The 60,948-nt window shown below is 55.0% G+C and overlaps 4 protein-coding genes across 5 annotated transcripts; 1 reads left to right on the plus strand and 3 right to left on the minus strand.

Annotated features, from left to right (window-relative positions):
• Positions 1-579: 579 nt before the first annotated feature.
• NPW (neuropeptide W) lies at positions 580-2,240 on the minus strand. Its single transcript, XM_039731842.1, has 2 exons — positions 1,858-2,240; positions 580-615 (listed from the first exon to the last, which is right to left on the minus strand). Exons 1-2 carry the CDS (start codon positions 2,182-2,184, stop codon positions 580-582), a joined length of 363 nt encoding a protein of 120 aa, XP_039587776.1. The 5' UTR covers positions 2,185-2,240.
• Positions 2,241-13,550: 11,310 nt separating this feature from the next.
• Positions 13,551-27,974, plus strand: ZNF598 (zinc finger protein 598, E3 ubiquitin ligase). Of its 2 annotated transcripts, none has more exons than XM_039731956.1 (12): positions 13,551-13,776; positions 14,867-14,979; positions 16,158-16,287; positions 17,528-17,739; positions 19,302-19,519; positions 21,027-21,144; positions 22,143-22,327; positions 22,654-22,729; positions 23,098-23,858; positions 24,882-25,017; positions 25,754-25,898; positions 26,009-27,974. In XM_039731956.1, the coding sequence occupies exons 1-12, from the start codon at positions 13,594-13,596 to the stop codon at positions 26,354-26,356; spliced, it is 2,625 nt and encodes an 874-aa protein (XP_039587890.1). In that variant the 5' UTR covers positions 13,551-13,593; the 3' UTR covers positions 26,357-27,974. The 2 variants fall into 2 exon arrangements, with proteins under 2 accessions (XP_039587890.1, XP_039587891.1); XM_039731957.1 differs by having other exon boundaries at positions 22,657-22,729.
• Positions 27,975-30,027: 2,053 nt separating this feature from the next.
• Positions 30,028-48,872, minus strand: SYNGR3 (synaptogyrin 3). Its single transcript, XM_039731967.1, has 4 exons — positions 48,728-48,872; positions 39,824-40,064; positions 34,559-34,701; positions 30,028-32,074 (listed from the first exon to the last, which is right to left on the minus strand). Exons 1-4 carry the CDS (start codon positions 48,824-48,826, stop codon positions 31,862-31,864), a joined length of 696 nt encoding a protein of 231 aa, XP_039587901.1. The 5' UTR covers positions 48,827-48,872; the 3' UTR covers positions 30,028-31,861.
• Positions 48,873-56,562: 7,690 nt separating this feature from the next.
• Positions 56,563-60,658, minus strand: GFER (growth factor, augmenter of liver regeneration). Its single transcript, XM_039731969.1, has 3 exons — positions 60,445-60,658; positions 59,627-59,838; positions 56,563-58,861 (listed from the first exon to the last, which is right to left on the minus strand). Exons 1-3 carry the CDS (start codon positions 60,631-60,633, stop codon positions 58,699-58,701), a joined length of 564 nt encoding a protein of 187 aa, XP_039587903.1. The 5' UTR covers positions 60,634-60,658; the 3' UTR covers positions 56,563-58,698.
• Positions 60,659-60,948: the final 290 nt, after the last annotated feature.

Here is a 60,948-nt window from a genome sequence, read left to right on the forward strand (position 1 = left end):
TTGGCACTTGGCCTGGCAGTGACTCCCTGACAGGCAGTAAAAGAGATTTACTGCAAAACTGCAGAAAAAATGGTGTCAAGGAGTTAAATCATGTCAGAAAAATCTGGGAGTGACCCAACTGCTGACGTGTCTGCCCCGTGCAGAGCTGGACCACGTTTTGCTCTCAAAAAACCCCAGCAAGACCCTAAAGAGCAGCAGGAAGCCAAAGTTTCCTTTGATCACATCTCATTTTAATGAGGGCAGGTTCCGAGGAAGCGAACAGTACATGTTTCTATCAGATTGCAAACAAGCCAGTACAGAAATGTAAAAAAAATAAACAAAAATAAATATCTCCCCTGTTTCTTTCTCCCCGAGTTCATAGAGCAAGGCTGACCTGGCAACAAGATGGATTCAGCGCTGCGGCTGGGCAGCGGCCGTGAGAAATCAGAGGTTTTTTGGGATGTCACTGTCTGTGTGGTTCCAGAGAGGTCAGAGTACCCGGAGATCTGCTGAGGAGACCCTTCCCTGCCTGCCAGGTGAGCAGGTCCCAGGCGGGCAGTCCGTGCTCCTCTGGCACAGGAAGCATCTCCACCACGTCTGTCAGCGGCTCAGAGCCAGGTCTTCAAGCGGGAAGAGCTGGAAGGAGAAGAGGGATTGGATTATTTTGGAGTATCCAGCTCCAGCACCACCTCCCTCCCCACGTGGGACCCCGTTTCAGTGTTTAAACCACAGCTCCATTCACAAGTTTCATTAAATCTCCTCCTCCACAGGCTCAGATCTGACCTGCAGGTTCCCTTTCTGCCACCGTGCATGCAGATGAACTGCACACAGATAAACCCCACTCAGATAAACCCCACTCAGATAAACCCCACTCAAATAAACCCCACTCAGATAAACCCCACTCAAATAAACCCCACTCAGACCAACCCCACTCAGACCAACCCCACTCAGATAAACCCCACTCAGATAAACCCCACACAGATAAACCCCACTCAGATGAACCCCACTCAGACCCAAATTCCAGGTTCAGACCTGCCCACAGGGTTCCCAGTGGGAATATTTGGCTGGGAAATCAGAGGGATGCAAGGGTGTACCCAGGTCAGAGCCTGCGTATCCAGGGCTGGGCTGACCTGTCCGGGCTTTCCCAAAATGATTCTTATCCCAGATTTCCTCCAAAAAAAATGAAGTGGGGGAGGAATACAGCTACATGTTTCAGGGGCTGATCCAACAGCTAAAAGCCTCGGTGGATTTCAGCTGGATGCTGGCTCCAGCTTTACATAAGAGGAAAGAAATGTAAAGCCTGGAGCCGGCCCCGAGGCAGTCCCACGCTCGGCCCCAGAGAGCGAGGGTTTGTGATGCACCTAATGCACACAGAAATCCTACAGTCCTGGAATGATTTGGGTTGGAAGGGACCTTAAGGATCCTCCAGTTCCGCCCCTGCCATGGGCAGGACAACTTCCACTACACGAGATTGCTCCAAGCCCAGTCCAGCCTCACCTCGGACACTTCATCCAGATCTTTTTCCTCCCTAAAGGCAAAGTGCAGCCGCTACAAACACTCTCTTACCTGGTGACGCCCCTCCAAGGGTCCCCGAACCCCAATTTCCTGATGAAACCCCAATTTCCTGATGAAACCCCGCAGGGCTGCACTCTCCCCGTGACCCGGTGACCCCCGGGTGCCGCGGAGTGACCGCAGGGCTCCTCATCCCGCGGGAGGATCGCGCTCCTCGAGCATCCCGAGCACCGCGGACCGACCGCTCCCCGCATCCCCGGATCCCCGGGATCCCCCGCATCCCCCGGATCCCCGGGCCGCGCGTTACCTGAGGCTGGCGGGGGCCGGGCGGGGGTCGTGCGGGGGCCGGGCGGGGGCCGCCCCAGCCCCAGCCCCGCCGGAGCAGGCGCTGCAGGAGGCGGCCGGGGCCGGGGCGGCGGCCGGGGGGCTCTCCCCGGCGGGGCGGCCCGGGGTGCCGGGGGGGCTGTCCCCGGTGGGGGTCTCGGGGTGCCGGGGGGGCTCTGCCGGCAGCTCCCGCCGCCAGAGGTAGGGAGAGCGGCGGACGCCCATGAGCAGCCCCGAGGCGCGACCCACCGTGTGGTACCGGGGGCTGGCGACGTGCTTGTACCAGGCGCCCGCCGGGGCGGCCGGCAGCATCAGCCCCAGCAGCACCAGGGCCCCCCAGGCGCCCCCCGACAGCTGTCCCCTCGCCATGGCGCAGGGCACGGTGCGGGCAGGGCTGTGCCCGGCCCCGGGCACCCAGCGACGGCTGCCCCGCGCCCCAGCCCCGCCGGTTTATAGAGCCGTCGGGAGGGGCCCCGCGGCTCCGCCCCGGCAGCCCCCGGCCGCCCTCCCCCGGCAGCCCCCCCTCCGGGATGCCCCCAGCATCCTCTGAGCATCCCCGAGCGTCTCCCTGCAAGCCGCAGCATCCCGCGCATCCGTGAGCATCCCCCCTGCTGCCTTTAGCATCCTCCCCGTGGCCCTGAGTATCCTCTGAGCGTCCCGCTGAAACCCAGAGCAACCCGAGAGCATCCTCCCTGCAGCTTTCAGCATCGTCCCCGTGGCCCTGAGTATCCTCTGAGCAACCCCCTGGAACCCAGAGCAACCCGAGGGCGTCCTCCGTGTTCCAGTGGGTTTATCGGGCTGCTTGCCCTCCTCTTCTGCCACTCAGTTCTTCTTAAATACTCGGTTCTTCTTCTAAAATCAATTCTGCCTTTGCAGTCAGCTGATTTCGCCCCCCCAGATTCCCTAATGAAACCAAGCAGGTCAAGTTTATGCTCATCAGAGAGCAATTCCAGTTCCTCCTGTTTATTAGGGAAGTTCTTGGCTTTATATGCTGAACTAGGACTAAATAATTTCTGGGGTTTCTTTCAGGCCACACAGAGATTAATTTTAATCTCAGCATTTTAGAACTATGGAATGGTTTGGTTTGGAAAGGACCTTAAAGCCCATCCAGTTCCACCCTCTGCCCTGGGCAGGGACACCTTCCACTATCCCAGGGTGCTCCAAACCCTGCCCAACCTGGCCTTGGACACTTCCAGGGATGGAGCAGCCACAGCTGCTCTGGGCAGAGGTTGGAATTTCTCCTTGTGGATTTTATTTTAACATGGTCCAGAGGAATCCCATCCAGGCTGCTTCCCATCATCAGCATCCCCCCATCCTTCACCACCCAGCCCCCTCTTCTCCCACCCAGCAAGCACAAATTCCCAGTGGAACCTTTCTCTATCAGCCCAGCCTGCAGTTGTTGTTCTTCTGTGCCCCTCCACTCTGGGGGATGTTTTTCCAGGCTCTCACTGGGCCCAGAACCACGCTGGGGACCCCACAGAATGTGGGATCTCAGCCAAGCAACGTCCTGCTCCTGTAGGATCCAGCCCCTTGGCCCGGCAGGGATGGGCAATGTCAGTGTAGAGCCTCTCGATTTTCCACTCTGAGAAGGCTGGGAGTGAATGCAAATCCCAGTGGGCAGGAGGGGGATCCAGCCTTGCGTGAGAGGATGCTGGAAGTTACGTCTGAGCAGGGCACACTCGTTCCTGTAATGAAGCAGAGCAGAGTCCAGCTCGGGCACGGCTCGGGTTCTTGGAAGCGCCCAGCTTTACAGTAAGGATGTGGCCAGCTCCCGTCTCACTCCAAGCCAGCCCCTGCTGGATGGGCTATTTCTGTCACCCCCTGAGTGCTCTGGACATTAGAAGGCCTCAGCACTTTCCTGTTTGATAGAGCCATTAATGAATGGCAGCGGTACAGCCCAGCTCATCCCCCGGTCACCTGGCACGGGACACGCGCTGCCCCCGGGGCTCTGCTCCCTCCAGCTAAAGCCATTACACTCCCTCCTCCCCACGAGGGATGATCGATTCAGAAGCACCTGATGCTCCTCTTGGCTTGTTCTGCACCTGCCCTGTGCCCAAACAAAGGCAGGTTTAGCAGCTCCTGTTTCACTGCAGCCACACTCCAACGCGGCCTCAACCTTCCCAGCCAGGAACGGAAGATTTTCTCCTTCCCAGGGATCTGCCTGAAGTGTCTTTTCTGTGTGTTTTTGGCGTGACTTGGGTAACTTGTCACCATGATAAACTCTCCATGAACTGAACTCTTTCCTCCCAGGAATGATCCCTGCTGAGAGCCAGCAGCTCTGTCCGCAAGGCGCCGAGACCCTTGGGATAGAGCACGGCTCCGGATCTCCAGCAGAGTGCACGTTTCCTCTCCCAAGTATTTTTAAATATCTTTCCAACGAAACAGCTGATAAGCAATTTGTCATCTATTTATATTCTAAGTAAGTAAAGATAATTTTAGGATTCTTCTTCCCCTCGCAGAAGCCGATGCTCCGCAAATACCGTGGCACGTCAGCGGGCACATGGCACCGTGCTGCTCCAGGGTGGGCTTGTGCCAGGAACTCCCCCGAGGAGCAAAATCCTGCTTATTTTTGGGAGATGAAAAACTTTTGAACAAGTTCTGGTTCCTATGGAAGTCTTGTACAGACTCAGAGGATTTTGAGATTTCATCCTCTCAGGTAATTCCCATAGCTGCAGGGGTTTATTGACCCCGGGCAGGGTCCAGCTGACCCCAAACCCTTTTGGAAACCCCATTTTTTATTTTATTTAAACCCTCAGATTTTGGCTCCAGCATTACATTTCCCAACCACACAGACAGCTCAGCCACCCCAGTGCTCAGATGAACCCTTAATGATGTCATTCCACATTTGCTGAGGGGAAGGGGAATGGGATCATCACTGAATCACTGCATCCTGGAATGGTTTGAGTTGGAAGTGACCTTAAAGTCCATCCAGCCCCATCCCCTGCTGTGGCCAGGGACATCTTCCACTGTCCCAGGTTGCTCCAAGCCCTGTCCAACCTGACCTTAAGCACTTCCAGGGATGGGGCAGCCCAGCTTCTCTGAGGAACCTAACCATAGGGATTTATCACACGCCTCTGCTGATGAAAAGATTTAAAGTTTTCTTCTTTTATTTTGAAACAAAATCACTCCTTTTGTAAGAGGAGGTCTCTGCTGCAGCTCCCATCCTGCTGGATGCTCAGGTTCTCCAGAGGGTACCTCCAATTTCTGCACTGCACCCACCACAACTCCAGAGCATGACCTGGGTTTTCTGGAAAACATCCCCACGTCTGAGGGGAGAGAGGGGTGAGCAGCTGGAGGCAGCACATCTTCACCCCTGCAGCAAACCCAGCCCAGCTCTCTGAAGAGCCTCTCCTCCCGATTTCATTCCTGCTGTGCTCTCACCTCCCACCACACACATTACTGCAGCCACTCAGGATTTGTGGCTTTGGAGAATGAGCTAAATGAATTTGATGTCCCAGAAAGAGGCACTTGAAAGCGAAACCGGTGGGGTTTAATGACAGCATTTTCCACATTTTTATGATAATGACTCTGGTGTTTATTGGAAGGTTAGCAACTCAGCCGAGCAGGAAAACAAAGCAATCGGAGAGGCCAGCCCTGCCACGGGGCCTCTGCACTCTTGGGCATTAATGCCTGTTCTGTTCATGACATTTTTTGCCCATTTGGGCTCTCCAGCGTGTCCCTGTGGGAGTATGAGAGGATGGAGGTGACATCACTTGGGATGAAGAGGAACAGAGCCTGCCCTCCTGCACTCTGCAAACTCATCCAACTCTGCTAATTGGGATCATGCTGTTCTTCAGGCTGGGAAACTGAGGCACAGAGCGTTCAGCACATTGCCAAAGACCACCCAAGGAACGGAAGTTTGGCCCAAGTAACTTGGAGCCTCCTGCCCCAAGGGCCTTCACCTGGCCACTGCCCAGCTCTGCCTTCCTGTGCAGGTTGGCCTTGGGCAGATGGACACAAAGCCAAAAGCAGCTTCACTGCTGTGAAATCAGCTGGAGGCACATCTGGAGCTGGAGGTTGGAGAAGGGATGAGTTTTGCTGCCCATGCCATACCAGGCAGTGCCAGGCAGTGCCCAAGGCAGAGCACAGCTGGTGCTGCTGTGAGGAGGTGACTTTCACACAAGGTTGGGACCTCAGCAGCTGAGCGAGCTGGGATTTAAGGTCCCACTCAGAAAGTGACATTTTTGTCACGTTTGTGTGAACACCCTGCTGCCCAGGTCGCCGCTCTGATTCCCCACTGCTCCATCTCTGCCCAGACACCAAATTCCTGCACTTCCCCTCCTTTCCCACACTCACATCCCTGCTGCCTCCTGCGTTACTTCAGCCTGGGAGCGAGCAAAGTCTTGATGGCAAGAAAAAGATATTCCCACACACGTGGCTCAGTAAATCCTGATGTTTTCCAACACCCATCCCACTGCTGGACAATCAGAGTGGTGTTTGTGTGGGGCTGGGATGAGGCACTCAGCCAGGGGACCCAAAGAGCCCCTGTCCCTCAGGTGCTGTGGTGCCAGAAAAGCCCAGCAAGAACAACCTTTGCCATTTTCTTGCATCTCGAGCGTGTCCTTGTGTAACAAACTCGGATCACAGAGCAATTCCTGCCCCCGGTGATTCAGAACGTGATTAAATGCTATTTGTCTGTTCCTCTGAAATAAAGGAGCTGCAGTTGCTACAAACAAATTACGGTTTCAAGCTGTGAGGTAAAACACACCTTGGCTCCTGAGAAAGCTGCTGCAGGCTTTGGTGGCTCTGAAGAGAAAGAGGAAACAACAAGGGGTGTTTCCTAATGTTGCAGATCTCGCTAAAGTGCACTAAATTAATTATTTGACTCATAAGAAGCAACTCATTCCCCACTATTTTTAGCCTCACATACTATTTTAAGAGGTTTTGTCTTCAGGGTCCAGTCACGTGGAAGTTAAACAGAAGGCACTGAAGTCTCCAAAGGATAATAAACTATCTCAAATTACTTTGCTAATGGAACAAAGAGTACTGTAAATGTCACACAGGATAGAACAAGAGCAGGAGAAACCTTTACACGAAACAATGGATCCATTAGCACAAAGGTAAGGAAAAAAATCCCACAGACTTGTGATACTTGTGCAGAGCTTCACGGAGCTGCTGCTCGAAGCCAAGGGAATCTGTTCCCTCACTTGGGTTCTGTGCTGAGCTCACACCACAATCACCCACACTCTCAAGGATTGATCCTTTAGGATTTCAAAGCCCTTTACAGACAATAGCTAAGCCCCAGGTGAGTCAGTGGAATTATTTCTGCTTCAAACCCAGGTGCAGAGTGGGAATCACTGAATCACTGATGGGAGACCAAAACCAAACAGAGGTCCAGACTCACCAAACCCACCCAGGGGTCCTCACCTCCAGCTTAATGAAGTTGTCCATCATCCTGCAAGCTGCAGGAGTGACCCTTCACTCCTGGGGTGACTCATCTGCTGGAGATGAGTCTCCATCCCAGCTCTGGTGGGGCCTCTTGGGTGAGAGGATGGACTGTGAGACACCACCACCCACCCTGCCCTGTATTTTGCCTCTCCTGCTTTTGGCAGAAGATCAAAAGTCTTCAAACACATCAAGGACTGCAGCAGCAGCGTCACAGAGTGGTTTGGGTGTGACATAACACCACCAAGGAGCCATGATGAGAAATTCTCCACCATGTGGGATGACAGTGCTGCCTCAGGAAAGCAGCAAAGACAAAACCTCTGAGAAGCAGGGAAAAGAGCAGGGAAAAAAGATGCCATGGGCTGCTATCTGAAGTGTGAGCAGATCCCCAGCCCCCTCCAGTCCATGAGTCAAGCTTCCTTCTGGAAGTAATTCCTAACCCCACTGGAGAGTTAATACCCAGATGTGTGAAGTGCAGAGTAAATTTGGCTCTGCTCTGCAGAGTTCGCTGCGAGGAGAAAGAGTGGGGAGATGAATCTTTGGTTTGACAGTCCTGAGATCTCCTAACCAAAGCCCATACCACTCCCAAGAGCTCGCCTGTTCTACTGAAATTTAATTAGCTGAGGCTCTCCAGCGCACACGTGTGAGATGGTTGGAGGGCTCGGAGGGGTGTAGATGAGAATAAATCTGCCTTCAGGCAAATCTGCACAGGTTAAGGTTGGAAAAGCCCTCTAAGATCCCCATGTCCAACCATCAGCCCACCCCCTCCTCGTCCACCCCAACCCGTGTCCCCAAGTGCCACATCCACACATTCACTGAGCAGTCCAGGGATGCTGACTCCCCCCCTGCCCTGGGCAGCCTCTGCCAGGGTGTGACAACATTTTCCATGAAGAAATTTTCCCTAATATCCAACCTGAACCTCCCCTGCTGCAACTCTGGACAAGGGCCTGGAGAGCCAGGACAGGGGAATGGCTTCCCACTGCCAGAGGGCTGGGTGGGATGGGAAACTGGGAAGGAATTCCTGACTCAGAGCATGGGGAGGGTGCCCAGAGCAGCTGTGGCTGCCCCTGGATCCCTGGCAGTGCCCAAGGCCAGCTTGGATGGGGCTTGGAGCAGCCTGGCACAGGGGGAGGTGTTGGGGTTGGACTGGATGGGCTTTAAGGTCCCTTCCACCCCAAACCATTCCAGGATTCCAGGCAATGAGGTACCTGTGAGAAGCCACTGCTCAGGGGCTGGCTGACACTTATTTTCCTTAAAACAGAACACTGAGGAAATCATCACTTTTAGCAGAAACTTTATCAAATGAAGACAAATTTCCCCGTTCTGCACTGAGAGCCTTGGCTGCAAATGAGCCATGTCGGCACCAAGCTGGGAATGGGAAATGAATCCAAGGCTCAGCCTTTGGTTCTACACTTGGACAGGACCTCAGTGCTGAACTATAAATATCAGGGCTGTGGTTCTGCTGACTGGAATTGGTTTGTTGTGCTCATCTCCAGACTGATCAATTATTCCAAAGTGTATTTATTGCTGATGAAATGACTGGAGAAGGGACTTTTCCCGCAGTTATTATGGGATATTTAGTGAGTAAACATGGAAATCAACTATCCCAAGTGTCAATATTAACCCTTTTTCTTGGGAAAAAAACATTCCCTGCCTGCCAACACACAGAACTAAGCACCAACTAAGATATTTAGAACTCAGCTAATTCTATAAAATTTTATTTCTTTATATTTTGGGGTCACACTCAGTGCTAAAATCCAGCTTTCATTTGCAATCACCAGAGAAATAAACCAGCATCTTTAAATCATCAGCAAAGAATGATTCAATCCCTTCAAACAGGCTTATAAAAACCTCTCTGCACCACAAAATAAATTAATCTCAACACATGACTCACAGGCACCAGCAGGATGGTTCTCCAGAAGGGTGAGGAGCTGAAAACAAGATTTGGTGAAGTTTGAAGGTTTCAATGTTGGCTTTTTAGCAATTCTTTGTGCTGCTTGATGATGGTGGGAATGCCAGGAGAGTGGGAATATCTTGTGTGATGATGTCAAAAGGGAACAAAGAGGGGTTTTTTTGGCATTTTACAGCTGTGGAAAGATGTGTCCAACTGCTGGAAAAGCCATGGTGGCAGCAGAGCTGCGTTAGCAGGATATGGAATCATGGAATCACAGCATCACTGAGCTTCAACAGAGCTCCAACACCGCTGAGTCCAACCACGCTCCCAGCACTGCCGAGGCCACCACAAACTCGTGTCCCCAGGTGCCACATCCAGGGATGGGGACTGCAACACTGCCCTGGGCTGGACAGCCCTTCCCGTGAGGGGATTTTCCCAATATCCAACCTGAAGGTTGCCTGGTGCAGCCTGAGGCCGTGGTGCCATGGAAGGGCTGCTCCAAGCTGCTCCCCGCGGTGCTGTGGAGGAAGAGCAGCAGTTAAGGACACTCAGCTCTGGCAATGACAACGTGCCACAGGCTGGGATCTGGGCTGGGATGGGGCATCACCAGGGATGCGGATCACCAGGCATGGATCTGGCCTCCAGAAGGAACTCTGGAAGGAACACAGATGATCTTTAAGGTTCCTTCCAGCCCAGGCCATTCTATGATGTCCTTACATGAGTTCTGTTCCAAATTAACTCCCTGGATCTGAGAATTGAGGATGGGATCTGAGCTGGCAGGAGCTGTCAGTGCTGGGGGAGGTTCACTTGAACCGTGAAGGGACACAGAATCTTCAGCAGTTTCCTCCCTAAATATTATAACAAATATCAGCCCAAAAAGCAGAAAATGCCCCAGCTGAGGAGCTGCTGACTGCCTGGTGAACAGCAGGACCAGGAACACCACACGCTCCTGGGGGAAAACCACACAGCAGGACCAGGAACACCACACGCTCCTGGGGGAAAACCACACAGCAGGACCAGGAACACCACACATTCCTGGGGGAAAACCACAATTCTGTGCACGCACTGTGCAGGATCAGAGCTTCGGATCAGGTCCTTGGCGCTCCTGGGCTGGTGGGAAGTGATGTCACCAACCAGAGCTGAACTCTGAAACGTCCCAGCTCCTGCTGAGTGTCCGTGTCCCATTGTCCTGGCAGTGAGTAATGTCCCTTTCCCTCCCAGCTGCTCAGGTGTGTTTATGATCCCGAGCCATGGTGTCACTGCCCAGCCAAGTGACACTCAGGGCAGCACATCACCGCCAGCAGCCTCCAGCTCATTTCATGCTAATTGCTCTCCAAAATTGGGTGATGCAGTTGGGGCACAAAAAAACATTTTCAACAGTGTCATTAATTCGGGGAACATTTCCTGGAGTAATTACAGCCAGCATCACCAGTCATGCCTAATTATTCCACGCAGCCCCACCCAAACACACTTCAGGTTGATTAGCAAGGCGTGTGTTATCCCACTCCACGCTCGAGAGGGATAAATGGGGCTCTCTAGGAGAAAGTAAATATTACCTGTTGTACCCAATGATCCAAATCGTTCAAATCCTTCATTATCTGCTCCCAAACACTTAACAAAGCTATTACTTAATTTATTTGATGGCACAGATGTCATTAACCGAGGCTGGTGAGCATCATGGGATGTTTTAATGATCTGTTTGATGAGTTGCTTTGTCCTGAAATGATTGTTTATGGCTCAAAGAAAACGAAGAGCAACTTTTGACTCGAATGACAAGGAATTCAGGGACAAGAAAAGAACCATAGAGGTGCTAAGCAGATCTTCCAGGAGGACCCTAGGAATTCAGCAGGAATTTCATAATGGAGTGACAGGACAAGGGGGAATGGCTTCCACTGCCAGAGGGCAGGGATGGATGTTGGGATATTGGGAAGGAATTCCTGGCTTCGAGGGTGGTGAAGGGGCTGGGAAGGAATTCCCAGAGAAGCTGTGGCTGCCCCTGGATCCCTGGGAGGGTCCAGGACCAGGCTTAAAACACCCAGGGACAGTGGGAAGTGTCCCTGCCCATGGCAGGGGTGGCACTGGGTGCACTTTGAGGTCCCTGCCAACCCCAACCCTTCCATGGTTTTATGACTCAGTGATCCTACGCTGGTCACTTAGCAGGGATCCGTGAGGAAAAAATGGTGGGAGGCAGCAAACTTTGAAAAACTTCCTGTGTGTTCCTCTGTGCTGTCACCAAACAAGCTTTTATCCTTTTTTTTTTTTTCCTTTTTTCCTTTTTCCCCACTTCCAGAGGAACATGGCTGCTGTTAAAGCATTTTTCCCTGCTCCTGGAGCACCCTCTCCTGTCCAAGCAGCCGCAGTTCCCATCTGTGAAAAATGCATATTATATGATTGGCTCTTCGCAAATATTGAAATTAATACTAAATGTGTTATGTTGGAAAGTTATGCTGTATTAATCTTTTTTAGTAGTGCTGTATTAATCTTTTTAAGTAGTGTGGAAAATATAGTTTTTAGGCTATAGCATAATATTAAAATAGAAACTATGTGATATAAGATATTTTTTGTAACTATCTCAAGGAATGGATAAAATAATCCAGAAATTCTTCACAGAGACAACAGCAACAAGACACCAAGACCCCAAGAGAAGAATTATTGCCTCCTAGTCGGGAAAGCTCAGACTTTGAGGAGCCAAGAAAATTGATTTACAAGATGAAAGGGGAAATCAGACATTAAGCAGAAACACCTCCAATTTTGAATCATGTATGAGTTATATAAATATGCAATAGACTATTCTTTTAAGGGTTAATCCTCTGTTAACGTGGGTCCTTTTTCTGCTTATTTTGCCCAGAAAGAGGTACCCGGACTGTCCATAAGTCTTTGTTTTTATTGTCTCATATTGTCCTAATCCAAATTATCCACAGTTTAATTATATTACTATTTTTATAACCATTTTATTACTATTCAACTTTTAAAATTCTAAAAACAAGTGATTGGCGTTTTTCACACCTGGGCTGCCTCCGCACAGGGGGAACCGTGTGGGACTCACCCCCTGCAGCAAATAAAAGTTTATTCATGTTACACCGAGCTCCTTTGTGCTCCTGCTCTAAGTGGATGTAAAATCTGTATCTGCAGTGTTTCCAGTACGTTTTTAATGCTTTTATTTCCCCAGCCACCCCCGCTTTACTTGTGAAAATGCACGGTTGGGTTATAAAATTTAAAATTAAATCAAGCAGCGGGGCTGGCGATCTGATGAATCCATGGAGGGTCTGTTGGCACCCCAGGGGTGGTGTTTGTCCGGGGAAAATCCACATCCACCGGCAGCGGGAATGGGCTCAGGTCCCTCATGTCCCCAGAGACTGAGGTACCAGGAGCGGGAATGGGTCCCCAATGTCCCCAGAGACTGAGGCACCAGGAGCGATCCCGGGTCCCTCATGTCCCCACAGACTGAGGCACCAGGAGCGATCCCGGGTCCCTCATGTCCCCACAGACTGAGGTACCAGCACCAGCCCGGGGTCCCCTCATGTCCCCACACCCAGAGATACCACGAGTGGCCCTGGGTCTCTCATGTCCCCACAGACTGAGGCACCATAAGCGATCCCAGCTCCCTCATGTCCGCACAGACTGAGACACCAGAAGTGATCCCGGGTCCCTCACGTCCCCATATCCACCGGCAGAAGGAATGGGCTCAGGTCCCTCATGTCCCTCATGTCCCCACAGACTGAGGTACCAGGAGCAGCCCGAGGTCCCCTCATGTCCCCACACCCAGAGATACCACGAGTGGCCCTGGGTCTCTCATGTCCCCACAGACTGAGGCACCAGCACCAGCCCCGGGTCCCCAATGTCCCCACAGACTGAGGCACCAGCACCAGCCCCGGGTCCCCAATGTCCCCACAGACTGAGGCACCAGGAGCAGCCCGAGGTCCCCTCATGTCCCCACAAACTGAGGCACCAGGAGCGGGAATGGGTCCCTCATGTCCCCACAGACTGAGGCACCATAAGCGATCCCGGGTCCCTCATGTCCCCACATCCATCGGCAGCGAGAATGGGCTCAGGTCCCTCATGTCCCCACAGACTGAGGCACCAGAAGCGATCCCGGGGTCCCTCATGTCCCCACAGAGTCTGAGGTCCCCATGTCCCCACAGCCAGTAAGGACCTGGGGACCGCAAACGCGTCCGGGACCACCGAGCACCCCCGGGGTCCTCCTCCCCCTCAGAGCCACCACCGAGCGGGAGCCAGAGCGGCGCAGCCGGGGCCGCTCCGCCCCGCGCGTCTCTATGGTCACCGCGCTGCGTCTCTATGGCCGGCGGCTGGAGGACCGCGCCGTGACATCAGTGGGGTGGCGCTGTTGCCGTGGGGTGAATCAGTTCCGGCAGCGCGGCGGCGCTCTGGGCGGAGCTCTATGGCCGGCGAGCGCTGTGTGAGCGTGCCTCTCTATGGTGGGGCGGCGCTCTAGCCCGCGCTCAGTGGTGCGGGCGGGGCGGCGCGGGGCCGAGGCCGCCATGGCCGCCATGGCCGGCGCGGGGCCGGGCCCGGCGGAGGGGCCGTGCGTGCTGTGCTGCGGGGAGCTGGACGTGGTGGCCCTGGGCCGCTGCGAGCACCCCATCTGCTACCGCTGCTCCGTGCGGATGCGGGCGCTCTGCGGTGTCCGGTACTGCGCCGTGTGCCGGGAGGAGCTGCGGCAGGTGAGGCCGGGCCCGGGGCTGGGGGGCCTGGGCCGGGCGGGGCAGCTCCGGGCAGGGCGGACGGGGACCGGGCTGGCGGGACCGCCGGGGACGGACTGCCCCGGTTGTCTGCCTTTGCCCCGCTCCTTGGGTGCCGCCGCCGCCGCCTGGGCGAGTGGGAAAGAAAATGTGAAGAAAATGGAGTTGGAGCGAGTGTTTATGGTGTGAGGTCAGCAGGGCTCGCTCTGGCAGCAGGGAATGGAGCTCCCTGCCCCAGGAGGCAGCAGCTCTTAGGGGGGATCGTGGAATGGTAAAATCCTGGAATAGTTTGGAATGCAAGGGACCTTAAAGCCCGTCCAGTGCCACCCCTGCCATGGCAGGGACACCTCCCGCTGTCCCAGGCTGCTCCAAGCCCTTTCCAAGCTCTTCTTGGGCACTGCCAGGGATCCAGGGGCAGCCACAGCTTCCCTGGACATCCACTTCTAGATTTCTGACATAGCTTTTGCTGTGAGAACTGAAATTCCTTACTGTATTTATGTCTCGTCCTTTCTGGGCTGGGGCTGTTAACTCCAGCTGTTCCCGCAGCAGTTCCCGGGCTGGGAATGTGTGCTGGAGGTGGGGGCTGCAGTGCTCCGGGCCGGGGGGCAGCTGGGAGCCAGGGGATGCCCAGGGAGGGGAGTGTGGTACAGGTAATTCGGGAGGTGATGGCTGTTGAGCTCCTCACTTTCCTGGCAGTTAAGAGAAGACCAAACAGTGATTTCCCTGCCAGCCTTAGACATTGAGTCACTTGTCACTTGGAGACTCCAGGTCGCCGTGTGCTCCCCCAGGAGACGGGGAGGAGCCGAGGGCAGGGCTCCTGGCAGGCATTGGCCGTGGAAGGGGTTGTGCTGCTCGAGGATATTTACTCTGGGAACAGTTGTGGGAGCAAAGCACCCCGTTCAAACTCCAGAGGCCGGGCTGGGCCAATCCACGTTCCCCTGGCGTGTTGATAAGATGTGCCGTGGCCCTGCTGACGGCAGGGGACAGTGCCCGGGGGAGGTGGCACGGGGCTGTGGGCAGCTCCCAGGGGCGGTGCCCGCCTGGAATGCCCACCCCGCTGCTGTTCCCGCAGGTGGTGTTCGGCAGGAAGCTCCCCTCCTTCTCCTCCATAGCCCTGCAGCAGCTGCAGCACGAGAAGAAATATGACATTTATTTCATGGACGCCGAGGTGTACGCGCTGTACAGGTGAGCCCGGGCTGCTCCCGGGTGTCCCCGGGCACGTGGCAGGAAGCGCTGCTGCAGGAGGGAGGGGTGCTCTGCTGCCCTGGCATTCGGGGAGCTCTGAGTCACCTGCCCTGCAGGTGTTTGTGGCCAGGTGACAGCCTGGAGCAGGGCGCTGAGCCTCAGCAGCTGTGGGACTGCAGTGGTGGAATCACCAACACAACACACAAGCTTTGCTCTCTCAATAAAAGTCATTTTTGGCATCTTTAACAGCAGCAAATGTGATGAAAACCTTCCTGTTCCTTGCGTGGCTGCTGTGGAGTTGATAAAGACTTAATTACTGTTGTAATTGTAATTACTTCTGTGCTGAATAAGGACTAACCCAACCAAGGTGTGCCGAGTATTGCATGAGGAGTAGCATTGTCTTCACACAAAGATCTTAATTCTGAATGGGAGAGAAAAAAGGTGAAGTGAAAAAAACAGTGCAGAATAAAAACGTGGCAGTAGCATCGTGCTCTACAAATATTTTTCATAATAATCTTAATTGGGAGGATGTGAGATAATGGAAAGAGGAGTGGAAATGATGCATACAGGCAGTGGAACCTTTTCCTTGGAGAATTGGGCGTTATATTCACCCTGTTTTGGGCTGAGAATGTGACTTTGGGACATTTACAGTTTTGCATGGCTTGACATTTATGGAAATGAGGGAGTGGCAGTGCTCAGCTCTTCCTGGGAGCCGTTGTGTGGTGGGTTTTTTTGGGTGAGGTTTTTCCCTCCTTTCCTCATACAATTCCTTAATTTCATTTTATCTCTCCCCACCGTATTCCTCAGTTTCTGACAGTGGGAAGTGTGCTGGAATTGGATGTGAATGTTGCAGGAATGAGCTGAATCTCGTGCAGGGGGAGGGTTTGTGTCAGTTTACTCAGTTTTGCAGACACTGTGGTTCCTCCTCCCTGGCTGCTCAGCTCTTCCCCAGCAGCTGGAACCTCGGTGTAGTTTGGTTCCATCCTGTTCCTGCCATCCAGCAGAACTCTTGCAACAAGCAATTCTTGCAATGAGCAGGTCACAACCCTCACTGCAGACTGCAGGGGCAGCCTTAAAGCTGGAGCCTTCTGCCAGGGACGGGACAGCTGTGTTTTGCTGCAGGGGTGGGGGTGCTGAGGGGCAGTTGGGTCATTTTGGGAATCTCTCTCATCCCTCAGGAAGCTGCTGCAGCACGAATGCTCCTTGTGCCCGGATGCAAAGCCCTTCAACACCTTTGCAGACCTGGAACAGCACATGAGGAAGCAGCACGAGCTCTTCTGCTGCAAACTCTGTGTTAAACACCTGAAGGTGAGCAGGGCCTCTCTTGGATGTGTGGGGAGGAGGGAGTTTCCCTCCATGACCTCCACAGCTCCTGGGAAGGTGGGAAGGCAGAACAGCAAGGATGTATTTAAGTTCCCTCTTCCTGCAGCGAGGCCAGTTGCTTTATTTAAAGCCTTTCTCCTTCCATAAACTGATTAATGAAGAGGGCCTGGAGGTTCTCCAGGTTTTAAATTAAACCCCACGGTGGTGGTGCCACGGTTGGTTTGTGCCAGGTGAGCTGGAGTTTGTGCCAAAAGGGATGGGATCCAGGAGTGAGCAGGTTGACCTAAATGAACCCTAACAAGTTTGGGAGCTGAGTCTTTCCTGTGGTCTTGGAATTCCTGGGGCTGATTGAAGGGAAGTGGGAAAGGAGGGCAGGACCTCCTTTGGTTTCTGGTGAGGTGCTTCATGCTCAGGGTACATAGCCAGCACTGTTTGCCATTTTCTCTCACAAACAATATTAAAACTGTTGCTTTTTAATTTCAGAATACTGTAGAGATTTTTATTTCAAAGGAAAATGTCCCATGTTACTCATACCCACTGAAAAGAAACTCTTAAACTTGTGGCAGCTTCAGTCCATCAGCCTTGGCAAAGTCAAACAAACCTTTTCCCAGAGCAATTTCCCAGGCATTGTCTAGGCCAGAAATAAAGGATATTCTGTTCTCAAGGCTGGGTTGATCTTTTTGGCATCTCCAGAACCCTTCCTACCAAAACAGCTCACAAGGCAGTGGGGACAGAGGGCTGGCTTTGATACACAGGTTGTTCACTGAAGTGGATCCTCTGTGTGCAGCTATTTGGGCTGGTTGCTGTGAGAGGAAGGTAAAGCAGCTCCCTTGGGGTTTCTGAATTCAAGAATGCAAAATACTGTTTGTTGATAAATACATAGTTAGGCTTTTTCCACTCCAGAGATTATAATTTAAACTCGTTACAGCATAAAAAGATTCCAAAAGGAAAAAAGTGAATTAAATTCATTCCCAGTGTTCAGAGAAATACAAGTTAGATTTAATTTGAATCCATCAAATGAATTTTACTTCCTGTCCACCAAAAATTTTAGGTGTTGGTGATCAAACTGCATCTTTTGGAAGCAAATCTTCCACCCCTACAGATGGAAGAAAAGTTGGACACAGCCTGGCTTGTTCAGTTTGGCTCCGTGTCCGTAGGAAACAGTACAAATCCATAACTACAAATCTCTAAATACCAATGTACTAACACAACGCCTGCCCTCCAGATCTTCACCTACGAGAGGAAATGGTATTCCAGGAAGGACCTGGCCCGGCACCGGATCCACGGGGACCCTGATGACACCTCCCACCGGGGCCACCCCCTCTGCAAGTTCTGCGACGAGCGCTACCTGGACAACGACGAGCTGCTGAAGCACCTGCGCAGGGACCACTACTTCTGCCACTTCTGTGACTCCGAGGGGGCTCAGGAGTACTACAGGCAAGCAAATCTTATTGATAGGAGTCCTTTTCTGCCTTAAATTTCATTTTTCTAGCTTAAATTTTGAAGTCAAGTTCTTTAGGTATCCTTTGAATTTAGGGGGTAGGTAGTGTTTGAAAGCAGAGTGGAGGAATGGCAGCAGGTTAGCTGAAATTCCCTTAAATAAATAGCAAAAATACTCACTTTGAGTCTAGTTAATGCTTTAAAATTTTCTTTATGAAATGAATTTAATTTTGCAGCCTGACAGCAACTGTCTGGTGTGTTACCTCTGATGGGGGACAGGATGAGAGGAAGTGTTCTTAGGTTGCATCAGGGGAGGGTTAGATTGGATATTGGGGAAAAATTCCTTCATGGAAAGGGTTGTCAGGCACTGGAGGAGGTTAGCCAGGGAAATGGTGGAGTCACTGTCCCTGGAAATATTTAAAACCATGAGGATGTGACACCTGGGGACACAACTTAGTGGTGAACATGGTGGTGGTGCTGGCTGATGGTCTTAAAGGTCTTTTCCAGCCTTAATTCTGTGATTCCTTGATCCTGCTGCTCCAAGGTTTGTGTGCAAGGGGAATAGAGGTAACTTTTTTGTCGTGTGTACAGCTGGATGTGCTGAGCATCTGTGAGTTTGGTTTAACACCTCTGCTGCATTGGCTGTACAGAAACAGGATCAGCTGGAAAACTTCCTGGGAATAAGGACAAACCAGCCACCAGGGCTTGTCCTCACTGAAGCCTGCAAGAGTAGCCAAGTGCCATCAGAAGAGCACCTTGGGAGGGGTCAGCTCTGTTTGGGTTTGGTTTGACATCTGGGTGGTGCATCCAGGAGTGTGTTGGCCCTACAGAATTGGTGTCAGCTGGAAAACATCCCTTGGAGAAGGACAAATGAACCACCAGGGCTTGTCCTCACCTCCCTTTGATGCCTTGAGAGGCTGCCTGGAGCAGAGCTGGGCAGAGTTAAAGGAATAAAGCTGGGATTTATTAAAAGGCCTCAAAGGATGCACCTTGGGCAGCACAAGAGCCTGGCTGTGCTACCCCTAAGATGGACAATGGGTCAGGAGTTCTCACACTTTTACAAGTTTAGATCCATTTCCATACTGGGGTTCATTGTCCAAGTCCAGCTCAGGTGATGCAGTCCCATCCTCCCAGACTGCTCTCCTCCATTCCCTGTTTGCACTTTTGGGGCTGAAGCTGCAGTGGTGTCCTTGGTTCTGGGGCTGGCAAAGGATTGTTCTGTGTGGCTGAGCTTCATATGAAGTTAGTTAGTTAGAGTTCTGTACCAGTGGAGTCCAGAATCTGGGAAACAGGAAAGTCCCATCCTCCCAGACTGCTCACCTCCATTCCCTGTTTGCACTTTTTGGGGCTGAAGCTGCAGTGGTGTCCTTGGTTCTGGGGCTGGCAAAGGATTGTTCTGTGTGGCTGAGCTTCATATGAAGTTAGTTAGTTAGTTAGAGTTCTGTACCAGTGGAGTCCAGAATCTGGGAAACAGGAAAGCTCAACCTGAAGGCACGACCCTTGCAGGAGTGTCTGTGTCAGGGAGTGGGAAGGGTCAGCTCTGTGTTTTCCCTTGCCAGTGACTACGAATACCTGCGGGAGCACTTCAGGGAGAAGCACTTCCTGTGCGAGGAGGGCCGCTGCAGCTCGGAGCAGTTCACGCACGCCTTCCGCACCGAGATCGACTACAAGGCCCACAAGAGCGCCTGCCACAGCAAGAGCCGCGCCGAGGCGCGCCAGAACCGCCACATCGACCTGCAGTTCACCTACACGCCCCGGCACCCGCGCAGGAACGACGGTCAGCTGGGCACGGGGACTCCGGGGCAGCCACGGGCACCCTGCCGTGGTGGGGAGGCACAGCAGGGCAGGGACGGGCACCCTGCCATGGTGGGGAGGCACAGCTGGGCAGGGATGGGCACCCCGGCGCCGTGGGGAGGCACAGCTGGGCAGGGATGGGCACCCTGCCGTGGGGGGGAGGCACAGCTGGGCAGGGATGGGCACCCTGCCATGGTGGGGAGGCACAGCTGGGCAGGGATGGGCACCCTGCCATGGTGGGGAGGCACAGCTGGGCAGGGATGGGCACCCTGCCATGGTGGGGAGGCACAGCTGGGCAGGGATGGGCACCCCGGCGCCGTGGGGAGGCACGGCCAGGGCAGGGATGGGCACCCCGGCACCGTGGGGAGGTACAGCAGGGCTGCTCCGTGCCTGGAAGCTCCCAGGGTGGGCAGGAGCAGCCTGGGCTGGTGGAAGGTGTCCTTGTCCTTTCTGACAGTGCCCAGGTTGGACAGGGTTGGAGCAGCCTGGTCTGCTGGAAGGTGTCCCTGCTCAGGAGCGAGTGGGGAGGCACAGCTGGGCAGGGATGGGCACCCCGGCGCCATGGGGAGGTACAGCGGGGCTGCTCCGTGCCTGGAAACGCCCAGGGTGGGCAGGAGCAGCCTGCTCTGCTGGGAGGTGTCCCTGCTCAGGAGTGAGGTGTTCTTTAAGGTCCCCCCCACCACCCAAACCATTCTATGGTTCCTATTCTCTAAGATGGAGCAGCCTGGTCTGCTGGAAGGTGTCCCTGCTCAGGAGCGAGGTGTTCTTTAAGGTCCCCCCTCCACCCAAACCATTCTATGGCTCTTGTTCTCTAAGAGTTTTCAAGAACAACTGGTGTTTTCTGGTGAATATTTCATAGCCATGAAGAAATTCTCCCCAAAGAAGGTAGACAAGTCCTGGAACAGCAACAAGAGCTTGTACAGTGAGAGGGCCTCTCCAACCTGAGGGGTTGCAGTTTTCTGGTGAATATTTCATAGCCATGAAGAAATTCTCCCCAAAGAAGGTAGACAAGTCCTGGAACAGCACCAAGAGCTTGTAGAGTGAGAAGGCCTCTCCAACCTGAGAGGCTGCACAGTTTGAGAAGGCCTCTCCAACCTGAGGGGTTGCACAGTTTGAGAAGGCCTCTCCAACCTGAGTGGCTGCACAGTTTGAGAAGGCCTCTCCAATCTGAGAAGTTGCAGAGGTTGAGGATAACCAGAACTTGCCCAGACAAAGCCCTCTGATGTAGTTCTAGAGCTGGCCTTGCTTTGAGTACAGGGCTGGAGCAGGTGATATCCAGACATCCCTTCCTGGCTGAATTGTTGTAGGATTTTTTCCCTGTGTGTGGGTTTAATGAGGACAGGTAATTTTAGGAGAACTGCTGACTTGGTCATCAGAAAGAAATGAAGATAATTTATTTGTACCAGTATCTTTTTTGCATTTTTTAGGCACAGTGTGATGCCCACACTAGAGAAATAACTGAGAGTGATCATCCCTCCCCTCTGTTTTAGGTGTTGTAGGTGGAGATGACTACGAGGAGGTTGACAGGTTCAACAGGCAAGGGAGGGCAGGCAGGTTGAGCAGCCGAGGGAGCCAGCAGAACAGGAGAGGCAGCTGGAGGTACAAGAGGTGAGTAGCACGACCTCGTGTGGAGTTTTATTCCCATTTAGTCATGGTTTTTGCTTGCCAATTCACAATATTTTGGAGGATTAGGAGGAAGGAAGTGATACAAAATTTGGAGGCCTCGGTGGTGAATCCTTAGCTGAGAGCTTCCCATCCAAGCCTGTGTCCTGGCTACATGGTTGCTCATCATGGAATTATTTTGTGTGAGGTTTCAGCTCAGGAAACAATGTAACCCTCAACTTGTGGTTTGAAATAAACTCAGAACCCTGAGTTAATTCCAACAGCTGTTTTTATGCAAACTTCTCTAAATAGGATTTTCTGAAGTGGGTGACAAGTCTGTGCAGGTTTAATGGAGTTTTTGGTCTGGGTAATCATGAAATTCCTGTTCTAAGGACCATGCTTTTCACTGAACTAACAGATCTCTGAATGGCCAGACTGAGAGCTTTGGAAAAGGAAGAGGGTTAAGTACTGAAATGAAACTGCATTTCTGTGTCTCTTCATCCACACCAGACCCGAGTGCTTTTTACATCCTGCACATTTTATTTTCTTCTTTTTCTCACTGGATGGGCAGCTGGTCCATGACTGGTGATTCCATGGGGCAAAAAAGTCCATCCCAAAACACTCCTCTGTTGGTGTCGCATGTGGATCGTGCATGTGTTGAGAGTTCATGCCCAGCCATGCCTCAAAGAGTTCCTGTGGCCTCCAAAATGATTCCATACACTTGGAAATGAACAGGAGAGACAGGTGCCCCCTGTGTCCGTGGTACTCTCTCTCCCAGTTCACCCCGGTTTCTTCTGGCCTGGATTGTTATTCCCACACATGGAACTTGGAAATCCAGGGGGAAAATGTTGCCTGGCTGGGGTGGATTGGACTGGTGGGGCTGGTTTGGGCCTCTCAGCAGGTGGCAGCACGAGATCAGGGATGTCACCAGAGCTGGCACTGCAGAGGTGGCACTGCAGCGAGGTCCTTGCTGTTTGACCAAGGGAGTCTGCCCTGTCCTGCAGGGAAGAAGAAGACAGGGATGTTGCAGCAGCAGTCAGAGCATCTGTGGCAGCCAAACGGCAGGAAGAGAAGAAGAGGGTGGAGGACAAAGAGGAAGGCAGCAGCAGCAGGGGGAGAAAGGAGGATCTGAGGGATCTCGATGTGCTCGGCTCCAAACGTGTGCCAAAGTCTTCAAACGATGTCCCAGGTGAGTGTTGGACAGGTCCTGCAGCTGCAGGGCATCTCAGTGTCCAGAAGGTTCCCTCAGAAAGTTCTGCCTTACCCATGTTTTAGTCATTTAAAGTATCTTGAATTTCCTGAATGCCACAACATAATGGGCAACACAGTTAATTGAAGGAAATAGTGATGCATGGATTGAAATTGTTCTTCTGGAATGTCACTTAATGACATCACCAGCTGCTGAAAATAGGCCTTGGTAGTGCTGCTGTCACGGCCATTGATAGCCCCTGCTCTGGAATGAATGGGTTTGGGTTGAAAACAATGTCTTTGCTCTTTCTGTCCCTGTTCCAAAAGAAGCAGCTGCTAATGGAGTGCTCAGCCAGGACGACTTTCCAGCAATCATCGGCTCTGCAGCAGGACCTCTCCAAGGGTGAGTCTGCAGGGCTGCAGCAGGGACAAAGCACCTTTAGAAGCTGATTGATGTGTTCTGCGTTTCTGGGGAAAATAATTTTCCAGATCATTTGATCCCTCCAGGGTTTCCCCTGCCCTGTCCCCCCTGCCTGGAGCGGTTTCTGTGCTGCTCACCAGCATGAGCAGCATCAGGCATTGCTTCAGCTCCTGGCTTGATCTTAGAATCATGGAATGGAATCACAGAACATCCTCAGCTGGCAGGGACCCATGAGGATCATCCAGTCCAACCCTAAGTGGCAGTCTGAGGAGGGGTGGAGAGCTGTGGGTTTGTGTTGTCCTTTGGGGCTCTGCTGCCTCAGTAACTCCAACCCTCTCCCTTCCCCACAGCTCTGCCCAGCCACCACTGGTTAAGCTTAAAGAAGAGGATTTCCCAAGCTTGTCCTCCTCTGCAGCTCCCACCATCTCATCAGGGATGTCTCTGATGTACACAGCCACTGCCAGGAAAGCAGCCTTCCAGGAGGAGGATTTCCCAGCCCTGGTGTCCAAAGTGAAGCCCACCAATAGGACAGTAACTCACATCACATCTGCATGGAACAACGGTTCCAGTAAAAACGTGGTCAAAGCCATCAGCAGCCCCTGTGTCAACCAGCCAGCCAAAAAACCATCCCTGAACACCTCCAAAGGAAGCAAGAAGAGCAATAAACTCTGTGAATCAGACGACGAGGACAGCAGCGGCGGCCTGACCACCCAGGAGATCCGCAACACCCCGACCATGTTCGACGTCTCGTCCTTGCTGGCAGCTTCTACCTCACAAACTTTTACAAAAGTGGGCAAGAAAAAGAAGATGGGGGTTGAGAAGCAGAGCCTGTCATCCTCACGCCCGCCCCAGGAGCCACCATGTCCCAGGCCAGGCACAGAGAAGCCCCCCGAGGCAGAGCAGCCCTGCAGGGTGTTCCCTGCTGCTCACGGCCCCGACAGAGCCGCGGCCCTCGTCAACGGGCACGCGGAGAAACCATCAGCTGCCTGTGCTGCACCCAAAGAGCCCCCCGGCCTTAAAAAGCCCCCAGTGACTAACAAATGCCCTTTACCTCAGGAAGACTTCCCAGCTCTTGGGAGCTCAGGATCAGCCAGGATGCCCCCGCCACCAGGTGAGCAGGGGATGAAGCTCAGAGTCGTGGAATGGTTTGGGTGGGAGAGATCTTAAAGATCATCTCATTCCACTCCGTGCCGTGGAGGGTTTGGGTGGGAGGGATCTTAAAGATCATCTCATTCCACTCCCTGCCATAGGCAGGGGCCCTTCCACTAGACTGGGTTGTTCCAGGCTGGCCTTGGACACTTCCAGGGATGGGGAAGCACTGCTTTGCTTGGGGAGAGCCCAGAGAACACATGGATGTGTTGTGTAAACTCCTCCTGGCTCTCGTGTGGTTCTGCCACCAGCTGCCAGGTTGTGCTCTGGAGGCAGAGGCAGCCTGGGTGTCACAGGGGGGCTGGGATGTCCTCTAGGAATCACCTGTGCCCCACAGCTGGAGGTGTTTGCTCGCTGGGGGTGGCTCATGGATGCAGAGCTGGTTTTTCCCTGTCCCCAGGGCTGACACATCCATGTGTTGTACTCCAAGATCTGCCTTGGAAGCCGCTGCAGGCAGAGGGAATCTGGCTGTGTGCTGTCCCTGCTGGCACTTGTCACTTCACTTCCTCCTGTGCTGGCAGAGGTTTCCTGCCGTGCTTTTAGCCATGACCTTGTGAAAGCAGGGAGACAGGAACAAACGTGACCTGGAGTGGTTTTCATGGCAGTGGGATGCATCGGGAGGCGCCGGCACCGCTGTTTGTGCAGCTCCTGCTGGGAGAGGCCAGGCTGGGCCCGCTGCCTCCTCCCGTGGTTTGTGTTCACTTTAATAATGCAAAAGTGTTTTTCATTGTGACTTGGAGTGGGCTTTGAAAATTATTTTCCATTGAGAAAGTAAATGAATAATTAAAGCACTTTCTCTGTAGAGGAACATCAGCCACTCTCAAGTGCTTCTTGAAGATTTTTTTTTTAGGTTTTTCTCCAATACAGTGATGTCTGCACTGCAAGCTCTTCCTGGTGCTTCTGCAGAGTGTGTCAGGCACTGGTGTGGGTTTTATCCAGGGGTCTGTGAGTGCTCTAATTCCTGCCCCTTCCCTGCTTCCCTCAGGCTTTAACTCCGTGGTGCTGTTGAAGAACCCTCCTCCGCCTCCGGGCCTGTCGGTGCCTGTCAGCAAACCCCCGCCGGGCTTCGCTGTCATCCCATCCTCCACCATCTCTGAACCCGTCACTACAGCTCTGAAGGAGTGAGTCCAGGGGCTGTGGGACACCTCACACGTCCCTGGTGCCAGGGGCTTCAGACAGCACACAGGGGGTGGCTCTGAGGGGCCAGCCAGGGGAAGGTTCCCCTGGGAAGTCCCAGGGTGCTGTGGGTTGGATTCAGGAGAATTGCATAAAACAGCCCTGTGTAGTTACAAGTCTGAGGAACTGCAAACCTGTGCAATGTTTTGGCTGCTCAGACCTTGGTCTGTGCTAGATTTATTTGGGAATCTGCAGCTCCAACACATTCCTGACTTCCCGTCGATTCTGTGGAGTCCCAGCAGCAAGGTGCTGAGGCTTGTTCTCCTTGGTGACCTTCACTGCTCTGGTCTTTCCAGGAACTGCTCTCTGGTTCCTTCTGGGACAGAAAGAGGAGTTTTTGGGAAAAGGGGAGGGAAAACTCTGTGTCAGTTTCATACAGAACCTGCATTATCTCTTGGTTTATTCACAGTGAGGTCTTTGCTCAGGTCTTCTGAGTGCACCCAGCTCGTCAGGACCACGTTAAACTTGGATTTTAAACATTCTGTTTGTGTAAAGCTGGAATCTGATAGGGAAATCCCATATTTTATTATCCTGACAAGACAGCTGTGTGCTGCTTTTGTGTAGCTGGGTGGAGGAAAGATGTGCAGCTGCAAACCAGAACAGCCTTGTGATTTATGTCCCAGGACATCTTTGTGTGACACAAACCAGTGTCAGGGTCACTTCTGGTCTTTTCCAACACAGGACAAAATCCTGTCATGGATCATACTTGATACCTGAGAACTTCCAGCAGAGGAACATCCAGCTCATACAATCCATTAAAGAATTTCTTCAGAGCGACGAGTCCAAGTTCAATAAATTCAAAACCCATTCTGGGCAGTTCAGGCAGGTGAGTGGCTTCTCAAAGCCTCCCTTTCAGGGAGGCCTGAATTCCAGTGGGATTTTTAATAGATAAATATTCATTTTCCTCTGATTCTTGCCCTTCTCTGTCCCCTGCAGGGGCTGATCTCTGCAGCTCAGTATTACAAAAGCTGCCGGGAACTGCTGGGGGAAAACTTCAAGAAGATTTTCAAGGAGTTGTTGGTGCTGCTGCCAGACACAGCCAAGCAGCAGGAACTGCTCTCTGCTCACAACGACTTCCGGATCAAGGAGAAACAAAGCTCCAACAAACCCAAAAAGAACAAAAAGAATGTTTGGCAGACGGACTCCGCCGGCGACCTCGACTGCTCCATCTGCCCCACGTGCAGGCAGGTGCTGACCCAGCAGGACGTGGTGACCCACAAAGCTTTGCACATCGAGGATGAGGAGTTCCCCTCGCTGCAGGCCATCAGCAGGATCATCAGTTAGCTCTCCCCAGGGCCACCACCCGTGCCCTGGCTGTGGATGTGCACTTTGGAACGAGGTTTGGCATAGCTGGGGGCTGGTGCCCTTGAGGCAGAGAGGAGCAGGTGATTTGGGAAGCTCTCCTGGGCAAAGGGATCATAGGAATGGGCCAGAGCTCGTCCCCACCCACTGTCTGAGCTCCCAAATCTGGGCTAGGGTTAGGCTGAGCTGCAGGGGGAGGCAGGCAGGGCTCCTTCCTCCTGGAACATGCAATAGCTGGGAATCCTTTTGGATCTGCAGAATGACAGGGGACACAACAGGGGAATAAGCTTCTGGTTTGGGGGTTTCTTTCTGGTTTGGGGGTGGGGGAAGTTAACGGGTCACTGAAATGAATGGAGGTGGCTTCCCTTATAACATTCTGATTTTTTTTGTGCTATTTCAGTGAAGATCACACTAGTCAGGGGTAAAAGGTGCAAGAGAGTGCTGCTCACTGGGGTGTGTGACCAGGAGGGCTGCACACACTGGGCTGCAGAGTTTCCCTTTCTGCAAACAGAGTCAGTTCTGCTGCTTGAAGAATTGGGCCGATCTGTGCAAGATTTGAAGTTGCCTCTGACTTTTTCTGTAAAGTTCTTTCAAGAAGCTGATTTTGTAGCCCTGCATGTACAGTAACAGCATTAAGGCTTTACTCTGCGTAAAGCACACGGGAATTTTATTTAAATGACTGCCATGTTTCTAATTTCTTGGATGTATTACTGGTGGGAGCTCCCAACAGCATCCTGGGACATTAAATGCTGCTGATTACTGACCATGTTTTCTGCAGTGCCTTTAAGTGCATTTATCTGTTTACAGTAGTCTGACACCTGCACCTCCCTCGGTACCACCGGGCTGGCGTAGCTTTGCTCCTGTTCCTTGGCACCCCCAAATTCCACCTCAGAGGAAGAGGGGGATCTCTTCCTCCTCTGAAGTGACTCCTCCAGCAGCAGCTCTGAGGTGATGGAGTGCCAGGAGTCCCCCCTGGCTGTAATTCAGTGTCTGATTCTCTCCCATCCCCAGGTTTAGTTATTTCTGACGTGTAGGAATAAAGCTGACATGAATTTATGTAATTTGTAGTGATGAAACACAGCTTTTCTAGCATCATCTTTTCTATGAAATCGAGCTCAGAGTATTACCCAAGAGCTACTCCTGCCTACAGCCACTCTTCCTTGCCTTACATGTGTTATTTTTGCTTGCTCTCAGGCTGCAAAGTGCTTTGGGTTTCTTTTCTTGAATATTTAAGACTGTTCTGACCACCTGTGCACGTTGGGGTTGGCCCAGAAGGGGCTGGGAGGGTGATTTGGGTGCACGAGCCCCTGGCAGTCCCTGTTCCTGGCCCCTGAGGGGGCTGGCTGCTGCCACCACTTCCAGTCAGCAGCTCTCCCCATGCCATCCCCTCCCTTTGGTTTGTAAAGTTCAGGGAGTGAAATGTCTTCCCTGCAGGAGCATCTTGTCTTCCCTTGGGTTTCAGTTACTTCTCCATCAGCAGCTCTGAGTTCCCTGGGAGGTGCTGCTGGGAGTTCCCTCGAGCTGCTGCATCTCTGGGGCCTGATGTTGCAGTTTCCTTGTTCCTTGTGCTCACCTGATTCAATAAAGATATTACCAAAAATGGTTTTTTTCTATTCATTTTTAGCTCTTTATTGAAAATAAGTTGCAGTTGGTTACACAGACACCGAAAATACAGAATCACAGATTGTTCTCTCAAAAGATATTTTTATATATATAATATATACAAAATTGTAAACATTTTAAACTTATTTCCATACACAGTCCACTTTATACTACACTGCACAGAGGTTAGTGACAACTGCAACTCCTGGAAGCGTCTGCTCGGACAGAGGTATTGGCAAAGAAACTGAACTCCCCAGCCCTCAGTGGGAGCTGTTGGAGATTAAAACTCTGAAAGGAGCTGAGGTTTGAATGTGTATTGCAACAAAATCCAGGCAGCTGAGCTGGGGCTTCAAGTTGAGGCAGTGAGGGCTGGGCCTGAGCCTCACTGAGGGGGAGAGGGGTTGTGACACACACGGGGGCAAAATGCAACTGAGGATGGGACCAGAGGGAGCCAGAGCCACTGCTTGGGGCCAGCACGGGCTGGGAGGGGTCTGAACCACAGCAGTGTGTTTATTATTATTATTATTATTAACACTGGGAGAAGACTTCTGCATGGGGCAATGATGGCATTTCCCCAGGAGCAGAGGGCAGAGGCAGCCCTGTGCCTCGGGCTGGCACGGGAGGGAAGGTGCAGGGCAGCACTGAGGGACTGATGGGCAGCAGGACAGCAGTGCCACTCCTTGTGGCATGAAATGGTGGGAATCTCAGCCCAGTGTCCAGGCACAGGAGATCCCAAATGTCCTGTAAAGGGAGGGGTTTGCTCGCAGGGTCTGCTGCAGCCCCTGGCACAGCAGGCACTGCAGGGGGAGAATGTTTTTTACTGAACAGCACTTAAGCAAAGCTTCCACCTTTGCTAGGAACAGCTTGAAATGTTGGCAAAAATTCCAAATCTTTAAATATGCTTGAAGTGCATGATGTGGTCACCTCAGTGCTGAGAGCAGTGGTGGTGTGACAGAGCCTCCTGGAGCAAGGGGATGGGTGGGGCAGAATGCAGCTCCAGGAAAGGCAGAATGCTGGAATTCCACTCTTCACACCCAAATTTAGTGCTAACCCTGTGCAGAAGCTTTTGGGCAGGACTGAGCACAGCTGAGCCCCCTGTGAGCTCGAGGTGCTGCTGAGCTGTGGGGAGAACAGAGGGCTGCAAACAGCTTGTGAGGATGGCAGAGCCCTGGCACCCTCAGGACAGTCCTGGCATGATTTTGGGACAATTCTGGCCCAGCCCTGGCATCCTCTAGGATGTGGCCTGGGTGGTTACGAGGGGGTGAGTGCTGCTGCAGCACAGCTGGGAGAAAAAGAGGAGAAAAGAGGGAAACTGATGTTCCAAATCCCTGAACCCCCAGCAGCCCGGGGTTCCTGCAGCTCTGGTTCTCCAGCCCTGTCCCCTCGGGCTGTGTTTGGTGACAGCCCCCCCTGCACACCCTGCTCTGCTCAGGGGCACACTGCCAGGGACACCTGACACCGTGGGGACACTGGGGGGCTCCCAAAGGGCGTGGGGCAGGATTCCAGCACGGGTGTCCCCCCGTGAGGCGTGACAGATGCCCCAGACGGGGCTGTGAGAGGGAGGCTGAGGTGGGTGAAGGCTCTCAGCACGGCCAGGCAGCTTGGGGCTGTCCCGTCCTGCCTGGTGACACGGCCTTGGCACGGCCACATGGGACAGAGCCCAGTGCTATTCCCTGGAAAAACTCCAGCTGTGGCTCCAGCCTGTCCCAGTGCCACCCCAGCAGGTGCCACCCCTGCCCTGCCTGGCTCGGGGCACTTTGGCTGCAGAGGATCAGGGCTCGCCTCCCTCCAGGCGCTGCTGAGTGATGAGGCTGGACAGGTTAATTACTCCCAGCTCTGCCTTCATCAAGGAGCATCTCCTGTGCTGCCAGGGAGCCCCTGGGGCACCCAGCCCTGCTCCTGCTCCCTGCCCAGCACAGCAGCAAGGAAAAGGAAACTGGGAAGCACCAGGAGCTGTGCTGGTGTCGTCCCTGTGTCCCTGCTGCTGCCCCAAGGTCAGGGCGTGGTGGGATGTGCGTGTGGGGGCAAAGAAAGGCAATGCAGGCCTGGGGGGACATTCAGAGCGTGTAATATTGAGCGGGGGCACGCGGGGCAGGACGTGTCCCACAGGCAGACACAGCTTTAGCTCTTCACGGTTACACGGAAACTCTGGAACAGTTATATTATAGTTAGAAAAAATACACTGTACCCAACGAACATTATCTCACGTACAATCAATTTAAACATTTAAATTGATTATAATTTCGCTAAAATATTAACACAAGTACTGTTTGTGCTGCTAAAGTTTCAGTGTTCCCTCTAAGGAAAATATTGCTACAGTTCCACCCTACCCTGTATTAAAATCCTCGGGGTTTTTTTTTTCTTTCCCAGCAAAACCGACTCCACAAAACCACCAAGATCCCGGAATCCCTTGAGGCTGACCCTGCACTGGGCCGTGGTCAGGCCCCTGTGAGGGGCTGGGCACAGCCAGGACCTGGAGCCAAGGCAAGGAACGCTCTGGCAGTGACCTGGGGATATCGGCTGCTTCGTTAGTGCATTTCTCTGCTGCTCGTTAATTAGCACACTGATCTGCAGCAGGATGAGCTGTGGCCAGGGCGACCAGGGCCTGTGACAGGGAGGGGACAGGTGGTGGCTATTGCTCCTCACGGGGCCACAAGGCACTGGAGCCTCCAGGGATGGAGCTGCCACCCAGGGCTGGGAACTCCAGTTTCTGCTCAGCCCTCAGTGCCACCCTCGGTGCCACAGCCTGGACCAGCTGCCACACGGGCAGGGAAGGCTGGCAGGCTGGCAGGGACCTGCTGGGTTTTACATTCTGTCCTTTCCTCTGTTCCGTGCAGCTGAAGCCCAGCCTGAGCCTCCTTCCCGGGTGCTTTTCACTGACCCTTCCCACACCAGCTCCCAACTCGGGTGTGACCCCACACTCCGGTGGCCTGTGGACCTTCCCAGCTCCCTGCCTGAATCCCTCATTCCTGGAGGCTGCAGGGTGGCACACGCGTCCCCACCCGGGTTCTGCTGCAGCTGACAGACGGAGGCTGCTCCCAGGATAAAAACACAAGTGCAGTATTGCTCCTAATGGCCTTGGATGTCGAGTCTGAGCCCTCACCTCGGCCCTCACCTCCCCAGGGTGAGGACGTGTCAGCGCTGCCAGCCAAAAATTCCTTAGGAATTTACACATTTCCCACTCCCCACGAGGAAACAGAACCACAAAGTGACACATCCCCACTGATCTCAGGCTATTCCCAGTTAGCAACCAGCTCCTGCTGGTTTCCATTTCAAACAGCAACTTTTTAAATCCTCAACCAGAACCCGCTGAAGCATAGAAGCACTCTGGATACTGACCCCAACCCCGGCCTGCTGTGCCCCCTGAGCCTCTAAACCAAGTTTGGAAACACCTGTTTGGATGTTTGTTTTGTACAGCAAGTATATACAAAGGAAAACAACACAGACCCCACTGATTTCCCTGTGAATTTGGCACTTTCCTGGAACCTGCAGTGGGAGCAGCCAGGGCCAGCTCTCCCCACTGCCCACCCACCCTCGGTGGATTCTGTGTTAGCTCTGGAAGAACGAGATAAGAACTCCTCAGCTGCTGTTTGCTAGGAGGAAAAGGCGTCCTGGGCTCTCCCAGCAGAGCTCGGAGGGGGCATCTCCTCCTCCTCCTCCTCCTCCTCCTCCTCCTCCCCACCTGTAGGTGATGCGGCACCAACCTTCCTTCCTGCTGGCTTAGAGGGAACACTGCTTTTAGAAACCCGGGGACAGGTAAGACAAGAACCAATACCACTGTACAGAATTCACTGCACAACGAGCTAATAAAGGGACCCGGCACTGACTGAGGGGTCGGGGCTGGAGACAGCGGGGACAGGGCGGGGGTGGCACCGCCGCAGCCTCTCAGTACGCTGGCACTTGGTAACCTTTGGGGTTGGGCTCTAAGGTCTCGGTGAACGGGGGGCTCTGGTAGGTCTCCGTGCTCTCCACGCCGCTGCTGCCGCCGGGGTAGCCGGGGTAGGGCGCGCTGGGGTCGGTGCCGAGCTGCTCGGTGGCGAACAGGGACATGTCCGTGCCCAGGCGGTACCGCTGCAGCGCCCGCAGCGCCAGCACCACCTGCGACAGCGAGCCACAGAGGGGACAGCGTCACAGCGGGCACGGCTGCCGCCCCACGGCACCCCGGAACCGCCCCGGACCCCCAGGACCCCCAGGACCCCGTGTCCCCCCAGCATCCTCTGTCTCACCAGCATCACACATTCCCCATGTCCTCCAAGGACCCTCCAAAGCCCCAGGACCTTGAATCCCACCAGGACCTCATCTCCTCCAAGGATCCCCCAAACCCCCAGGACCCCGTGTCCCCCCAGCATCCTCTGTCTCACCAGCATCACACATTCCCCATGCCCTCCAAGGACCCTGCAAAGCCCCAGGACCTGGAATCCCACCAGGACCTCATCTCCTCCAAGGATCCCCCAAACCCCCAGGACCCCGTGTCCCCCCAGCATCCTCTGTCTCACCAGCATCACACATTCCCCATGTCCTCCCAGGGTGCCCCCAAAGTCCCAGGACCTTGAATCCCACCAGGACCTCATCTCCTCCAAGGATCCCCCAAACCCCCAGGACCCCGTGTCCCCCCAGTATCCTGTGTCTCACCAAGACCACACATTCCCCATGTCCTCCAAGGACCCCCCAAAGTCTCAGGACCTTGAATCCCACCAGGACCCCATGTCCTCCCAGGGTCCCCCAAATCCCCAGGACCTCAAATCCCACCAGGACACCCTGTCCTCCCAGTGTCCCCCAATCCCTCGTGTTCCTCCAGCATCCTGTCTCTCACCAGCATCACACATTCCCCCATTACCTCATGTCTTCCAAGGATCCCCCAAACCCCCAGGACCCCGTGTCCTCCCAGCATTCTGTGTCTCACCAGCATCACACATTCCCCATGTCCTTCAAGGACCCCCCAAAACCCCAGGACCTCAAATCCCATCAGGACCCCCTGTCCTCCCAGGGTCCCCCAAACACCCAGGACCTCACATTCCCCCAGGACCCCATGTCCTCCAAGGATCCCCCAAAACCCCAGGATCTCAAACCCCACCAGGACCCCATGTCCTTTCAGGGTCCCCCAAACCCCCAGGACTCCATGTCCCTCCAGCTTCTTGTGTCTCACCAGCATCACACATTCCCCATTACCCCATGTCCTCTCAGAGTTCCCCAAACCCCCAGGCCCTTGAAACCCCCCAGCACCCCACATGTCCCCTTCCCTGCAAAGCACCGAGCCCACGGCAGCACCCCCAGGCCGTACCCACGAGCCAGCCCAGCCCCAAACCCCAGTGAACCCTGCAGAGGCCATTTCTGAGGGGCAGGGTGACCCCCAGAGCCCCACCCGGGCTGGGGGCCCTGGCCGTGCCCATCTGGCACTGCTGGCCCAAATAAACACATCTGCTGTGGGGAGGGGAGCTGCCCAGAGGCAGCCCAGGAAAATGGGTCAGTTGTGCCGAGACTCCTTCACCCTCTGCCAGGCTGCTGGAACTGAGGCTGCTGAGGGTGGGAAATGTGGGCGGCAGAGCCGGGAGGGCCCCGCTCGCTCTCCTTCCAGGAGGCTTCATTAACAATTCAATTAGTTTGTAAGCAACGTTCTGAGGAGGCTGGGAAACGCCTGTAAGGAGGCTTCATTAACAATTCAATTAGTTTGTAAGTGAGTTCTGAGGAGGCTGGGAAACGCCTGTGGAGGCCGGGAATGGCTTCCCAGCCACCGCGGCCATCCTCGGGGTGGCACAGGGTGACAGCGGTGTCCCCACGGCCCTCCCGGGCTGGCAGCAGATGCTGATGGGATGGGGAACATCCCCCCAGCTGGGAGGGATGGGGAAGAGCTGGGATTAAAGGAGATTTATGGGGATAATCACAGAGCAGTGAAACTGGGGGAGAACTGGAGCGAGGCTGCAGCGCTGCTGGGAAGCCTGGCACTCCCAGTTCTCTGGAGGCCACATGGAACTGGGGCACATCCCGGGGCTCTGTGCCCAGGGGAGGCTGGGGGTCACCCAGAGCCATCCCTGCCTCTCCCCACACAGCTCTGGGGTGGGAGCCCCGCGTGGCACAGCCCCCCAGCCCTCCAGGAGAGCCCCAGGGCTTCACACAGCCCTGGCTGCAGCCCCTCTGCCCAGGTGGAGCCAAAAGTGGGGTCAAGGGGGGTTTCTAAGCCCCTTCCCCAGGTGGACAGCAGCGAGGCCAGTCTGGTGTGCCCCAGGAGGAGCTGTGAGCCTGAGAGCTCCCAAAGTCCCCCAGCCACCCCACGAAGCTGCTCAGTGCAGAGATCTGCTCCTGGGCACTCCAAGGAGGCCCTGAAACCAGGGCAGCTCGTGGCTGGCAGCACGTTTTCAACAGGAACAAAACCCCCCAGCCTCGGGAGAAAGGGAAGCCTGGAATTCCCCAGGCAGAGCAGACTGAGCTGAGCCTTCCCTGGTGAGAAACCACACGAGGGGAGCCCGCAGCTTCCCCAGCGCTGCCCCTCGCCACCAGCAGCAGCATTCACTTCTGCAAAGGCAGCTCCCCAGCACCCGGGGCAGGTTTCGTTCCTGCTGTGCCCCCTCCGCCCGGCTGCCTCACCCAGATGATGATGGAGAAGAAGGAGAAGGTGATGGCTGCCCGCGCCGCGTCGGCGCCCTGCGAGAAGCCGCGGGTCAGCGTCGTCCTCTGCCACTGGTTTGCCAGGAAGCAGAAGGCCACAAACCACAGGAAGGCCAGGAAACCTGCAGGGGAACACGGGATCCCAAATGCAGGGAGCTCTCAGAGCTCTGGGGCTGTGAGCCAAAGGTTGGCATTAAACCCAAGGTTTGATCTGAGACCTTGGAAAAGGCTCCCAAGCTCAGGTGCTGGAAGTGGGAATGTGGATTTATGGTTTAAAGCAGAGGCATGTTAAGCTAAGCAGAAGAAAGTTTAGAGTTTTAAAGTTAAGCTAAGCAGAAGAAAGTTTAGAGTTTTAAAGTTAAGCTAAGCAGAAGAAAGTTTAGAGTTTTAAAGTTAAGCTAAGCAGAAGAAAGTTTAGAGTTTTAAAGTGTAGTACTGTAAGTCTGTGTGTCAACTTGATTGGCTAAGAAAGCTGACACTGTAGCATGAGTCTATAAAACAAAATATTTAAGGACTGTGTCAAAAGCATAAATATCCTTGTTGGAAGTGTTTTATTGGTCAATAAATCCTTAAAAGGTCTTGTAACTAGAGGTCTTGTGACCTTCTGAGCCATGCACTGAAGATGTGAGCTGAACTCACTCTTCCTGTCTATGCAGAAGATAAGAAAAATAAATCAAATAATCTAAAGCAACTCAGAGGTCCCATCTCAAATTCATTCAGGAGTGCCACAGGAACAGAGCTGGTCACTGCTGCCCCTGGCCAGCACCTCTCCCTTCCTGCTGCACAATCCACCAAGGCTTCCAACAGGAACAGGAATTTTGGGAGCCTGGCCCAAAAGGAGCTTTTGGAACACAAAACCAGGGATGGAGGGAAGCTGTGGGGACATCTCAGCAAATCCCCTGCCTGCAGTTCAGTTCAGCCTCAGCCTGACCTCAACGAGCCCCAGGGACAGCACAGCCTCCCTGGACGTGGTGGAGAGGCACTTTTCACAGGGCACTGAGAAACAGGACAGGGCAAATGGCCTCAGGCTGAAGGAGGGTGGATTTATATTGGACATGGAGGAGAAATTCCTCCCTGCGAGTGTGGGGAGGCTCAGAGCAGCTGGGGCTGCCCCTGGGTCCCTGGCAGTGCCCAGGCCAGGCTGGACAGGGTTGGAGCAGCCTGGGACAGTGGGAGGTGTCCCTGCCACGGCAGGGGTGGGATGGGATGGTTTTAATGCCCCTCCCAACCCAAAGCATTGCCGCAATTCCGTGATTCCACGACACGTGAGAGCTCTGCTCATCCCTGCAGAGAATCCCCCTGGGCTGTGGAGCTGAGCAGAAACACTCTGGTGATTATTTGATTATTCCTGCCTGGAAGCAACGCTGGCTGAGCAAGAAAGGGCTGCAGCTGCTCTAATTCCACCCCCAGCCACCAGCCCTGCCCAGTGCCAGGCAGCCCAGGGCACAGCAAGGAACAGCCAGGAGCACACGGGGCCAGCAGCAGGGGCGTTTTCCAGCTCTGGGAACAGGAGCTGCACCACCTGGAGCCTCCCATGGTGCTGCTGTCAGGGTCTCCATCACTCCTGATGTCTGGGATTCTGGGTGGATGTTGGGAATGCTGAGCAAAAATCATCAGCACATCAGGATGAGCACCAGGCTGCTGTCCCCGTCTGACTGCAGGGACAGCAGAACCTTCCTTTATTCCCTTTTATTCACATTTATCCTGCCAGTTTTCCCTAAACACGATACAAAATGGAGCATCCACACCGAGTGCTGGAGGAGCAGGGCTCAAGGCTTTAATTCAGAATTTTCGCCTTTCTTTAGTTCAGAATTTGCTCCTCATTGCAGTTTAAGACACGTTCCTTGTCTCCTGCATGGCCTGGGAATCCCCAAGCAGCAGCCTGGCCGTGGAAGGAACCCTTCCTTCACAGGAAGGATCAGCCAGGTTTCCCTTCCCAAATGACAAACACTCCACCAAACACAGCCAATCCTGTCACCAAACCCACCCAGATCTCTGCATAAGCATTCTCACTTCCCTTCAGGACAGTGGCTTGTTGCCAGCACTAAAGGGCAGAGATTTCCTGGGCTTTACTCCTTAAAGGTCACCCTTTAACGCGGGGACGTTTCTGCTGCCCTGCTGTCACCAGGGGCTCTCCCAGCAGCTCTTCCCTGGGAGGGGAAGCAGCTCCAGCGCCCACGTTTGGACCTGAGCCACTGCTCAGATCACACGGGGGGACTGTGGGAGCCAAAAACCCAGAGGTGAAACAAGAGCAGCTCCCAAAGGTTTGATTCACACCGTGGGAGCAGCAGGGACAAGGCTGGGGACACAGGGCTGGCACAGGGGACACAGGGCTGGCACAGGGGACACAGGGATGGCACAGGGGACACAGGGCTGGCACAGGGGACACAGGGCTGGCACAGGGGACACAGGGATGGCACAAGGGACACAGGGATGGCATAGGGGACACAGGGCTGGGGACATGGGACTGGCACAAGGGACACGGGGCTGGGGATATGAGAGTGGAACAAGGGACACAGGGATGGCACAAGGGACCCTGGGCTGGCACTGGTTTGTGGAGGGAAGTTGCTCCTGCCTGTGACACTGGACCCAGCACAGCTCATCCTCCCTGGCACACGCTGCCACTGCTCCCCTGCCCGCTCTGTCCCCAGTGCCACCCCAGCCCCGGGGGTGGCACCGCGGGCTGCCAGGGGTTAAAATGACATCACGCAGAGCCCGGAGGCAGCACGGCTGCGCTGGGTACTGCAGCTGCCAGAGCGCTCTGCAGCACCCACCTCCCCATCCTGCAGCCAGCAGCACCTGCAGCGCCGGGCAGCACGGCTGGGCTGGGCTCCAGGGAGAAACTGGGCAGCTCTGGGCAGCGCCGGGCAGCACGGCTGTCCTCAGGAGAGCTGGGACCCAGGGAGAAACTGGGCAGCTCTGGGCAGCTCTGGGCACCACGGCTGTCGTCAGGAGTGCTGGGCTCCAGGGAGAAACCTGGGCAGCTCTGGGCAGCTCTGGGCAGCCTTTGCTGCCTTCAGGAGTGCCGTGTTCCTGGGAGAAACCTTTCCCTTCCAGAGCAGCTCTGGGCAGCATGGGCAGCACTCCTGTCCTCAGGAGTGCTGGGCTCCAGGGAGAAACCTGGGCAGCTCTGGGCAGCACGGCTGTCCTCAGGAGTGCTGGGATCCAGGGAGAAGCCTCTCGCTTTTCCAGAGGAGCTCTGGGCAGTCTCTGCTGCCTCCAGGAGTGCTGGGCTCCAGGGAGAAACCTTTCCCTTCCAGAGCAGCTCTGGGCAGCCACTGCTGCCCTCAGGATTGCTCTGTTCCAGAGGGCAGCTCTTGGAGGCACAGCTGTCCTCAGGAGCTCTGTGCTCCAGGAAGAAACCTGGGCAGCTCTGGGCAGCCCCTGGTGCCTCCAGGGAGAAGCCTCTCCCTTTTCCAGAGGAGCTCTGGGCAGTCTCTGCTTCTTCCAGGAGTGCTCTGTTCCATGGAGAAACCTGGGCAGCTCTGGGCAGCTCTGGGCAGTCTCTGCTGCCTCCAGGAGCTCTGTGCTCCAGGGAGAAGCCTCTCCCTTTTCCAGAGGAGCTCTGGGCAGTCTCTGGTGCCTCCAGGGAGAAGCCTCTCCCCTCCAGAGCAGCTCTGGGAGCAGCAGCATTGCCCCAGTGCCAGGGCCAGGGCGGGTGGCACTGCCAGCGCAGCAGAAGGGGTGGGCACTGCCAGCACCCCCAGAACAGCAGCCAGGGTAGGGGGGGGTGCCTGGAGGGGTGACAGGGGTTTAAAACACCCCGGAGGGCTGGGCTGGCAGTGGAGGGTGAGGCTGTGCCAGCCCCAGCCCTGGCAGCAGCTCCAGCACTGGGGAGGAGAGCCGGGAGATCAGGATCGTGCAGGGGCTGCAGACAGCAGTGCCAGCACCCGGGAGGATGTGCCACCACCCGGGAGGATGTGCCACCACCCGGGAGGATGTGTCACCACCCGGGAGGATGTGCCAGCACCCTGGTCACAGCTGGCCTCACCTGTCCCTGGGAGCAGCTGGAAGAGAGGGCTGTAAGTGCTGCTGTCAGGGCAGCCCTGAATACCGGCTGTGCCCCAGAGTCACCATCCAGCTACTGCCCACATCGTTCCATGAAGTTCTTCAGGGTGGAACAGGCCCTGGCACAGGATGCCCAGAGGGGCTGGGGCTGCCCCTGGGTCCCTGGAAGAGTTTAACTGGGTTTGGAGCAGCCTGGCCTAGCGGAAGGTGGAGCTGAATGGGCTTCAATGTCCCTTCCAAAAACCACCCCAGGATCCCAGGGTTCTGTCATTTCCCCTCTCAGCGGATCCACAGCAGGGACAAAGAGAAAGGAGGCAGGGTTTGGGAGCAGTGCCAGCTCCCCTGAGGCTGCCAGGGGGCAGGAGGAGCCCAGCCTGGCTCTGTGACACTCAGCAGCAGCCACAGGGTGGATGGGGTGTCCCCCTCCTGCTGGAATCCAAGGATTTCAGGCACCAAGCCCCACGGAACAGGCTGTAAATTTTATCTAACGAGGGCTGGATGCTCCAGCACCACGGAAATGAGCTTTGCAGCAAGGAGAGAACAGCCTGAACAACAGGCAAGGCAGGGAGGGGATGATGGATGCCTTCATTTGGGACAGAGAGCAATCAGCAAGGCTCGTGCTGGATAAATCAGGCTGTGAGCAGAGCTGGGAGTGCAGGGCAGCAGCTGCCAGGGAGGGCAGAGCCCGTTCCCCCCAGCCCAGAGCACCCTGCCTGCTCTGCCTGCAGGGCTGAGCTCAGCTCCAGGGCACAGCAGGTCCCAGGGCAGTGCCAGCTGCACAGAGCTGCTCCTGCTGTGCCCCAAACCCGTGCACGAAGTGAAACCAGAGCCGAGGCAGCTGCTGAAACCACCTTTGCTCTCTGTGAGCCAGAGCAGGAGGTGTGGGCAGGCACAACCCTGCTGGGCTCTGAGACGTGACCACCAAGGCTCACCCCTGCGGGTGACCAAACCAGCTCAGTGAACACCTCCAGAGTGAGGACACGCCACTGTCCCCAGCCCCCCTGAGTGCCCCCGAGCCACGGCTGCAGGGCACAGCTGCCCTGCCACCCCACTGTCCCCAGCCAAGGCACACGAGCAGTGTCAGGCCACGGGAGGAGCGGGGAAGGCTCCAGAGAGGAGGAGCAGAGCCCAGCAAAGAGCCCAGGGAGGGAGAGCAGGGCTGGGCAGGGCAGAGGGAGCAGGGCTGGGCAGGGCAGAGCCAAGCAGAGCCAAGCAGACCAAAGCAGAGCAGGGTACCTGAGAAGCCCAGGTCCAGCAGCACGGCGCGTTTGCGGTCCTTGACGCTGCTGATCTGCTGGAAGTACAGGTCCACCACGAAGAAGAAGATGCAGCCGAAGAAGGCGATGAGGCCCACGGCGATGCCGTAGCTGCAGGCACTCTCATTCTCGTTGAAGATGCAGAGCAGCTCGGGGTCGTGGCTGTCCTTGTTCACGTAGCACTCGTTGACGATGGAGCCGAACACCACGATGGAGAAGATCTGCAGGAGCAAGCAGAGAGCACAGCTCGCTGCTGTGGCACTGAGCTCTGCTTGCCAGCAATCCCCAACCTCCTGTGCTCCATGGCAACGCGGCGTTTGTCACACACCTCCTGGCTCTGCTCTGGTTGGTGGCCCCAGGCTGCACCTGGGTGTTCCTGCTGCTCCTGCCTTCCAGCGCCCGCTGTGCAGAGCAGGGTGAGGACCTGCTTCTCCAGACATGCTGGGAAGGGGAAAATCCCCAGGTGGGGCAGGTCCCTGTGGAGCTGGGCTGCTCTCTGCTGCCAGGCTGGGCCCCACAAAGCCCCTGGAGTCCCCAGGGACAGGGGACAGCTGAGCAGCTGAGCCTGGGAAGGGCTGGCTGGCTGCTGGAGGGGACAGGGGACATGTGTGGGGAGGTGGCACAGGGGCACTGCCTGCCCTGGGAGCTGCAGGGTGATTTTTCAGCAGGGGCTGAAAGGTGCAGCTGCTGCATACATTACCAGTGACCTGCTTGGGGCCAGGAGGGACAGAAGGATGGGGGCTGCTGGGGCTGCCCAGGTGGCCATGCTGGCACGGCAAGTGTAGCTGCAGGGTGATTTTTCAGCAGGGGCTGAAAGGTGCAGCTGCTGCATACATTACCAGTGACCTGCTTGGGGCCAGGAGGGACAGAAGGATGGGGGCTGCTGGGGCTGCCCAGGTGGCCGTGCTGGCACGGCAGGTGTCACACCCCTGCCACACCCCTGTCACACCCCTGTCACATCCCTGTCACATCTCTGTCACACCCCTGCCACACCCCTGTCATACCCCTGTCACACCCCTGTCACATCCCTGTCACATCTCTGTCACATCTCTGTCATGCCCCTGCCACATCTGGGGAAGGAGCCGATGGCAGCTGCTGCCCCAGGTGACACCATCCCCCTGCATGCCCCAGGAATTCTCTTATCTCCCAAAGGCAGGAGGGGAGGCTGCAGGAGCAGCACAACCCGCCCTGGATCCTCCCTGGATCCTGCCCTGGATCCTCCCTGGATCCTCCCTGGATCCTGCTCTGGATCCTCCCTGGATCCTCCCTGGATCCTCCCTGGATCTTCCCTGGATCCTCCCTGGATCCTGCTCTGGATTCCTCCCTGGATCATCCTCATCACCATGATCATCATCCTCACCATCATCATTATCCTTATCATCACCATTCTCATCATCATCATCATCATCACCACCATCATCTCCATCATCATCATCACCACCATCCCCATCCTCCCCATCCCCACCATCCCCATCCTCCCCATCACCATCCCTCATCCTCATCACCATGATCATCATCCTCACCATCATCATTATCCTTATCATCACCATTCTCATCATCATCATCATCATCACCACCATCATCTCCATCATCATCATCACCACCATCCTCATCACCATCTCCATAGTGGTCATCACCACCATCCCCATCCTCCCCATCCCCATCACCATCCTCATCATCCCCACCATCCCCACCATCCTCATCCTCCCCATCCCCACGCTCACACGGGCGGGGCCGTGTGTAAGGCAGAAACAACAACAAACAGCTCCAATCTTTTTTCCCAGAGCTTTGGCAGCAGCTGTAACATCAGCAGTTGTAAAAATCTGCTCATAAATAATGCAAAATTGTTATTTACCATCAGAAATAGCAGCAGCATTTATGAAACAGGCCCTGGGAAGAAGTAATGTGATTCTGGAAAGCATGAATAATTGAGGACCTCTGATTCCACACGATTACTTCTCTGGCAGGCCAGCAAACTTGTGCTCAGCCTCTGTGAGAAGTTCACCCAGTCCCCCCAGGATCAGCTCCGAGCTCGGGGAGCCTGCTGCAGCCCAGGGCTCTGCTGGGGAGGGAGAGCTCCCACAAACACAAGTCAGGAGGTCCCAGCACAGGCGTGGGGTTCCTGCACCAGCTTTGCACACCTGGGGCTGCCAGTGTTCATGGTTTGATTTTAAAAAAGGATGTTTTATTGCTAAACTTCCAGTTCCAAAGGATTTTGGAAAGCAGAGCATCCTTCCTGCTGCCAGACAACACAAGTGGCTCAAGCCATGAGAGCCCCACAACCAATTTCAGTGTACAAAGCACAGGACATGCAGCTTTTCCTTGGGAGGCCAAAGGAGCAACAAATTCCAAGAGCACACATTTGATAGATGAGCTCAAAACATCAGCACTGCCTGGAATATTCCTGTCAAAATGTGCTTTTCCAAGGGTTACCTCTCCCTCACCCCAGGATTGTAATGTTATGGTTTTTCCTAAAAAAACCTACTGGTGCTGGTGAAACACTTTAATGAGAATAAATTTGGTGTTGTTTTTCTAAGTATAGATGAAAAAGTGCTTTTATTTTAGGAAAACGTGGGTAGATGAAATAAACGTGGGCAGGGAAATAAACCCCCTGTGTTTTTTTTGAAGTTCCCACAGAACAAGTGCATTTTCCCCTGCACCTTCACAAACCACAGCAGCTCAAAGCCCTGACCAGCTCATCAGAGACTTGAAAGGGAAAGCACAAGGTCAGATTTTCCACCGTGAGCGAGGTTTGGTGGGCCTGAGCAGCATCTCAGAGGATCTGCACAGGAGCTTCACAGGACACTCCATTTTCCAGCTGAACAACCCAACACCACCACCAACAAATTCTGCTTTTCCTGGCTGAACCAGTGCAAGGCACAGCAAGAAAATGGATTATCCCCAGCCACCCCAGTGGGAAATTGCATTTTCCATCCTTGCATCCTGCCAAAGCTGCCATGGGGATGTGCTGGCAGCTCGGGGGCTCCTGGTGTGGGGGTTTCTGAGTGCTGGGAGCCCCAAATCCAGCAGACCCAGCAGCCCCAGCAGCCCCAGCAGCTCCATCAGCTCCATCAGCTCCAGAGCCCCAGCAGCTCTCATGAGCTCCAGAGCCCCAGCAGCCCCAGCAGCTCCATCAGCCCCATCAGCCCCAGCAGCCCCATCAGCCCCAGCAGCCCCAGCAGCCCACGAGTGCTGCCCTGCCCGTGGCTGCAGGGGAATGGGAAGGAGGAAAGCTCTCCTCTGCCATCCTTTCCATTCAGAGCTGCACCTCAGCGCCCAGAGGAGCCTCAGTCCCACCCTGGGGCAGCACAGCAAGGCCAGCAGCCCCCAGACCCACGGGGACATGGAGGGGCTGCTGGTGCTAAGGGGGCTGGGTTCCACCACGCCAGGCAGCAACTGGGGCCTCTCCTGCTGATGAAGGCCAGCAGCACAGCTCCTCCAGATTAAAGCTGGCTTCCGAGCAAGAGGAGACACCTCTGCAGGCCAGGCAGCATTGCTGGGACACGGGACAGTGGGACAGGGCAGCGGGACAGGAAAATGGGACAGGACAGTGGGACAGGACAGTGGGACAGGACAATGGGACAGGACAGTGGGACAGGACAGAGGGACAGGGCAGTGGGACAGGACAGTGGGAGAGGACAGTGGGACAGTGTCTCTGCTCAGAGGGTGGGGAAGCTCTGGTGCAAGGTGTCCAGAGAATCCATTTCTGTTCCACCCCTGGCAGTGCCCAGGCCAGGCTGGACAGGGCTCAGAGCACCCTGGGACAGTGGAAGGTGTCCCTGCCCATGGCAGAGGGGTGGCACTGGGTGGGTTTTAAGGCTCCTTCCAACCCAAACCCTTCCAGCATTCTGCTGGACCCGCCAGGCCCTTGCAGGACCCTGCTGTGCCCAGATGGAGACACCTTTCAGGTGTGCACAGAGCTGGAGCTGTGTGTGCCCTCCCTGCACCACATTTTTGCCACCTGGAGGATGCAGGCTGGCCAGCCTGCCAGGCTGTGCTCTGCAGATCCCTGCTCCCTCCTGAAGCTCCAGCAGCCTGGACCCCAGCACACACACAGTTTTCCTCCCTGTTGCTTTCAGCTTTCTGCAGCCCATCCTCTAAATTGTGCTTCAGCAGCCTGAGCAGAGCCAGGCAAGGCAAACAAGAAGCAAACAGCACAGGAGAGCAGGAGCTGAGAGCTGTCAGCCATTTTAAGGTGAGATGTTCCCACTGCTGAGGAGCTGCACTTGCATTTGGGACCTATAAAAAACAGCAGCAGAAGGTGTGGGGTTGTAGGAGACTGCAGAACCCAGCTTTGGTCACACACCCAGTAATGTCAGCGAGGAGGAGATGCACTGCATGAGGAGAAACTCCCAGAGCTGCTTTCCTCTGCTGTGGCTCCAGCCCAGGGATGCAGAGAGCCAGGTTTGGTGACCCCTCACTGCCTCCAGGAGCCAAACTGCTCCTGCTCAGCTCCCTGCCCTGCTGCAGCCCAGCACGGGAAGGAGGGACCTCCAAATGGGAAAGGAAAACAATTCAGGGCAAATTAGCACAGGGCAAATCCTGCTGAGCACCGAGCGTCCCCTGAGCCCCTGCAAGCCCTGGGCTGGCACAGACCCCCCTGGCACGGACCCCCTGGCACAGACCCCCCTGGCACGGACCCCCTGGCACAGACCCCCTGGCACAGATCTCCTGGCACGGGGGCATTCAGCCCCCAGGCCCCTCTGCAGGTTATCCTCACAGCTGTCAGCCACAGGGCAGCTCCCAGCACTGCCCTGCACCATTTCCTGGGGGCTGTGAAGACCAAAGCTCAGCTTTAGGCACTGCCAGGTCATCCCAGGATGGCCACAAAGGGAAGGCCTGGCGTGGTTCCTGGCACAGAAAGGGGTGGGCTGATGCTGGCTCTGATAGGTGTGGGGCCACGTCCACCAGGCTGATCAGCCTGGGAGGATGTCTGTTGATGAGCACATGACTGATTCTGCCTGAATTATTTTTTCTGATGTGGTAAGGGATGCTGGCTGAGACACAGCGTTCATTCAAGGCTCCTAATCTCGTCCTGCAATCTGAGCACATGGCCCAGCAGCAGTGCTTGAAACCAGAGATGACAGGAGCATGACAGTTCAGAACCATTTTAAGCTCAGATGCAGCAAAGCTCCCCTATAATTCCATTACCAAAATGTTAAGTTTGAATCCTGCCTTTAATCCATGGCCTGCAGAAAGAGAAAATTAAGGCAGAAATCTGATGACCCTTCTGAAAAGTGGTCAGGAGCAAAGTCTGAGGCGGCTCAGATCATACAAATGACTCTGAGCACTGCTGGGGCTCCTGGAGTGCCAGAGCAGCCTTGGAGCTCCTCCCTGAGAGCCCTGAGTGCTCAGCAGTGAGTGAAACCCCCGAGGAGCCATCCAGAGCTCATTGCCTGCACTTCTGCTGAGCTCCAGGGAGGCACAGAGGGAGGGGATGGGATAATGGGATAATGGGATAATGGGATGGGATAATGGGATGGGATAACGGGATGGGATAACGGGATGGGATAACGGGATGGGATAACGGGATGGGATAACGGGATGGGATAACGGGATGGGATAACGGGATGGGATAACGGGATGGGATAACGGGATGGGATAACGGGATGGGATAACGGGATGGGATGGATTGAAATAGTGGGATGGGTGAGTTGGGGGGTGAGGGTGCACTGATGACACCCAGCACTGCACTTCTGCTGCTGCTCTGCACAAAATCACAGGAATTGCTGAAAAAGTTTACCAAATTTTCCAAAACTGCTTTCAAAAGCCAAACCTAAGCCTGTGTTAAATGAACAGTTGCCCTGCGGAGCTGAGTGGCCACTTGAAAGTCTGGCTGGCACGGGCAGTGGCAGGCAGAGGAGCTCATGGTTCTGCAGGCAGCCGCTGTGAATATCAGCTCTGTTTGGCTGTGCAAAAAACGTCTCAAAAGGAAACCACAAGAGCGATCACATCTTCATCTGACAAACTGCATCACACACAGAGGGAAGAGATGAATGAGGAACTGCTAAATGGTTCTTTCCAAGCCAGGAGTGGTGTTTTTCCCCCTCAGATACTCAGAATTACTCTCTCAGGGGGAGGCAGAACCAGGAATCCCCTTTGGGCACGGCTGACATTTGGGGGTTTCTGTGTTGGTCACCATTCACCTGCCAGTCCCCCACATGTCTGGCAGCACAAGGTCCCCCAGGCAGCCACAGAATCCCAAAAAAAGGGAACTGGACCTTCCTTTGGTGGTGGGAAGCCCCAGCAGTGGCCAGATCAGCACGAGTCACTCACTCAGGCACCTGGGGCTGGCCCCAGATCCCTGTGGGGTTTCTCCATCACCCCCACCCAGAGCAGCCCACCCTGGCAGCTCCTCCTGTCCCCAGGAGCAGCTCCTCCTTTCCCACAGGCAGAGCAGGCTCCCGTGTGTGCGTGGGATCCAGCTGCTCGGGTTAACCACGGCCCCGGCGAGCACAGGAAGGAAAACCACGTGAAGAACCCACCCCAGCCCTGACCTCAGCCCGACACCCGCCCTGCTGCTCGGTGCTGGCACAGGCAGCTCATCCCCCGGGCTGGCAGGGAGGCCTGGCGAGGCTCTGTGTGCTCTGGCAACCAGCGAGTGGCATCGGGTCGAGCTCCTGCACAGATGTCAGCACGGCCACAGCGCTGCCACCCACCCAGGACAGCAGCAGGGAGCCCAGCAGGGCCTGTGGTGCCTCCCCCAGCCCGTCTGTCCATGCTGACTGGGGTTTGGCCTGGGAGGGAGGCACGGGGCACGGCAGCAGGAGGGGAATGCTGTGACTGCAGCTCACCCTGGGCAGGAGCCACAAGTGCTGAACTGGTTCAACACACAGGGAACTGGGCTGGGACAACCAAACTGGGGCTCTGGACCCCCAGGCTGGAGCGGTGATGAACCCTGACAGGCCCTCCCGGGAGTGTGGGAGCTGGGAAAAGGGCTCCAAAGGGAGCTCCCCCAGCCCAGTGAAAAGAGCAAAACCTCCCTTTTTGCTCAGGGGGCTTTGGCCAACCCTGAATGCAGCAAACAAACACTTATGGACAGCAGCACTCTCATCCCAGCTTGTCCACACTGGGATGTGGCCCCTGCACTTGTTTGGAGTCAAGCTGATGCATTTCTGTAGCTGTGAGCACTCGTTTGTCACTGATTCCCTGGGAACACAGAGCCAGGAAAGGAGGGACTTCACCCCTGAATGAACCAGTGAGTAGATACAGGAATATCTCCTAAGCTGGGATTTTTATTTTGTACCTACATTCCTTCCCAGCAGTGTCCAATCCCCTCCATCCCACAAGGCTGGGGAGCCCTCTGGGTGCAAGGTGACACGTTTATTTTAGGAGGGGCTGAACTCACCAGCAGTGGGGCAGATTTATTTAACTGTACCCAAACCCTACTGCCAGCACTTTGCCATGGCCACCCAAGGAGGATCCAAACCAAGTTTTCTTCCAGGAAACAACTGCTGCCCTGTGCCTCAAGCCTGCCCAAAATGCCCCATCCACAGCGAGATCCACACCACATCCGTGGATCTGGATGCCCCAGATCCACCCCTGGCCCTGTTTTCCCCCAGCACTGGAGCTGTGGGCCTTCTCCACGCCCTGGGAAGGACAGCAGCTCCCATCAGGCACACACTGCAGCGTGTGGTTGAACCCTGAGCATGTGACTGCAGCTGGAATTGCTCATGTGCTGCTGCCGGGGCCTCTCCCAGGCCGGAGAGCCCCTCGGAGGCACGGCTGTGCCTGCTGGAAGGAGGGCAGCCGGGGCTGGCTGCTCCTCCCAGCACAGCTCGGTGAGCTCCCTGCCTCGCTGGGCACTGCCACGGTGACACAGGGCCAGCACAGGTGTGACACGGGCGAGGACAAGCCCCAGGCTCACCCACAGCCTCCAGCCAAGCCCTGGAGCCAGGCGAGAGCCGGGCTGATCCTTCCCGCAGCGGGTTTTTGGGAAGAGCTGGCATTCCTGACCTCCCCAGCGCTGCACACCTGCAGATCTCAGCAAAAGCCAGGCTGGGGGAGGCAAATTAAGGGCTGTCCTTAGCCTGGGCATCGGGGCACCACGGCCCCAGGGGCACCCTGGGCACGGGGCACCAAGGGCTCCCCTGAGCCCTGCAGAGCCCGCTGGTGGGAATTCACCCGTGGGAGCCGTGCAGCGAACACGACACCCTGTCAGCAGCACGGGGAGCTGGGCAGGGCCGCTGCCGGCTTTCTGCCACCCGCACACGCATGCACGGAGCGCGGCAGGCAGGAAAATGTCCCCTGCCTCGCCATCCTCGGCACCGCAGGCAGAGGGGCAGCGCATCCCGGCCCCGCTCCCGGGAATCTCCCGGGCAGCTCCTCCGGGAGCCGGCACTGCCCGCGGGGCTGGGCAGCGGGCACCGGCACCGGGAACGATGCACCGGCACCGGGAATGGTGCACCGGCACCGGGAATGATGCACCGGCACTGGGAATGATGCACCGGCACCGGGAATGGTGCACCGGCGCCCGGAACCGGCACCGGGAACGATGCACCGGCACTGGGAATGATGCACCGGCACCGGGAACGGTGCACCGGCACCGGGAACGATGCACCGGCACCGGGAACGATGCACCGGCACCGGGAATGATGCATCGGCACCGGGAATGGTGCACTACCACCGGGAATGATGCACCGGCACCGGGAACGATGCACCGGCACCGGGAACCGGCCCGGGAATGATGCACCGGCACCCGGATGCCCATCGCCCCGGCATTGCCCATCGCCCCGGCATTGCCCATCGCCCGGGCGCTGCCCGCCGCACCGGGCGCTGTCCCCGCACCGGGCGCTGTCCCCGCACCGGGCGCTGTCCCCGCACCGGGCGCTGTCCCCGCTCCGCCGCTGCCTAGCCCCGCGGCCCCGCGGCCGCTCCGCCTTACCCAGGTGGTGACCCGGAGCAGGGTCTGCGGCTGCTTGAGGAAATCCACGGGGTCGATGGCCCCCCCCGCCCGGCCCGCTCCGAAGGACGCTCCTTCCATCTTCCCCCGCTCCGCGCCCAGCCGAGCCCCGCGCGCACCGCGCCGGCCCGCCCCCCCCGCGCCCCTCCCTCGTGGGCTCGTCCGCAGCGCCGCGTGCGGGCGGCGGGAGGAACCACCCGTGGGGTGGGGGGGTGGGCACGGGCAGGTGCGCGCTCCCGGCGCTGCGAGACCGAGCTGCGCCCGCGGCACCGGGATGGGGACACGGGAGATGTGACACTGGCACCGGGATGGGGACACGGGAGATGTGACACTGGCACCGGGATGGGGACACGGGAGATGTGACAGAGACACTGGCAGCGGGATGGGGGCACGGGCACTGTGACAGTGACACTGGCATCAAGCTGTGGGCACGGGAGATGTGACAGTGTCACCAGGATGTGGGCATGGGCACTGTGACAGTGACACTGGCACTGGGATGGGGGCACGGGCACTGTGACAGTGGGACAGGCACTGTCACCGGGATGGGGCTCTGGGCACTGTGACAGTCACTGTCACCCAGCTGTAGGCATGGGCAGAGCGGGACAGGCACTGTCACCGAGCTGTGGGCACGGGAGATGTGACACTGTGACAGACACTGTCACCGGGATGGGGCTGTGGGTACTGTGACACTGTGACAGCCATTGTCACCGAGCTATGGGCACAGGCAATGTGACACTGTGACAGCCACTGTCACCAGGATGGGGCTTCAGGCACCGACAGCCACTGTCACCGAGCTGTGGGCACAGGCACTGTGACAGTGGGACAGGCACTGTCACCAAGCTGTGGGCATGGCCACCACAGCAGAGCTGTGAGCACTGTGGATAGCAGTGCCACTGTGCTGTGGCCACGGGCACTGTGCCAGGGCTGGGGACACCACAGAGCAGCCAGGACACCTTACCACTGCCAGGGTCACTGTGCTGTGGCCACGGGCACTGTGCCAGGGCTGGGGACACCACAGAGCAGCCAGGGTCACTGTGCTGTTCCAAGAATTACCGTCCCAGGGTCACCATGCTCCTCCTGGGGATAGCATGCCGTGGGGTGTCCTTGCACAGGTCACCATCCCATGCCAGTGTCACCAGGCAATGCAAAGGCTCCCTGTGAGTTGGCACGAGTGCCATGCCATGGCCCGGAGCACAGGGAGGTCACCACAGTGCTCAGCTCACCTCTGCTGCGGGCACTGACCCTAAAACAAACACCCCTCCTGTGCCCAGCCCCAGAAAGGGTGGCTGCCACCCTCTGGGGACCCTCAGCAGCCCTGCAGCCGGGAGGGCTCTCACACCTGGCACGGCCAGGGCTCTGCTGGCCACTCGCCGGGGCCAGTGGCCGGGAGCAGAGGGCGAGGTGTGGCAGCCGCTCCGTGCTGCTGCACATTCACCGCTGGGGCAAGAACGGGGAAGCGAAAATCGCTGGGGCTGGCCTCTCGCTTAGGGAAGGAGCCCCCGGAGCTGCCACGGGAGGGAGGAGGCCAAGCCCCAGCCCTGCTCCCTCCCCACGGACAGCAGGAAGGAGGAGAAGGAGGAAGCTTGGAGGGAAAGCCTCGATTAGCGCGCAGGGAGTTCCCCCCGCGGCTCCGGGCCGTGCCCTGAGCTGGGTTTGAGCGCCGCGCTGCCGATCCCGGCTCCATAGATACCGGTGCCATGACAACCCTGACATCATCCCGGCTCCGGACGGGAGCTGCAGGGAGAGGAGGAGCCAGGAGGAGCCCACCCGCCCTGCTGCCACGGGGCTGTGGGGCTGGGGGCTCCTCCCGGCCCCAGCACAGCCCCTGTCCCCCGGCAGGGACCGTGCCACTGCGGGGGACCTGCGGGACAGGCGTGTCACACCCCTCACACACACAGCCAAGGATGCCCGGGTGCTGGGTGCTGTCTCCAGCTCCTTTTGGCCCTCTGCTGCTTTGTCAGTCTGTTCTTCCTGGCAGGCTGGCAGCAGGGTTTAACTGTTGAAGCTCATAGCGATGCCACGCAGTTTTTCTCAATTCCAGGTGAGTCATCATCTCGCCAGGTCTATTTCTGACTCCCAGCAGGAAAAGCAGAATTCAGCCCTTCATTCCTCAATGCCACCAGCTCAGGAACCAGCACATTTCTCTAGGCAAAACCGAAATGGCCGTGAAGAAAATGACAGGTTGGTCCCTCCTGCTTTCTGCTGGCAGGATGGCTCGTGGAGCCGGCCAGGGATGGGACCCCAGTGCCAAGAGCATCACTGCCAGCTCATCCCTGAATTGCAGGTCAGGAACAAAGACCAAATTAACTTGAAGGGATTACCCGAGGTGGGATTTTCAATCAGTTCAGCAGTTTAGAAGCAGCTGTTTCAGCATCCTCAAAAATCCTTTCGTGCTTTGGGCACAAACCATCCCAAACCCAGGGTTCCATGGCATGGCACGGGCTGCCCTGCTCCTCCAGGGTGGCAGGACGACAGGAGGCAGCATGATCCAGGGATGCTGCACAGGGAATCAGCTGGACCCATGGGCTCTGCTCCTGGCTTTCCGATGATGTTGGGAAAACCACTTCTTTCTCCCTCTTTCTAACATGTCTTGCCCACCTCATCTGCCCCAGCTGGAATTTTTGGACAATGCAAAGCACAAGGGAGCTGGACACTGAATGTTTGAGATGTTACCCCAGAACAAATCGTGACCATTTCCAGACAGGTATGGGCTTTACACCCTTCCAGGCATGACCAAGGTGCACTGAAACCTCTGCTCCAAAACTTGTCCTTTCTTTGGGGTTCATCCCCCAGCTTCAGCTGCGTGCAGTGTTTATACAATCGTTGCCCACATCGTGGGGGTGCCAGTTTCCTCCCCCTGCTCCAGCTCAGAGAGAGCACAGGAGGTATCTCCAGCCCACATACAAACTGTCTTTCTGTCTCGCTTCCTATTGCTGCAGATCAACAGAAACACAGAGCCAGCCAATAATGGGGAAGGATATTGCACCTTCCACATTTTCCCATCAAATGGAGAACAGCAGTGTTTGGAAATGGCACTTCCCACAGTGTCAGTTTGATTTGAACAAGTTTTGTCTCTATTTACCATTCCACTGGATTTCAGGGACAGGGAACAAGGACAGGAAACAGAGCAGCACGCAGACAACTGCCCAAGAGCTGCCCATGTCTTTATTTTACATTAATTTAATTAAATGTAGTGGAAAATCTGTATCTGCTTTCTGCTTCTTCTGGTCATGCCAAATTCTTCCCTTTGTCTCTATCACAAAAAAACCCATCAGGTTTTCTCAGGGCTAAGTATATGGACATGACAACCTGGAGGAGACAAGATGTGGGGCTTTCTCCTTCTTCAAAACCTGTCCCAGTCAGCCTGGTACCCTTTAGGTACTGGGAGGGGCTCCAAGCAGACTTTGAGCCTTCTCTTCTCCAGGCTGGACACCCCCAGCCCTCCCAGCCTGGCTCCAGGGCAGAGAGGCTCCAGCCCTGGGAGCAGTGACCTCAACACATCCACCTTTTCCTTGTGTGTGGGGCCCCGGAGCTGGACAGGTGCTCCAGGTGGGAAAAGCAAGGTGAAACCACATTTTTCTGGGAGCAGCCCCACCAGTGTGTGTTTGGAGTGAAGCAATCCCAGCGTGCAGGACACAGCCTGGCTGCAGGACCAGACAAGGGGGCTGGGGGAGCTCTGGACACGGATTGCAGCCACCGGATCAGCAGCTCCCCGCGGTCTGAGCCGGCCTGGCACGGCGTGGGTGGGAAAACAGCTTGTCCTTCACATTCCCCGGGCAGCAGGCCTGAAACAGCACTTTGAGACATGTTTAGTTGTTGCTCTGAAATGCTTTGCTTGCCCTTCATTAGAGCTTGGCTGATGCTGCTTTCTGCCATCAAATGAGAAATGAAAATGAGAGTTGATGGGAATATTGGGAAGAGCTTTGAAGTCCATAGGGCCCAGGAGCAGAGAGAATGGGTTTCCTGATGAGAGCCCACTGCCACTAGAAAGCTCTTCATGCTTTCCACCCTGAGAGATCCAAAAATATCTGGAAGATCTTTTACTAGCTGGTTACTCATCTGCTTGTGAAACGGTTCTCAGGTGGGATTCAGCACTCACTGTACATGAATAAACCCAGGATAAGTGTGCCAGAAAAAACTGTGGAACACTTTGCTGACTGAAATCACCGAGGGGAGGTTGGGCTAACGCAGCTCGGTGAGCTGAGGTAGCACTGGTTTTGAACAGGGGACTTGGTCTCTCAGTGCTTGCGTAAAACCCAAACTGAACCCAACCCCAAAGGGTTTCAAAACTCCTCTCAGCAGCTCAGGAGGGAACTCACATCTGCTCCTCCAAATTCCTCCCAGCATGAAAATTTCAGGGCTTTTGGCAAACCAGAATCTAATCTGATTCAGCCACTGCTGCCCACCTTGGGGGAGCTTGAAGAAGGGGAACAAGGTCTTTGCTGTCCCAAACTGGCCTCCTTAGGAGCACACCAGCAGGTCCCTCTGTGCTGGGGTGTGCCAGCCAACAGTGACGTTGGTGCCTGTCACCTGCAGCTGTGGCACAGCTGAGCAGAGCTGGCAGGTACCCTAAAGGGTACCAGGCTGACTGGGACAGGTTTTGAAGAAGGAGAAAGCCCCACATCTTGTCTCCTCCAGGTTGTCATGTCCACATACTGAACCCTGAGAAAGCCTGATGGGTTGTTTTTTTTTTGTGATAGAGACAAAGGGAAGAATTTGGCATGACCAGAAGAAGCTGTGGCACAGCTGAGCAGAGCTGGCAGGTACAAGGACCTGGGGCAGCTCAAGCCATACTGGACATGAAGAGCATCCACAGCTCCACCAAGCTGTGCTGCCAAAACACACTGAAAATAAAAAAAAAGCTTTGTATCTTAACTGAACACAACCCCACAGGTCCTCAGATTCACGAGCAGGATGCAACCTGACGGAAAAGAGATTTGTGGGGTGGATGGAGATGAGGGATTTTATAAGTGTGAACGCTCTCAGGCCCAGGCTTGTGCAGCACAAGCCCATTAAAACAGCCTCCCTGAAAGAGATTTTCATCTAAACAGGAAATACAGGCCAAGACTGCCCTAACAGCTATTTTTACCGCCCTTATGCAGAAGTGAAAGTGTGGCTGCAGAAGATGAAGGGACTTACCTGGTGTTTAGCAAGAAGCTTATGACTAAAAAATAACTGAATTTTGATCTCCAGAGCCTCCAGCCACATGCTCTGGCCACAAGGGCATTGTCTCTTTTACACCTTGTATATCTTTTACCCCATCTAAGCAGCAGAATGTGAGGCACAGTCACAGAATCCACTTTTTTTAAATTTTTTTTTTTTAATTTTATGCACACCTGGATGAAAAAAGCAGGGAAAGCCCAAGGGGGGCCCAAGCCCAAAAACCCCTTTTTTTTTTTTTCTTTTTTTTTTTTTTTTTTTTTAATGCACACCTGGATGGAAAAGCAGGGAAAGCCCAGCTTTGCCTGACCATACCCAGAATTCACAGGGCAAGTCTCCATCCAGCAGTGGGACTTGAGCTTAGAGCTAAAGCTTGGTGTTCTGAGAAACATGGAAGGTTTTAGGGGCTGCATTAAATGCCTGGTGGGACAGACATTAAATTAACTGGAAACAGCGTTTTATTCTGCTTCCAAGTGCAGACTTTAGCTGCAGGCAGAGGAATAACACATCCCTCATTTTAGTAATTAGACAAGAGGCTTGCACACTCATTTGAAAAGTAACTGAAGGCACCAAAATCTCCTCCCAAAGTCACAGGAAAGGGACTAGGATGAGGTGAAACACTTGGTGTCTGGAGCAGTCTTGTTCCAGAGATGGGTGAGAGGTGGAAAAGTCAAGGAAATGCAAGGAAGTGCACGGAAATACATGGCAGTACAAGGAAATACAGGGCAATAGAAGGAAATACATGGCAATAGAAGGAGACACGGCAATAGGAGATACATGGCAATGCATCCTCTGTTGCCCTCTGCTGTTGGCTTGGTCAGATGTGGAGGGAATTTTCCCGGTAGCTCCCCGTGGGAAGCACACTGCAGCCACCAACAGCAGCCAAGGAGAACCACGGGATGTGCTGGATGGGAGGGAAAACTGGGACACGGAGGGAAAACTGGCACCAGGAAGGGGCTTCTGGGTTTGGAGGGAAAGCATCAGCCTGCACTAGCACAGCACGTGGGAGTGGAGGGCACCTTTCCATGGGAAGCAAGGGCAGGTCCCAGTGCCAGGGTCACCATCAGGGTGCCAGCCCATGCCAGGTGCTGGGTCCAGAGAAATGCCAGCAGAACTTTCTGGGCTGGACCAGCCACCCCTCACCAGGACTGTCACATGCCAAGGGGAACACAGCTTGGCAAAGGCTGTGGCTGTCAGACTTGGGAGCTGGATGGTTCCTGTGGGTCCCTTCTGACTGAGGGTATTCTGTGATTCTGTTGTGGAAACTTTAACAGCAGTTACAAATATTCGGAAATGACAGAAAAATCAGCTCCACCTGGGTTGTTTTGGTTTTTTTCAACACTGGGTTGTTTTGGTTTTTTTCAACACTTCCCTGTGGGACTGATCCAGAGCCCCAGCTGGTCCCAAGGCTGACCCTCACCCCCTTGGATTACAATTTAACTGATTTGTCTCTGTGCCATTACCTGTGGTTTGTTTTCCATGTTTTATTACTTTCCCCATTACCCTACAAAATCAAGAGTTGACTTTACATCACCTGGTTGGCTGTGCTTGATCCTGACTTCAAATTATACTGGACAGCTCCTCTCCATCCTTCAGACAAAAACCCTGAGCAGCCATTCCAGGGATGGAATAAAACCCCAACAAAATCAGTGCTTAGAGGGGGAGGAAAGAAAAACCCTAAAAAATCCAAACCCTTCCCTCTCCAAGCCTGTAAAACTCCAACAGGAAGAATCTCCCGCACTGCCTGGAACAGACTGAAGCAAAAGGCATGAGAAAACAAAGCAACTCTTGGGAATCCTTCTGTAAACAGGAGCCTGCATGCACCCAACACACTGCAAAGGAACAGCTAATCCCTGGAAAAATGTCAGAGGCACAGCGCTGCTTCTGCCAGCATCTGCAAGCCTGCCTGCCATCCATGGAACAGATGATTCCCCCAGGGCTCCCTGCTCTTTGCTTTTGGGGAGGGAATAAAAATCTTAAAAAAAGAAGGAAAAGAAGTGAAGCACGGTTTGAATGCAAGCCAGCCCATGAAAACAGGGATTTGGGAAGCTGCAGGGTTGGTCAGGCTCCTGTCACACAGCAGCAGCTCTGGAGCAAGGTCCCACAAGCTCCTTGGGCAGCACCTGCTCCTGGCTCTGCTCTTCCTCAGGGAGCTCCTCGTATGGAGAGGAAGCAGCTTCCCCATTCCAGGAAATGGGATTGCAAACCCTGCCCTTCAGGGATGCCACCCTGCTCCAAACCAGCCAGAGCTGAGCTACTCCCAACCCTAATGCTGCCCCTCGCACTGTCAGCAAGTCAAAACAATCACTGGGATCCTATAAAAACTCCCCATATAAAAGCAAACTCCGATGTGACAGGACCTGCTGTACAAATTCCTGCATTTTTGTAGGGCCAACAGAGAACTGCATCAATTCTACAGCACAAGAGGAAAGGACCAGGAGCAGCCCCACATCGTCTGATCAATCCACACAGAATCACAGTTTGCCTGAGCCACCAAACTATAATATACACATATGTAACTACATATTTATATTATTTTTATATATATTTATATATGTTTTGTATATATAACAGTAGTATCTTGGCATGCAGGTTAGACCCACCAGCACAGCATGATGCCTTTTCCTAAAATCCCATGCAGTAGGAGTGAACAGGAGTGAACTCAAGTTGCTTTATTATTTTTACATCAACAGGAAATATAATCTGAGTACAGAGATTTTTAAAACTAGATTTAATCAAGTGCAATTAGCAGAGAATTCACAATTTGCTGTACACGAGTATGAGGACCTCCAGTGGAAATTCCTTACCCAGACTAAAACTTGTGGTACAAATGAGCAGCAGAACAAATCCCCCCAATCCTCACATGGCCAAGTCCACAGAGGTGAGGCTATGCCTGAGAAACAACTACATCAGAGCTCTTCTGCCAAGCCAAAACCACGAGAGAACAAAGTGCAAACAGAGATTTTATCAAATGGCCATTTGGTAAAGATAGAAACTGCTCTAAAAGCATTCTGGCTACAGCTGGTGGCCTCATTTTTAGGCAGGATTTGCTAAAGACACAGACTCAGCTTGAAGGCTCCTCCCAAGCCCTGCCAGGACAGGACAGGCTTTTCCTCCTGCACTGCACAGCACCTCCCTGAAGCACACAAAGTGACTAGAATGTGTTGGATGCACCCTCACTCGGGGTGTGCTGGGAGGCTGCTGTGTCCCTGCTGCTCCCTGAGCCTGGCCAGCACATCCAGGACTGGCACAGGGCAGTGCAGCTCCCCAGCCTGCTCCCCTGGCACACGAAGGTGACAAAGGATGGCACAGATGTTTCACCAACCTGCTCATTCACACTGAAACAAAGGAGGGAGAAATCTCATCATCTGCTCCGTGGGCGAGGACATTGTCACACAGAACAGTGCAGGGCAGACTGGGATGGAAGAACACTGGATTCCTGCTTTAGCACAACCAAACCCACAGGGAGATGCCTGCCCACACCCCCAGCTGCTAAGAGTGGCCTGAGAGACCTGAGTCAGCTGGGTCCTGCCTGCAAAAAGGGAGGGCTGCAGCCCTTTTGTTGGTCCTCTCCCCTCTAGTGGATCCCAGTGGGCTTTGTTTTGGGGGCTGAGTTTATTACCAAAAGACAAAACCCAAGAGCTGGGGTTTATTTGTTCTAAGAAACCTCAACATGGTGCTAGGGAAATTTTCTGAGCACTTTTAATAGCCTGAGTGACAGCTCCAGTCACACTCTTCATGCAGTACCTTGTTATCAATTCATTTGGGTTTGTGTTTAGAAATGTTATGACATAAAAAATTCAGAAATCATTAGTCCATAAAAGTCTCACATTCATTTAACAGACCCGACTTGAAAGGACCTGACTGTGGCACAAAATATTAAAATGTGTTTCCAAAGGTGTTCCTGGTTCTCTAACCACTAAGGAGCCTCACACAGTGGTGTGAGGAGCAAAGGCTTAGATAAGAGGTGCCTCTGCTCTAATTACAGCAGCACCATTAACCTTTCCAGTCAAAGCTTGCCAAAAGTTCACAGGTGTGCTGTGAGGCACGACATAAGGAAGCTCAACAAAACAGGCAAGAAAACCTCAGCAGGAAGCAGGGAAAGGAAAAAAAACCTGTTGCTGCCAGGGTTTGTGCAAACCTCTCCCAGCCAGGAGTGCAGGAAGGGATGAGATCACCAGCTACGTGAAGAACTTGAAATGATTTTGACTCTGTTTTGTCCTCTGACATGGTAAGTTGAAACACAAAAGCAAACTGAGAAATCTGGGCTCCGTATTTTAGTGTATAAATTAGATGTACCTGCCCTCAGGACTTTTACCAAAGGAATTGGATGAAAGAGTAACAACGAATGTTGGAGATCCTGGAAAGAAATCCATGGGTACAGACTTGGCACAAAACCCAGCATGAATTTTCTCTATCAGAACAACAGAAATTAAAATGACAATTAATCAGATGCATCTTCTAAAACATCAGGCAATGCCTGCCGAGAACACCACTGTGTTCAGGGAAAATGAATTCTAGCACAGAAATAAGCAAATGCCCCCAAAATCAGGAAATGTCATCATGAAATGAGTTTGCCAGTGGCCCAATCTCAGAGGTTTCTGGCAGCCTCAACCCCTCAGGCACCATTACTTATCAAAACATCATGGGGATAGGATTTTCAATTCTCCTTTTGGCATTGGTTCAGCTCTGAATCAGTCCCACACAAACAGAGTTACTGAGTCCCTGTGTCCCTGCAGCAGCTCCACACGGACTGCACGGCTGTGCTGCATTCCCAGAGCAATCCCTGCGGGTTAATCACAGCTCCCATCCTTCCAGCCATCCCTCCAGCGCTCATCCACACGGGAGCAGTCGAATTCCGACTTCCCCAGCTTCCTGTTCACCTCGTTGTGCAGCAGACACAGCCACTGGGAGAAGTTTCTCCTGGTGCTCGTGTCGGGTTGGTTTGTCCGTAATCTGCAAGCAGGGAATGGGAAACAAATTAGTGTAAACTTCTGAGAAAGGAGCTGAGAGCAGCAGAAAACTTTATCACAGAATCCCAGAATGGTTTGGGTTGGAATGGACTTTAAAGATCATCTCATCCCAAGCCCCTCCCATGGGCAGGGACACCTTCTACCAAATCAAACACCTCAGCCCATTTCAGTCCTTGCTTCCAATACTGAGATTGCCTATACAAGGCATTGTAGAGGGTAGAAGAACACTTGTCACCTGAAAACCAAATTATTCCAAGTCCCAGTCTAATTCCACAACTGTTCATAAGCCCATTTTGAACCAGAAAACTCCATAGTCACTTCAGGGAGGCCTTGGGGGCAGCACAGAACCCAACAGCATGAGGACAGGTGTTTGTTTTTTGAGTAAGTCCATCTGTGATTGATGCAATAATGGAAGAAACCAGTCCAGGTAGCTACAAACCCCACGTGCAGGAAGAGCTGTTGATATGCAAACTAGCTGCTGCAGCACAGCACTTCTGGCAAGCCCCTCCAGCACAAAGAGCTGCTGAGGCTACTCACCTGTCCATCAGAGCCTCAAAAAAACCTGCTGAGGCCACTCACCTGTCCTTCAGGGCCTCAAAAAGCCTACTAAGGAAACTCACCTTTCCCTCAGATCCTCAGAAAACCCGCTGAGGACAGTCACCTGTCCTTCAGGGCCTCAAAAACCCCACTGAGGAAACTCACCTTTCCCCAGATCCTGAAAAATCCCTCTGAGGGTTTTCCCACTCACCTCTCCCTCAGGTCCTCCGCGCAGTGCTCGCAGGGGTAGAACTTGGAGAAGAGGTTGATGAAGTCCCTCATCTCCTTCTGCTGTGCCCCGGAGGGCTGGTCGGGGTAGTAGGCAGCCATGGTGTGCAGGAAGGCCCAGGTGCTGCGGCCCAGCTGCTCGCTGTCCAGGGGACAGTCCGGAGGGGGCTCCTTCTCCTCCGTGACCTCCACGTCCTGCAGAGGGACAGAGCGGTGTGAGGGGACACCGGGGTGGGTGGGGAAACAGCCCTTTTGTGCTGGGTGGGAAGAACCGGTCCTTTACATCCTTTCTGAGGACATGGCAGAGCCCCCTCACACCTTCTGAGGGGACAAGGCAAAGTCCCCCTCACACCTTCTGAGGGAACATGGCAAAGTCCCCCTCACACCTTCTGAGGGGACACGGCAAAGTCCCCCTCACACCTTCTGAGGGGACATGGCAAAGTCCCCCTCACACCCTCTGTGGGGACAAGGCAAAGACTTTTCACACCCTCAGGGGACATGGCAGAGCTCCTCTCACACGCTCTGTAGGTCAAGGCAAGGACCCTTTCACACCCTCAGAGGACACGCCAGAGCCCCCCTCACACCCTCAGCGGGAGCAATGGCAGAGCCCCTCATCCCCAGGGAGAAGATGGGGACTCCCTTCCCATTCCCACCGAAGGGAACCCTGTCCCCGGCTCCTTCACACCCTGAAGGGGACACGCAGCCTCGTCCCACTTGCGGGGTCAGGATGGAGGACGGAGGGAGCGCTGCAGGGACTGAGGGTCGCCAGGGGTTCCAGGGAGGGCTCCCGCCGCGCCTCACCGCGCCGCCCGGGGCCGTCTGCTTCCTCTGCTCGCGGAACCAGCTCTTGAAATCCGTGCAGGCTCGGCATGGCTTCTTGGACGGCTCCCCCGCCGCACCGTGCGGGACGGCGAAGGGGAAGGAGCCGCTGTCGGTGCCCGGGAAGGGCGCGTAGCCGCGGCCCGCCCGGCCCTCGCTGGGCGCCGCCATGCTGGCGCGCGGTGCAGGCCGGGCCGGGGCGGCGCCATTCGCGCCCGGGCGGCGTGAGGGGGCTGGCGCCCGGCCCGCGCCCCAGTGCCGCTCCTGAGGTGGTTTTACCGAAAAACCGCAGCAAACTCTGTGTTTAAATGTCGTGTGTGAGGAGAACACGACACTCCGCTGTGTGCATTCTTGGTTTTCGCTTCACATCGCCCTGGGGGTGTGGTGGGGCTGTGCTCACCCGCACAGCGGGAGGCTGAAGGGGGTCTCCTCTTCTTCCTCTCTACGTGAGGGGGCTCAGCCATGTGAAAAACGCCAATCACTTGT

The sequence above is a fragment of the Passer montanus genome, unplaced genomic scaffold, assembly GCF_014805655.1.
Source record: "Passer montanus isolate IOZ18808 unplaced genomic scaffold, ASM1480565v1 scaffold8, whole genome shotgun sequence".
Classification (NCBI taxonomy): domain Eukaryota; kingdom Metazoa; phylum Chordata; class Aves; order Passeriformes; family Passeridae; genus Passer; species Passer montanus.

What these genes read in the sequence shown, in the direction of transcription:
- NPW (XM_039731842.1), bottom strand. Translation starts at nt 2,184, where the DNA reads ATGGCGAGGGGACAGCTGTCGGGGGGCGCCTGGGGGGCCCTGGTGCTG. An exon ending in CCTGCTCCGGCGGGGCTGGG is followed by an intron (nt 616 to 1,857) that starts GCTGGGGCGGCC and finishes TTCTCCTTCCAG; the next exon opens with CTCTTCCCGCTTGAAGACCT.
- ZNF598 (XM_039731956.1), top strand. Translation starts at nt 13,594, where the DNA reads ATGGCCGCCATGGCCGGCGCGGGGCCGGGCCCGGCGGAGGGGCCGTGC. An exon ending in GCACCCGCGCAGGAACGACG is followed by an intron (nt 19,520 to 21,026) that starts GTCAGCTGGGCA and finishes CCTCTGTTTTAG; the next exon opens with GTGTTGTAGGTGGAGATGAC. An exon ending in GGCAGCTGGAGGTACAAGAG is followed by an intron (nt 21,145 to 22,142) that starts GTGAGTAGCACG and finishes CCTGTCCTGCAG; the next exon opens with GGAAGAAGAAGACAGGGATG.
- SYNGR3 (XM_039731967.1), bottom strand. Translation starts at nt 48,826, where the DNA reads ATGGAAGGAGCGTCCTTCGGAGCGGGCCGGGCGGGGGGGGCCATCGAC. An exon ending in GCTGGACCTGGGCTTCTCAG is followed by an intron (nt 34,702 to 39,823) that starts GTACCCTGCTCT and finishes GTTCCCCTGCAG; the next exon opens with GTTTCCTGGCCTTCCTGTGG. An exon ending in TCTTCTCCATCATCATCTGG is followed by an intron (nt 32,075 to 34,558) that starts GTGAGGCAGCCG and finishes TCGCTGTCGCAG; the next exon opens with GTGGTGCTGGCGCTGCGGGC.
- GFER (XM_039731969.1), bottom strand. Translation starts at nt 60,633, where the DNA reads ATGGCGGCGCCCAGCGAGGGCCGGGCGGGCCGCGGCTACGCGCCCTTC. An exon ending in AGACGGCCCCGGGCGGCGCG is followed by an intron (nt 59,839 to 60,444) that starts GTGAGGCGCGGC and finishes GTCCCTCTGCAG; the next exon opens with GACGTGGAGGTCACGGAGGA. An exon ending in GCGGAGGACCTGAGGGAGAG is followed by an intron (nt 58,862 to 59,626) that starts GTGAGTGGGAAA and finishes CCCTGCTTGCAG; the next exon opens with ATTACGGACAAACCAACCCG.